Source organism: Triticum urartu, chromosome 2A (genome assembly GCF_056163025.1).
Source record: "Triticum urartu cultivar PI428250 chromosome 2A, HENAU_Tu73, whole genome shotgun sequence".
Lineage (NCBI taxonomy): Eukaryota > Viridiplantae > Streptophyta > Magnoliopsida > Poales > Poaceae > Triticum > Triticum urartu.
In genome coordinates this window covers 517,725,051-517,797,139 of record NC_141874.1, presented here as the reverse complement: position 1 = coordinate 517,797,139, position 72,089 = coordinate 517,725,051, and the positions used below count along the sequence as shown (strand labels likewise).

Sequence of the window (72,089 nt, the reverse complement as noted above, 5' to 3'; positions counted from 1 at the left end):
CTATGATGTCTCTTACCGACTTACCACTATCGTTTTGGGGTTATGCATTAGAGACAGTTGCATTCACGTTAAATAGGACACCATCTAAATCTGTTGAGACCACACCGTATGAACTATGGTTTGGCAAGAAATCTAAGCTGCCGTTTCTTAAAGTTTGAGGTTGCGATGCTTATGTGAAAAAGCTTCAGCCTAATAAGCTCGAACCCAAATCGAAGAAGTGCGTATTCATAGGATACCCAAAAGAAACTGTTGGGTACACCTTCTATCACAAATCTGAAGGCAAGATCTTTATTGCTAAGAATGGATCATTTCTAGAGAAGGAGTTTCTCTCGAAAGAAGTGAGTGGGAGGAAAGTAAACTTGATGAGGTAGTTGTACCTTCTCCCGAATTGGAAAGTAGTTCATCACAGAAATCAGTTCTAGTGATTCCTACACCAATTAGTGAGGAAGCTAATGATGATGATCATGAAACTTCAGATCAAGTTACTATCGAACCTCGTAGGTCAACGTGAGTACGGTCTGCACCAGAGTGGTACGGTAATCCTTTCTGGAAGTCATGTTACTAGACCATGACAAACCTATGAACTATAAGGAAGCGATGATGAGCTCAGATTCCGCAAAATGGCTTGACGCCATGAAATTTCAGATGGGATCCATGTATGAGAACAAATTATGGACTTTGATTGACTTGCCCGATGATCGGTGAGCCATTGAGATTAAACGGATCTTCAAGAGGAAGACGAACGCTAATAGTAGTGTTACTATCTACAAAGCTTGAATTGTCACAAAAGGTTGTCGACAAGTTCAAGGTGTTGACTACGATGAGAGTTTCTCACTCGTATCTATGCTTAAAGTCTGACTGAATCATGTTAGCAATTGCCGCATTTTATGAAATTTAGCAAATGGATGTCAAAACTACATTCCTTAATGGATTTCTTAAAGAAGAGTTGTATATGATGCAACTAGAAGGTTTTGACAATCTGAAAGGTGCTAACAAAGTGTGTAAGCTCCAGTGATCCATTTATGGACTGGTGCAAGCATCTCGGAGTTGGAATGTATGCTTTGATAGTGTGATCAAAGCATATGGTTTTATACAGACTTTTGGAGAAGCCTGTATTTACAAGAAAGTGAGTGGGAGCTATGTAGCATTTCTAATATTATATGTGGATGACATATTATTGATTGGAAATAATACAGAATTTTTGGATAGCATAAAAGGATACTTGAATAAGAATTTTTTTAATGAAAGACCTCAGTAAAGATACTTCATATTGAGCATCAAGATCTATAGAGATAGATCAAGATGCTTGATAAGATTTTTCAATGAGAACATACCTTGACAAGATTTTGAAGTAGTTCAAAATGAAACAGTCAAAGAAGGAGTTCTTGCCTGTGTTGCAAGGTGTGAAGTTGAATAAGACTCAAAACCCGACCACGACAGAAAATAGAAAGAGAATGAAAGTCATTCCATATGCCTCAGTCATAGGTTCTATAAAGTATGATATGCTGTGTACCAGACCTATTGTATACCTCACCATGAGTTTGGCAACAGGGTACAATAGTGATCCAGGAGTGGAACACTGGACAGCGGTCAAAATTATCCTTAGTTACCTAAGAGGACTAAGGAAATGCTTCTCCGTTATGGAGTTGATAAAGAGTTCATCGTAAAAGAGTTATGTTGATGCAAACTTTAACACTAATCCAGATGACTCAGAATCTCAATCTGGATACATATTAAAAGTGGGAGCAATTAGCTAGAGTAGCTCAATGTAGAGCATTGTAGACAAAAAAATTGTGAAATACATACATATCTGAATGTGGCAGACCCGTTGACTAAACTTCTCTCACAAGCAAAACAAGATCACACCTTAGTACTCTTTGGGTGTTAATCACATAGTGATGTGAACTGGATTATTGACTCTAGTAAACCCTTTGGGTGTTGGTCACATGGCGATGTGAACTATTGGTGTTAAATCACATGACGATGTGAACTAGATTATTGACTCTAGTGCAAGTGGGAGACTGAAGGAAATATGCCCTAGAGGCAATAATAAAGTTGTTATTTATATTTCCTTATATCATGATAAATTGTTTATTATTCATGCTAGAATTGTATTAACCGGAAACTTGATACATGTGTGGATACATAGACAAGACAAAGTGTCCCTAGTATGCCTCTACTTGACTAGCTCGTTAATCAAAGATGGTTAAGTTTCCTGACCATAGACATGTGTTGTCATTTGATGAACGGGATCACATCATTAGGAGAATGATGTGATGGACAAGACCCATCCGTTAGCTTAGCATAATGATCGTTAAGTTTTATTGCTATTTCTTTCTTCATGACTTATATATATTCCTCTGACTATGAGATTATGCAATTCCCGAATACCGGAGGAACACTTTGTGGGCAATCAAACGTCACAACGTAACTGGGTGATTATAAAGATGCTCTACAGGTGTCTCCGAAGGTGTTTGTTGGGTTGGCATAGATCGAGATTAGGATTTTTCACTCCGTGTATCGGAGAGGTATCTCTGGGCCCTGTCGGTAATGCACATCACTATAAGCCTTGCAAGCAATGTGACTAATGAGTTAGTTGTGGGATGATGCATTATGGAACGAGTAAAGAGACTTGCTGGTAACAAGATTGAACTAGGGATGATGATACCAACGATCGAATCTCGGGCAAGTAACATACCGATGACAAAGGGAATAATGTATGTTGTTATGCGGTTTGAACGATAAAGATCTTCGTAGAATATGTAGGAGCCAATATGAGCATCCAGGTTCCGCTGTTGGTTATTGACCGGAGATGTGTCTCGGTCATGTCTACATAGTTCTCGAACCCGTAGGGTCCGCACGCTTAATGTTCGATGACGATTTGTATTATGAGTATCGTGTTTTGATGAACCGAAGTTTGTTTGGAGTCCCGGATGAGATCACGGACATGATGAGGAGTCTCGAAATGGTCGAGACATAAAGATTGATATATTGGAAGGTTTCATTTGGACATCGGAATGGTTCCGAGTGATTCGGGCATTTTTCCGAAGTACCGGGAGGTTACCGGAGCCCCCGAGAGAAGTATTGGGCCTAGGGGGCCTTATCGGAGGAGAGGAGAAAGGGCCACAAGAGAGGGGCGCGCCCTCCCCTTTCCCAAACCGAATTGGACTAGGGGGAGGGGCCGGCCCCCCTCTTTCCTTCCCCCTCTCTCTCCCTTCCCTTTCCCTCCGGTGGAAGAAAGGAAGGGGGTGAATCCTACTTGGACTAGGAGTCCAAGTACGACTCCCCCCTTGGCGCGCCCAACCTGGCCGGCCTCCTCTCTCCCTCCCTCCTTTATATACGTGGCCAGGGGGCACCCCAATAGCACAACAGACAATCTCTTAGCCGTATGCGGTGCCCCCCTCCACAGTTACACACCTCGGTCATATTGTCGTAGTGCTTAGGTGAAGCCCTGCGCCGGTAACTTCATCATCACCGTCACCACGCCGTCGTGCTGGCGTAACTCTCCCTCGGCCTCAACTGGATCAAGAGTTCGAGGGGCGTCACCGAGCTGAACGTGCGCTGATCGCGGAGGTGTCGTACGTTCGGTACTTGGATAGGTTGGATCGCGAAGATGTTCGACTACATCAACCGCATTACTAAACGCTTCCGCTTTCGGTCTATGAGGGTATGTAGACACACTCTCCCCTCTCGTTGCTATGCATCTCCTAGATAGATCTTACGTGATCATAGGTTTTTTTTTGAAATACTGCGTTCCCCAACACCTTGTGTGCTATCAAACGTCACAACATAACTGGATGATTATAAAGATGCTCTACAGGTGTCTCCGAAGGTGTTTGTTGGGTTGGCATAGATCAAGATTTGGATTTGTCACTCCGAATATCGGAGAGGTATCTCTGGGCCCTCTCAGTAGTGCACATCACTATAAGTCTTGCAAGCAATGTGACTAATGAGTTAGTCGCGGGATGATGCATTATGGAACGAGTAAACAAACTTGCCAGTAACGAGATTGAACTAGGTATGATGATACCGATGATCGAATCTCGGGCAAGTAACATACCGATGACAAAGGGAATAACGTATGTTGTTATTGCGATTTGGCCGAGAAATATATTCGTAGAATATGTAGGAACCAATATGAGCATCCAGGTTCCGCTATTGGTTATTGACCGGAGATGTTTCTCGGTCATGTCTACATAGTTCTCGAACCCGTAGGGTCCGCACGCTTAACGTTCGATGATGATTTGTATTATGAGTTATGTGTTTTGGTGGCCGAAGTTTGTTCGGAGTCCCGGATGAGATCACGGACATGACGAGGAGTCTCGAAATGATCGAGAGGTAAAGATTGATATATTGGAAGGTAGTATTTGGACACTGAAAGGGGTTCCGGAGTGTATCGAGTACATATCGGAGTACCGGAGGGGTTAGCGGAACCCCCCGGGGAAAGATATGGGCCATATGGGCCATAGGAGGGAGGCTAACCAGCCCACAAGGGCTGGTGCGCCCCCCACAAGGGAGGAGGCTGAATTGGATTAGGGAAGGGGCGCCACCCCCCTTTCCTTCTCCTACTCCCTCTCCTTTCCCCCTTTCCCCCTCCATGAGAAGGAAAAGAAGGGGGATCGAATCCTACTAGGACTAGGAGTCCTAGTAGGTCTCCCCCTTATGGCGCGCCCCCTAGGGCCAGCCTCCTCCCTCTCCCTTCTTTATATACGTGGGCAGGGCACCCCTTGGAGACACACCAATTGTTCCAAGCCCTGCGCTGATCACATCACCATCACCGTCACCACACCGTCGTGCTGACGGAACTCTCCCTCGACACTTTGTTGGATCAAGAGTTCGAGGGACGTCATCGAGCTGAACGTGTGCAGAACTCGGAGGTGTCGTACATTCGGTACTTGATCGATTGGATCGCGAAGACGTTCGACTACATCAACCGTGTTAACCTAACGCTTTCGCTTTTGGTCTACGAGGGTACGTGGACACACTCTCCCCTCTCATTTTGCTATGCATCTCCTAGATAGATCTTGTGTGAGCGTAGGATTTTTTTTGAAATTGCATGCTACATTTCACAACAAGTTTAAACATAAAGTTAATATGACATCACCAAATTAATAGTTTTCGGTGTAAATGCACATATGCTTTTCAAGATCAAATAGTAGTTGCACATGCAATTATAATCTTGAAGTTGTCAACACTGGCCCAAGGATTTGTCAACATGTGATGCATCTTGTTTCGAGAGCCGGACGTGTACTCCGGGCCTCTCAAAATCAGAAGTAGTGGACGCCCTATCGTCATCATCCTTCACAATCATATTGTGCAAGATCACACAAACAAGTCATCACATCACACAATGTCTTTGGATCCCGCATATTTGCAACTCCACGAACAATACCGCAATGAGTTTAGAGCACTCCAAATGCCCTCTCCACGTCATCCACCATACGCAAGAACAACATCTGCTCATCTGTAATCAACGCCCAAAAAAGCCTCATGGATTATTGGGTTGGCTTGAAAGTAGTTGGCATGGAGACCCTTTGGCCCTTTTATCCTATCCCGGGCAACAACTGTCCTACCCTGAATCAAACCCTTAAAGTTGAGAACATGTTCCTGTTTCTTCACCGTTTCTCCAAGGACGTTGACGATGTCGTCACCCTAGGTATACCAACAGGCCGGGATTCGGCCCACTAGGTCACACGGCGGACTAGGCCCGTAAATCGGCCAACGACGTACACCAGGGGAGCATCAACAACTTGACATACAAGGCTACCGTAAGTGCATCCAGTGTCTCCTGAAAGGTTTCGATGATTCAATGACAAAGCAGTTGAGTGACTATTGTGTTTGTGAGTATACACATGTGAAAGTCCATCAAGAATTGCTTTAACCGAATAGTATGACCCCTTAAAATTGTGTGGAAAATAAAAACTTTGGTGTACCTTTGCAAGGAATATGAAGATGGAGTGTACACTTTTTTTAGTAGTTTCATTTACTTATACAGAGTCAATGGAGCAACCGTCCTATTAAGGGGGTTCACAGTGAAAGTTAGATCGAAGCATAGTTGTGCATGCTCAATCATAAACCTATTTGTTCAGAGAGTGGAGACTTTGGAATCTCCTTTGAGACATGATTGTGGTTGTTTTTGGCGATTTAGGGCCAGTTTGGTTCATGTCCTAGGCGTTTGGCATCTGCCTTGGGTTGTCCTTGGGAGCTACCCGACTCATGTTTGGTTGAAGTCTAGGCCAGGAGGAAGTTAGCCTAGCCGGAGAACTAGAAAACATAATTAGCTTGGACCAAAGAACAAGATAACTTGGTTTGCCTGGCCCAGACAACCATTTTTGGATGCCTGGAGCAGCAGCAGGATGAAGCATTAATCACACATATAGTTCAGAAAATGAGGCGATTGGACTGGAGCATCAACAACTGTAAAGCACGCACCAGCCAAGTCGAGAATCAAACAGATATTACATGTGCTATCCTGACCAGGCAAAAAACTTGGAGTTCCTAGGCCCATATCAGACATTGAAATTTTCAGGCATGTTGTCCAGGACATGAACCAAACTGGCCCTTAATCTCTCATTTTACCTAGTGTTTTTATTATTTTACTTGTTTTTCGTTGACTTGTTGATCATGACTATTGGCTTGGACTTGCTTGTATTTCGCTTGATTTTCGGTTATGTGGATGCATTCATGCATATGATAGAATGAGATTCTCCCGTGAATTTTAGTCATCTCATGTCCCCGTAAAAAAAAGTTCTTCACAACAGGTAAGTTCTTCTGTGTGCCAGATCATTGCCGACTCATGAGGACTGGCGGGTGATAAAATCATTATGTAAATTTTTTTCGAATCGCGTGAGATAGGCATACACTAATGGTATCTTACGCTTGCTTAAACATCCGACTGGCCCTGCCAGTAGTTTTCCTGTCGATGCTTACAAACTAGAGTACATTGACTAGAACTAGAATATCAGCGCTGGCGCGGACAGTTCACGCAGAGTGCACGACATGCACACTAAGAGCCATTATCCATATAGGAGTATATAATATCCTCTGAGTTGTTACCTTTTTCCCTTTCTTGATTTGCATAGATATCACCGAGCATCCAGCCAATTATTCGACCCCTTAATTCAACAAGGGTCCAGGAAACAATAGTAAAACATTGAAGCAGAAGATATGATGCGCAGTTCGATCTCCTTGTCATGTTCCACAAGGAGAGGGAGAGGGAGAGGGAGGAGAAAACAATGAAGTCCAGTACCTAATTAGTCTTATATGCACTGCCTTCTCATGACTAGCTCTGGGGTATAATTTTTGGATTCATTGTACATATAGCAAGTCTGGATTTTTATACTGGCAGTGGCAGCCTTATGTTAAGTGCAAAATGTTGTGGTTTACGCCTGGCTCTGTCGGCGTTGTGGATATTACGATCTGATTTAATGATCTATAACTTGCAATAAGTTGACCAGAAAAGGCACACCATATTTGCACACAAGGATTTTGAATCCATTTTTAATATATGTTTATCGTCCTTCCAGTCTACATCCGGTCCCTTAAAATATTTCCGGTTATATTTGGTCCCTCAAGTTCCAAAACCTGTTTTTCTTAACACATTACAGACGCGCATACGCTTACCCCTATGAACGCACACACGCTTTCCCTACCTCCTATGAGCACATTCAAGAGACTCAGCCGACATATTATCTCAAGGTTTACGAAGTCATCGTAGACGCCACGTCGTTGATGAGAACGTCTCCTCCCATCAAAAGCGCATCGGCAGAAATATTAAAATAAATTCAGAAATACTGCGGTCATCAGGACTTGAACCCTAGTGAGGTGGGGATATCATTGGCCTTCTAACCATCCAAACACAGATTGGTTCGCTGCCCAAAACCTGGGTTTGGACTAATTTTGTCTGGCCATATTTGGCCCCTCAAGAAAACAACTTCCACATGGCCAGTTTTCTACCCAAATCTGGTTTTAGACTAATTTTGTCTCATTTTGAAATTTGAGGGACCAAATGTCGCCGGAAAAATTCTGAAGGGACCAGATGTAGACTTCTGAGAAACTTGATGAACGAAAAACATACTTTCTCTCTTCTTTTTTTACAAAGAGTGTAGCTTCCGCTCAACTTCTGAAACTTCCATGGAAAGAGATCAGATCCTAGAGCCTAAACAGACCCTCACAAACCTAACGGAAGTCCGAAACCCGCTACCGCTAATACGCAAGTTGTGATTATGCTAATCCGCAAGTTGTGATTATACTAATCCGCAAGCTTTTGATTACACTATAAACACAGAATCAAGGAGGAATAAAACGGAATCTTGGCCCTTGGCCACTGCCAGGAGATAGCCGGCAGTAGAATAATCTATGTTCTCGGCAGGGATTAAGTAACATACATTTGTTGATTAGTGGAGCATGGTATTGGTACGATACGACGCTTGCGGCACAATCTGCCAATGGTCGAGCCGGCAGGCACAGGGGTTGCTTGCTCGGTCTCTCTCTGCAATACTAATACTAAATTTCCGTCCGTTTTGTGCCCCCTTTTCCTCTGCCGTGCTCCCCTAGCTTCCCCACCAGCAACCACGCAGATGGGGTAGGGTGTCCACTGGAGGAATAGATTAGTCGGGCAATAATGCGGCACAGATGATTGATTAATCCTCGGTGCTGCCTTTGATCATCGAGTCATGAGAAGGCAGGGTTAGAATACTATAGCTAGTCGTACATTGGCCTGGTTTAGTTTAGCTCTCGCCTAACTTGACTTCTGACCAGGATTCACGTTCTCCGACTGAAACATCCATGTAAAGTGTGAACCTCCTTCACATCACAATTTGGCAAGGAAAATAATTGCTCGATTAAGGAAGGTAGGCTTGGTTTGTGACCGAGGCTCCATTAGCGATCTAGCGCTAAGGCAGTAAGGCCATCTCCAAGGACGTCCTCCACTTCTTCCCTATTTATGCGGGCTGTGACGAAATCCCTACTCCAGTGTCAAATACTAGAAGTGTGGGTGTCCGGATTATTCTTTACTTAGGCGCGGACACTCCGTCCCAACCCGTCAAATAGACAGGAAAAAAATTGTATTGTGCCGTGAATAGAAATGTAGAGCACTATTTACAACATCGTTTTCTTTTCATTCTTCTTTGTGAGCTGAAGTTGTACGGACAAGATATCACTACCGTTGGTCCTAAGGTGATACAAGAAATTATAATCTACTCTTGTTTTTGCGCCAAGAAATTAGATCGACTCTCATATACATGTTATACTTTTTTAGCTAGCAAATTATGGTAGTTAACTTCACAAGGCATGCCTACAGAGTAACAAAGATGGGGATCCATGCATAATTTTTAAAAATTTGAAAAGGGAGAACACCTCTCACCTATGCATCGATTGATATATGCAATCCTTTCATTATAAAGTACAATTCAAACAAAAAAATATAAAATACACCTCAAATGTCAGAGTAATCATAAACAGAGATTGCATGTTGCACTCGTGCACCGCCCAATCCTATTGCTAGTTTTTCATGCAAAATGGTCCGATATAAACAGGGTTGTCATGTCCAAGTAGTTACACCCATACCCTATGCCGTCCCACGCTAAGTAGCCAAGTGTATAACCAGCGGAGCATTAAAAAATATTCTATGTTGGCAACATAAAGCATACACCCCTTTCCCCACATATTGAACCTTAAGTTGTGTAGTAACCTCTGGCAGCCAATTCACAAACATATTTATGATGTGAAAGGTTGAAGAGCAAAAACACATTCTTCCCTTGTAATAGCAACATGAGAGAAAAATACATTTGATGGCTTCGTCCTCATTGTAATAGCAACATTTATTACCATCATTTCACTTTCGACAACTAATTTATCTTTTGTTAGTACCACTATTTACAAAAGATACTGTCATTTAAATTTTTTTTATAGTGGACACTGATTTTCTAAATAATGTTCCTCGGAAGATGATGATTACTGTTTTTTTAGAGGAAAGCCATACGTCCAACTTTATAAATAAAGCCATGAGGCAGGTAGCAACCACACAACAGTTCGCAACACATCACCAGCCAGACCCCAACCACGGGTCAAACGAAAGAGTTAAACAACAAGTACATGGCTCCCTAGCCAGTACACGGCGCACAGGCCGGATAAGAGGAACCCAAATAAAACTAGTCTGTCGTACCCAAAACAACTAAGCTTCCTGCTCTTGTCTGCATAGATGAGAAGCCGAAGCCCGAACTTTGGAGATCAAGATAGAAAGCGCTTCCTGGTCGTCCACCTTAGTCAATGATTTCCACTGCTGCAAGAGAGCACACGATTTAAATAAACAATCAGCAGGTTTAGCCGGAAACACATGCTCAATAGTAAATTTGTTCCTAGTGGTCCAAAGGGACCAGCACAGAGCGCTCAGGCCCACCCAAAAGATACGCCTGGTAATGCCAGCCAAGTTACTTGCCAGGCACCGCAACTCTGCAAAGGAGGCAGGGCCCAGGGAATGAGAAGCCATTCTCTCACGCAGCTCCAAATGAGCCTAGCCAAGACATAGTTGAAAAAAATATGTTCTGTATTCTCCAGGACACCACACAAAGCACATAATTGGGAACCCGGCCCGTTTCTCTTATGAATCTGATCAGCCGAAGGCAGCCGGCCCCTAAAGGCTTGCCACAGGAAAATCTTAATTTTACGAGGGATCCAGGCCTTCCAAATCTGAGAGAAGCGGTTAGTAGGAGTGCCACCAACAAGCTTAGAGTAAAGCGACTTAACAGAAAAGCGACCAGAGGGAGAAAGCGGCCAAGACACCGAATCCGTGTTCGCCGAGAGCGTGGGGAAGAAGGCAGTAAGATGTTGCCAGTCTTCAAACTCTTCAGGCGACAAGGACCGACGAACGGCCAAATTCCATCCATGGGAAGCCAACTCCGCTAAAGAAATATTCGGGTCCGGACAATAGGAAAATAAGTGGGGAAGGTCACAGAGAGGGGTGAATCTCCGCACCACCAGTCAAGCCAAAATATAATAGAGGAGCCATCCCCAACTACAAACTTAACAAAAGCTTGGAACACAGGTCTAACTTTAACCAAGGCCTTTCAAAACTGGGAACCACCACGAGAATTAGCAAACATCGGGCTAGAGGAAGGGAAATATTTAGCCTTAAGAATAGACAACCAAAGGGGCTGGTCCTCAGCACTCATAATATTCCACCACCATTTGATCATCAAACATTGGTTCATGATGGAAGTATTAATAATCCCCAACCCTCCAAGGTTTTTGGGCCTACACATCAGCTTCCATTTAACAAAACGATATTTACAACGATTATCAGTAGCATTCCAATAGAAAGCCCCACGGTGTTTGTCAAAACCAGCATGGGTCCCGCCCCGATAGTAAGTAGAAGCCCATCAAGAACATGGGAAGGGAAGACATACAAGCATTGATCAATGCCACTTTACCCGCGTTGGAATTGTACCTCTAACGCCAAGGGAGGACCCTGTTGCCCACCTTGGTTACCACCAGGGCAAAATCTCTCGCGTGAAGCACCTCCGGGGATATGGGTGATAGACCTTGCGGATCGAGTAGGTCAGATAATCGGTGGTCCTACCCTCTGCTTGTGGCTCGAGGAGCTCCCGGTGCCGGCCATGGTGCCGGTGATGGCAAAGAGTAGTGGTGGCGGTGCTTCCCGTCAGCACTGCACTAACCCTAGATCGGTAGGGGATTAGGTGGGGTGTACGGCGTTGAGACGAACCTCGTGTTGCGAGCCGCCGGCCCCCACCTCTTTATATAGTGCAGGTGACAGGGGGCCGTCACCTATAGTGGGTTGAGAGCCCCCGATCAGGGCGCGGATCTAGGGGCCCGATGGGCCCACACGGTGGAGATCATCCTAACATTCTCCCCCTTGATCTCAACTTTTACATTTGACCTTATACTTTTACTTTACTCGTTTCATAACAGATCAATACATAGAACATGTTTCATCGTCACAGCTCAATTGCCAATAGAATCAGACAGCCACTACGTACCTCTCTGTTTTGAAACAAATTCTTTAACCGTGGGCGCTTTTATTGTCCGGAAATTTTAGACTATACCATAAAACCCATGTCGACTGTGTGTTCTCCGAACACACTGGGCGGTAAGCCTTTAATAAGCAGATCTGCAAACACTTGTCTATTGCTTTTATGCTTCAAGCATTCCTACATAATTCCGGACTTTCTCCTTTACAATGCATACCTCTGTGTCAGTGTGTTTGGCATCAACACTTGACTCGTTGTCATAGGAGCGAAAGACTTAAAATAGTTATCGCTGTTGTCAACCATTATCAACTCCGGGTACAGGTCTCCTTAACCATTTTGCCTGTCCCTCAGCCTCATATCAAGCTATAAAGTATCTTTGCATCACATTGATGATAATTGTTTCATTCTTTGGAGCTTTTCCACACAAAAACCTCCAAGTGTGAAAGTTAGCAACAATTGTGGATTTCGCTATACATTTCACAAGTCTTGTCTTTGTACTCACAATATTTTTAGACCACTTATTTCTTTCAGCATGAGGCCGATATCTTTGACTCCATTCCAGTGATCTATATATGGACTAGACATTGCCAAAACAACCCGGATATGTGAACTGTGTCAGGGCAATATATTGAGCTTCCAACAGCTGAAGCATATGGTACCATATCCGTTTTCAATCTTTTCTCATCAACTTTTGGAACACCATAGTTTCCAGTTCTATTACCCTTGACTATAAGAACAGGCGTAGGTTTTCTTGCATGCATACTTTAGAGACATTTCTTAGCATGTCCATGTGACATTCCTAATACCCCTTTTATTCTTTTCTTGGTGAATCTCGATAATTATAACAAGAGACACTCTACCGAGAACATTCTTTTGAACTTTGAGGACAAGAACTTCTTTTCTCCTCCTGTAGTAGGTTGACATCACCACTAGCAAGTAGAATGTCATCCACATGCACGGGATTAGGAAATGAATTTCCCATTCTATAACTTTGCACGAATACAATTGTCCTCTCATTTTCTTTAACCCAAAACAACATTTGATTGCTTTAGTCCATAAAAGACTTCTTCAGGCAGTATCCCCTATGTTCTTTACTTTCATCTGATGTAACTCAGATCATAATATCTTTCATCTGATGTAACTCAGATCATGATGTGCTACCAACACTCATTGTAATCTATTCAGTGCAAAACGCGCAAAAACCTTTCGATTTAAGTCGTGTTTTACACCTTTACATATTTCCTTTGGAGTCACATTGTCCTTGTAGACTCTTTACAGCCTACTGTTTTGGCTCCATTGGAAATTACTCATCAGTCCCAAACATCGTCGGGATTCACCAATTTCATTTCATCTCACATAGTCTCTTATCATTTAGATAAGCAGACATTTCTCAAAGCTCGAATGAGTGCTTTAAATGAGGTGGGATCAACCTCCATTTGAATTTCACTAACATAGACTTTATAGTAATCAGAAGTATCTGATTTTCTCATTCCTTGAGACCATTAGTGTCTCAGGTACTGGCACTTCTTTCATATGGGGATGTTGTTGCTCTGTAATTGCAAGAGGCAAACTAATTCTATAGTCTTTCATTTCCAAGAGGCAATAGGTTTTACAGGGATCTGTATCACAAGATCCATGTTTACTCATTCATCCTTTATAGAGCTAAGAACATGTGTTGTATAGGTCATACAACATGCTCCCCCAGATTACTCCATCTTCACTAAAATTGGCGTATCTTTAAACTTTATAATTTGGGTTTATTCTGTTAAAACTTTCTTCTTTATGGCACTTTAAGCACCGTATTAGTATTCCTTACTCTGCTTTCGGAACTGTAAAAGATCCAGAAATACAACTATTTCTTTTCTTTAGGGGTATTAATATGACCGTCGTACTCCCCCAGACGATCACATTCTTCATCACATTATCTAAAGTATAGGGGAGTTTCATCATTCTTAATTTATCTCATATATCTTTCTCCCCCTCGAAATGTGGCAAGAACTTTTCTGCCACAATTTCGAAAACCATTGATAACTCTTATGAATTGAGGAAACTTCGATTATCTACTTCATTCATCAGATTACTTCATACGAAATGAAGTTGTCTCTTCATACAAAATGAAGTTATCTTTTAACTACTATGGGAGTACTTTTTCCTCATTTCATTTCAGAAACTCAACAGAGTTCTTTATCATTAGTACTTTTGCAAGTCACACTTGCATATCATTCTTATCTTTAGGTTCATCTGTAACTTTTAATCTCTTTGGATTTATTGAGTGCTTAATGACCATTACACATAAGGTGTACGGTCGATACTAGGAAAGCATAATAGCTACTCCATACTTTTCTCGCAGAGTGGGACACATTAAAAGCACATGAGTCATCATATCTTTCTCCTGTCATACAGGATAAGTCCTTTGCCAGAATTTTTCCCGCCATACGAGATTTTTGACATAATAATATGTCAACTTTACCCCGTTAATTACGTAGGTATTTTCCCAGACTTTTCCCGCCATGCGGGTTTTATCATAATCATCTTCTCCCGCTATGCGGGTAATTCCCTGTAAGGGACATAAATGCAAGAATTGACTCTTTTGACTGCATTATTCAATCATTAAATTTAGGAATAAATCCTAATGCTCTTTGACACACATGCTTGATCCGACGTTGGTCAAATTAAACACGCATGTTGCTTGTTTCATCTCAAATCATGTTGACTGATAAATCTTCTTCATATAGAATACATGAAAGACATTCGTCAACCAAGACTCTCAATGATCTATCTGTTTTCTTCTCTTGGATTAATATCCAATAATTCTTTTATTTTGAAGCCATTGTTTAGAGAGAACATACTCCCTCATGTTATGACCTTTCCTAGTCATCTTTTGGATCACAAGTACCCAACCATTCGCTTTCATGAATGAAAACATGGAAAACTTTTAGTCTGAGAAAACTTAGCCAATAATCAACAATAATGAGCATAAAAATAACCCTACGTTGGTCTGGTTAAAAAATATGCACATTAAACTTTTGTAAAACTTCCTTTTTATACTCTAAAACACCGTTGTGGTAGAATTAGAATAAAACTGTTTCTTCTACATTAATTCCATATCACCGTTGGGCTGAAACGGAAATAATGCATATAACTCATAAACAATGTGATGATAATATTTCTATTAAACAACTTTGCTAAGAAAATAATCATCATTATCAACTTTATTGCAGCGGAAAACTAGCAATATACAGTTCTCAATCTTTATCAAATGCTCTGAAAATTGGTCACTTTGATACAAAAATTATCAGATATTTGAACTTTTAACTATAAGACTCATTGAATTATAATATTGTCATCATCAACGTTGGTCAGAAAATAATAATAGCATAATTAAACTTTAATCAAATATCTTTCTACTGTCATAACAGAAGCTATCTGAATCTGATTTCACCCACAAGTGAAAAAACTTCTCTAAAAAACTGTTCATCCAATTAAATTTTCCCGTAGGTTCCAATTTAATTGGAGGATAATACTTTTTCTTTCTTTGTAAAAGAGTACTATTAATTATTTACGCAGTGGAAAAACATGAATAAAAAATCATGAACTTTTTACTTTTTACAGAAACTTTTCTTTCACCGAATAAAAAATCATGAACTTTTTAATTTTCTTTATAAAATTCATGAACTTTTCTTTTTCTGAAAAGTTTCTATTTTTATTTTCAGAAACTTTTTCTGTTTACTTGTCAGAGCATTTCCTTTTAATTTTCTGTACTCTAAATAAAATTTCGTTGGATGAAATTTGAGTAGAAAAAACTATATGAAATTTGCCTAAAATCTGGACAAAACTATTAAAATGCGGAAAAACAGGCAACTCTAGCCGGCCTCGGCCTGGCACGGGAGGCCCGCAGCGGCACAAGGCCTGCGCCTCCGCGCGCTCGCGCGAGCTGGCCCTGGTCCGCTGGCTCTGCCGACCCAGCAGCCCGGCTGGCTTGCTCTCTTTCTGGCCCAGCGGCTTGGGGTGGGGCTAGGGTTTCACGGTGGCCGTCCGATCAGATCGACGGCCACGCACGCTTTGCACTCGAACAAAAACGTGCGAGTCCCTCCCCCGATCATGTTCCTTCCCTCTCGCGTCGCTCTCCTCTGCTCTCTTGCTCGGTCTCTCTCCCGACGGCGAGGCAGGTGGCTGCGCCCGGGCCGACCGCCCCGGCCACCGCGGCGTGCGCGCCTACTCTCCCTTCCCTTTCCCCTTCTTTCTTCGTTCCCCTGCTCGCGCGAGAGTGAGAGATGCGGCGGGTAAAGGCTGAGCCGGCCGCCGGCGACGGCATCGCCACAGCGCCGCGCGAGCATCCATTTTATTTTCCTTTCTTATTTCCACCTTCCACCCCCAACCTCCTGTACGCGAGAGTGAGAGCTGAGAGGTGCGGGGAAGACTCCGTGGCGGCAGAGCACCAGGCAGTGGCATCCGTTGCCATCCCCTTCGCCGGTGGTGCGTTCCCCTTGTGGTGAGCGCGCCGCCGTCGAGCGGTTTGGCAAGCGGCGCCCTTTGCCCCTCTCGGGGTGGAGTTCTTCTTCCCGAATCCTCGGCATGCCGATGCGATTCAGGATCGAGAGGAACGGCGCGGCCGTGAAGGCGGCGCTACTTTCATCATTGAGAGGAATTTTTCTTTGCCCTTTCAGTGGGGTTCTTTGGGGAAGGGAAGAACTTTTCCTTGATTCCTTTCTACCGAAAATCTGAGCCAAAATCTGGGTTGATACCATTGATAGACCTTGCGGATCGAGTAGGTCAGATAATCGATGGTCCTACCCTTTGCTTGTGGCTCGAGGAGCTCCCGGTGCCAGCCATGGTGCCGGTGATGGCAGAGAGTAGTGGCGGCGGTGCTTCCCGTCAGCACTGCACTAACCCTAGATCGGTAGGGGATTAGGTGGGGTGTACGGCGTTGAGACGAACCTCGTGTTGCGAGCCGCCGGCCCCCACCTCTTTATATAGTGTAGGCGACAGGGGCCCGTCACCTATAGTGGGTTGAGCGCCCCCGATCAGGGCGCGGATCTAGGGGCCCGGTGGGCCGTCGGGACCACACGGTGGAGATCATCCTAACAATGGGAAGGCCCAGGCATTTGAACGGAAAACACCCTAACTTACAATTGAGAAGATGTGCCACTCGCACAGCTTCAATCTCCTCCACACCGGTAACAATAACTTCGCTCTTGGCAAAGTTAATCTTAAGACCCGACATAGCTTCGAAGCAGAGGAGAATGAATTTGAGATTGGCGAGGCAGGAGTCATTCAGCTCAACCATAATGATAGTGTCATCCGCATATTGAAGGTGAATAACTGAAGGAAATATGCCCTACAGGCAATAATAAAGTTATTATTTGTTTCCTTATTTCATGATAAATGTTTATTATTCATGCTAGAATTGTATTAACTGGAAACATAATACATGTGTGAATACATAAACAAACATAGTGTCACTAGTATGCCTCTACTTGACTAGCTCATTGATCAAAGATGGTTAAGTTTCCTAGCCATAGACATGAGTTGTTATTTGATCAACAGGGTCACATCATTAGGAGAATGATGTGATTGACTTGACCCATTTTGTTTGCTTAGCACTTGATCGTTTAAGTTTACTGCTATTGCTTTCTTGATGACTTATATATGTTCCTATGACTATGAGATTATGCAACTCCCGAATACCGGAGGAACACTTTGTGTGCTACCAAATGTCACAACGTAACTGGGTGATTATAAAGGTGTTCTACAGGTGTCTCCAATGGTGTTCGTGGAGTTGGCATAGATCAAGAATAGGATTTGTCACTCCGATTGTCAGAGAGGTATCTTTGGGCCCTCTCGGTAATGCACATCACTATAAGCCTTGCAAGCAATGTGACTAATAAGTTATTTGCGGGATGTTGCATTACAGAACGAGTAAAGAGACTTTCCGGTAACGAGATTGAGCTAGGTATTGTGATACCAACGATCGAATCTCAGGCAAGTAACATACCGATGACAAAGGGAACAACATATATTGTTATGCGGTTTGACCGATAAAGATCTTCGTAGAATATGTAGGAACCAATATGAGCATCTAGGTTCCGCTATTGGTTATTGACCGGAGACATGTCTCGGTCATGTCTACATAGTTCTCGAACCCGTAGGGTCCGCACGCTTAAAGTTTTGTGACGATCGGTATTATGAGTTTATAAGTTTTGATGTACTGAAAGTAGTTCGGAGTCCCGGATATGATCACGGACATGACAAGGAGTCTCGAAATGGTCAAGACATAAAGATTGATGTATTGGAAGCCTACATTTGGACATCGGAAGAGTTCCGGGTGAAATCGGGATTTTACCGGAGTGCCGGAGGGGTTACCGGAACCCCCCGGGGGTTAATGGGCCTTATTGGGCCCTAGTGGAGAGAGAGGGGCCGGCCAGGGCAGGCCGCGCCCCCCTCCCCCTCTGCTCCGAATTGGACTAGGAGAGGGGGGCGGTGCCCCCCTTTCCTTCTCCTTCTCCCCCTTCCTTTCCCCCCTCCTAGTAGGAGTAGGAAAGAGGGGAATCCTACTCCTACTAGGAGGAGGATTCCTCCTCCTCGCGCGCCCTCTAGGGCCGGCCGGCCTCCCCCCTTGCTGCTTTATATACGGGGGCAGGGGCACCTTTAGACACACAAGTTGATCATTGATCTCTCCCAGCCATGTGCGGTGCCCCCCTCCACCATAATCCACCTCGGTCATACTGTAGCGGTGCTTAGGCGAAGCCCTACGACGGTAGCTTCATCAACGTCATCACCACCCCGTCGTGTTGATGAAACTCTTCCCCAAGCTCTACTGGATCATGAGTTCGCGGGACGTCACCGAGCTGAACGTGTGCTGAACGCAGAGGTGTCGTACGTTCGGTACTGAGGATCGGTCGATCATGAAGACGTATGACTACATCAACCGTGTTGTCATAACGCTTCCGCTTAATGGTCTACGAGGGTACGTGGACGACACTCTCCCCTCAAGTTTCTATGCATCACCATGATCTTGCGTGTGCGTAGGAATTTTTTTGAAATTACTACGTTCCTCAACAGTGGCATCCGAGCCAGGTTATTGCGTAGATGTTATATGTACGAATAGAACACAAGTGAGTTGTGGGCGATACAAGTCATAGTTCTTACCATCATGTCATACTTTGGTTCGGCGATATTGTTGGATGAAGCGGCCCGGACCGACATTACGCGTACGCTTACGCGAGACTAGTTCTACCGACGTGCTTTGCACACAGGTGGCTGGCGGGTGTCAGTTTCTCCAACTTTAGTTGAACCGAGTGTGGCTACGCCCGATCCTTGAGAAGGTTAAAACATCACTAACTTGACGAACTATCGTTGTGGTTTTGATGCGTAGGTAAGAACGGTTCTTGCTCAGCCCGTAGCAGCCACGTAAAACTTGCAACAACAAAGTAAAGGACGTCTAAATTGTTTTTGAAGGGCATGCTGTGATGTGATATGGTCAAGACATTATGCTATATTTATTGTATGAGATGATCATGTTTTGTGACAAAGTTATCGGCAACTGACAGGAGCCATATGGTTGTCGCTTTATTGTATGCAATGCAATCGCCCTGTAATTGCTTTACTTTATCACTAAGCGGTAGCTATAGTCGTAGAAGCAATAGTTGGCGAGACGACAACGATGCTATGGTGGAGATCAAGGTGTCGCGCCAGTGACAATGGTGATCATGACAGTGCTTTGGAGATGGAGATCAAAGGCACAAGATGATGATGGCCATATCATATCACTTAATATTGATTGCATGTGATGTTTATCCTTTATGCATCTTATTCTGCTTTGTTTGACGGTAGCATTATAAGATGATTTCTCACTAAATTTCAAGGTAAAAGTGTTCTCCCTGAGTATGCACCATTGCCAAAGTTCGTCATGCCGAGACACCACATGATGATCGGGTGTGATAAGCTCAACGTTCATCTACAACGGGTGTAAGACAGTTTTACACACGCAGAATACTCGGGTTAAACTTGACGAGCCTAGCATATGCAGATATGGCCTCGGAACACTGAGACCGAAAGGTCGAGCGTAAATCATATAGTAGATATGATCAACATAGTGATGTTCACCATTGAAAACTACTCCATTTCACGTGATGATCGGTTATGGTTTAGTTGATATGGATCACGTGGTCACTTAGATGATTAGAGGGATGTCTATCTAAGTGGGAGGTCTGTAACTTGAGGATTATCCTCATTGCTGCACAGAAGAATTACGTCCTGGAAGCACCGCTGGGTGCCAAACCCGCTGCAGGAGCAACGCCAAATGTTATGAACGTCTGGCAGAGCAAAGCTGATGACTACTCAATAGTTCAGTGTGCCATGCTTTACGGCTTAGAACCGGGACTTCAACGTCGTTTTGAACGTCATGGAGCATATGAGATGTTCGAGGAGTTGAAGTTAATATTTCAAGCAAATGCCCGGATTGAGAAATATGAAGTCTCCAATAAGTTCTACAGATGCAAGATGGAGGAGAATAGTTCTGTCAGTGAACATATACTCAGAATGTCTGGGTACCATAATCACTTGACTCAGTTGGGAGTTAATCTTCCAGTTGACAGTGTCAATGACAGAGTTCTTCAATCATTGCCACCAAGCTACAAGAGCTTCATGATGAACTATAATATGCAAGGGATGGATAAGACGATTCCCGAGCTCTTCGCAATGATAAAGGCTGCGGAGGTAGAAATCAAGAAGGAGCATCAAGTGTTGATGGTAAACAAGACCACCAGTTTCAAGAAAAAGGGTAAAGGGAAGAAGAAAGGGAACTTCAAGAAGAACGGCAAACAAGCTGATCAAGAGAAGAAACCCAAGTCTGGACCTAAGCCTGAGACTGATTGCTTCTACTGCAAAGGGACTGGTCACTGGAAGCGGAACTGTCCCAAGTATTTGGCGGATAAGAAAGATGGCAAGGTGAACAAAGGTATATGTGATATACATGTTATTGATGTGTACCTTACTAGAGCTCGCAGTAGCACCTGGGTATTTGATACTAGTTATGTTGCTAATATTTGCAACTCGAAATAGGGACTACGGATTAAGCGAAGACTGGCTAAGGACGAGGTGACGATGCGCGTGGGAAATGGTTCCAAAGTCGATGTGATCGCCGTCGGCACACTACCTCTACATCTACCTTCGGGATTAGTTTTAGACCTGAATAATTGTTATTTGGTGCCAGCGTTAAGCATGAACATTATATTTGGATCTTGTTTGATGCGAGACGGTTATTCATTTAAATTTGAGAATAATGGTATATCTTTTATGGTCATGCACCCTTGAAGAGTGGTCTATTTGTGTTGAATCTCGATAGTAGTGATACACATATTCATAATGTTGAAGCCAAAAGATGCAGAGTTGATAATGATAGTGCAACTTCTTTGTGGCACTGCCGTTTGGGTCATATTGGTGTAAAGCGCATGAAGAAACTCCATACTGATGGACTTCTGGAATCACTTGATTATGAATCACTTGGTACTTACGAACCATGCCTGATGGGCAAGATGACTAAAACACCGTTCTCCGGAACAATGGAGCGAGCAATAGATTTGTTGTAAATCATACATACTGATGTATGTGGTCCTATGAATGTTGAGGCTCGTGGCGGGTATCGTTATTTTCTCATCTTCGCAGATGATTTGAGCAGATATGGGTATATCTACTTAATGAAACATAAGTTTGAAACATTTAAAAACTTCAAAGAATTTCATAGTGAAGTGGAAAATCATTGTAACAAGAAAATAAAGTTTCTACGATCTGATCGTGGAGGAGAATATTTGAGTTACGAGTTTGGTTTACATTCGAAACAATGTGGAATAGTTTCGCAACTCACGCCACCCGGAACACCACAGCGTAATGGTGTGTCCGAACGTCGTAATCGTACTTTACTAGATATTGTGCGATCTATGATGTCTCTTACTGATTCACCGCTATCGTTTTGGGGTTATGCTTTAGAGACAGCTGCATTCACGTTAAATAGGGCACCATCGAAATCCATTGAGATGACGCCTTATGAACTTTGGTTTGGCAAGAAATCAAAGTTGTCATTTCTTAAAGTTTGGGGTTGCGATGCTTATGTGAAAAAGCTTCAACCTGATAAGCTCGAACCCAAATCGGAGAAATGTGTCTTCATAGGATACCCAAAGGAAACTGTTGGGTACACCTTCTATCACAAATCCGAAGGCAAGACATTCGTTGCTAAGAATGGATCCTTTCTAGAGAAGGAGTTTCTCTCAAAACAAGTGAGTGGGAGGAAAGTATAACTTGATGAGGTAATTGTACTTTCTCCCTTATTAGAAAGTAGTTCATCATAGAAACCGGTTCCTGTGACACCTACACCAATTAGTGAGGAAGCTAATGGTGATGATCATGAAACTTCAGATCAAGTTACTACTGAACCTCATAGGTCAACCAGAGCAAGATCCGCACCAGAGTGGTACGGTAATCCTGTTCTGGAGGTCATGTTACTTGACCATGAAGAACCTACGAACTATAAGGAAGCGATGATGAGCCCAGATTCCGCAGAATGGCTTGAGGCCATGAAATCTGAGATGGGATCCATGTATGAGAACAAAGTGTGGACTTTGGTTGACTTGCCCAATGATCGGCAAGCCATCGAGAATAAATGGATCTTCAAGAAGAAGACTGACGGTAACGGTAACGTTACTGTCTACAAAGCTCGACTTGTTGCGAAATGTTTTTGACAAGTTCAAGGAGTTGACTACGATGAGACCTTTTCACCCGTAGCGATGCTTAAGTCCGTCCGAATCATGTTAGCAATTGCCGCATTTTATGATTATGAAATTTGGCAAATAGATGTAAAGACTACATTCCTGAATGGTTTTCTGGAAGAAGAGTTGTATATGATGCAACCTGAAGGTTTTATCGATCCAAAGGGTACTAACAAAGTGTGCAATCTCCAGCGATCCATTTATGGACTGGTGCAAGCCTCTCGGAGTTGGAATAAACATTTTGATAGTGTGATCAAAGCATATGGTTTTATACAGACTTTTGGAGAAGCCTGTATTTACAAGAAAGTGAGTGGGAGCTCTGTAGCATTTCTAATATTATATGTAGATGACATAGTGTTGATTGGAAATGATATAGAATTTCTGGATAGCATAAAAGGATACTTGAATAAGAGTTTTTCAATGAAAGACCTCCGTGAAGCTGATAATATATTGGGCATCAAGATCTATAGAGATAGATCAAGACGCTTAATTGGACTTTCACAAATCACACACCTTGGTAAAGTTTTGAAGAAGTTTAAAATGGATCAAGCTAAGAAATGGTTCTTGCATGTGTTACAAGGTGTGAAATTGAGTAAGACTCAATGCCCGACCACTGCAGAAGATGGAGAGAAAATGAAAAGTGTTCCCTATGCTTCAGCCATAGACTCTATCATGTATGCAATGCTGTGTACCAGACCTGATGAGTGCCTTGCTATTAGTTTAGCAGGGAGGTACCAAAGTAATCCAGGAGTGGATCACTAGATAGCGGTCAAGAACATCCTAAAATACCTGAGAAGAACTAAGGATATGTTTCTCATTTATGGAGGTGACAAAGAGCTTGTTGTAAATGGTTACGTCGATGCAAGCTTTGACACTGATCCGGACGATTCTAAATCGCAAACCGGATACGTGTTTATATTGAACGGTGGAGCTGTCAGTTGGAGCAGTTCTAAACAAAGCATCGTGACGGGATCTACGTGTGAAGCGGAGTACATAGCTGCTTCGGAAGCAGCAAATGAAGGAGTCTGGATGAAGGAGTTCATATCCGATCTAGGTGTCTGATACGTCTCCGCCGTATCTATAATTTTTTATTGTTCCATGCCAATATTCTACAACTTTCATATACTTTTGGCAACTTTTTATATTATTTTTGGGACTAACATATTGATCCAGTGCCCAGTGCCAGTTCCTGTTTGTTGCATGTTTTATGTTTCGCAGAATATCCATATCAAACGGAATCCAAACGGGATAAAAACAGACGGAGAATATTTTTGGAATATTTGGAGAGTTCCGGAAGAAAAATCCACGCGAGACGGTGCCCAAGGTGGCCACGAGGCAGGGGGGGCGCGTGCCCCCTGGGCGCGCCCCTGACCCTCGTGGGCCACCCGTAAGGCGGTTGATGCCCTTCTTCGGCCGCAAGAAAGCTAATTTTTGGTAAAAAATCACGGCGAAGGTTTCGGTCCAATCGGAGTTATGGATCTCCATATATATACGAAACAGTGAAAGGGCAGCAGACGAGAACGCAGAAACAGAGAGAGACAGAGAGGTAGATCCAATCTCGGAGGGGCTCTCGCCCCTCCCACGCCATGGAGGCCACGGACCAGAGGGGAAACCCTTCTCCCATATAGGGTGGAGGTCAAGGAAGAAGAAGAAGGAAGGGGCCCCTCTCCCCTTCTCTTCCGGTGGTGCCGGAACGCTGTCGTGGCCATCATCATCACCGCAATCTTCACCAACAACTTCACCACCATCATCACCGACTCTTCCGCGCTCTATGCAGCGGTGTAACCTCTTTCTTACCCGCTGTAATCTCTACTTAAACATGGTGCTCAACGCTATATATTATTTCCCAATGATGTATGGCTATCCTATGATGTTTGAGTAGATCTGTTTTGTCCTATGGGCTATTTGATGATCGTGATTGGTTTGAGTTGCATGTTTTATTATTGATGTTGTCCTATGGTGCTCTACGTGTCGCGCAAGCGTGAGGGATTCCCGCTGTAGGGTGTTGCAATACGTTTATGATTCGCTTATAGTGGGTTGCGTGAGTGACTGAAACACAAACCCGAGTAAGGGGGTTGTTGCGTACGGGATAAAGAGGACTTGATGCTTTAATGCTATGGTTGGGTTTTACCTTAATGATCTTTAGTAGTTGCGGATGCTTGCTAGAGTTCCAATCATAAGTGCATATGATCCAAGTAGAGAAAGTATGTTAGCTTATGCCTCTCCCTCATACAAAATTTGCAATAATGATTACCGGTCTAGTTATCGATTGCCTAGGGACGAATAACTTTCTCGTAACAAAAAGCTCTTTACTAAAACTAACTTAGTTGTGTCTTTACCTAAACAGCCCCTACTTTTTATTTACATAATCTTTATTATCTTGCAAACCTATCCAACAACACCTACAAAGTACTTCTAGTTTCATACTTGTTCTAGGTAAAGCGAACATCAAGCGTGTGTAGAGTTGTATCGGTGGTCAATAGAACTTGAGGGAATATTTATTCTGCCTTTAGCTCCTCATTGGGTTCGACACTCTTACTTGTCGAAAACTGTTGTGATCCCCTATACTTGTGGGTTATCAGTGTCATACCTAGTTCATCGGGTCCAATGAAAATCTTTTGTGACAATACTGGTGCAATTGCCTTGGCAAAGGAATCCAGATTTCACAAGAGAACCAAGCACATCAAGAGGCGCTTCAATTCCATCTGGGATCAAGTCCAGGTGGGAGACATAGAGATATGCAAGATGCATACGGATCTGAATGTTGCAGACCCGCTGACTAAGCCTCTTCCACGCGCAAAACATGATCAGCACCAAGACTCCATGGGTGTTAGAATCATTACTGTGTAATCTAGATTATTGACTCTGGTGCAAGTGGGAGACTGAAGGAAATATGCCCTAGAGGCAATAATAAAGTTATTATTTATTTCCTTATTTCATGATAAATGTTTATTATTAATGCTATAATTGTATTAACCGGAAACATAATACATGTGTGAATACATAGACAAACATAATGTCACTAGTATGCCTCTACTTGACTAGCTCATTGATCAAAGATGGTTAAGTTTCCTAGACATAGACATCAGTTGTTATTTGATCAATGGGATCACATCATTAGGAGAATGATGTGATTGACTTGATCCATTTCGTTTGCTTAGCACTTGATCGTTTAAGTTTACTGCTATTGCTTTCTTCATGACTTATATATGTTCCTATGACTATGAGATTATGCAACTCCCGAATACCGGAGGAACACTTTGTGTGCTACCAAACGTCACAACGTAACTGGGTGATTATAAAGGTTCTCTACAGGTGTCTCCAATGGTGTTCGTGGAGTTGGCATAGATCAAGAATAGGATTTGTCACTCCGATTGTCATAGAGGTATCTTTGGGCCCTCTCGGTAATGCACATCACTATAAGCCTTGCAAGCAATGTGACTAATAAGTTATTTGCGGGATGTTGCATTAGAGAACGAGTAAAGAGACTTTCCGGTAACGAGATTGATCTAGGTATTGTGATACCGATGATTGAATCTCAGGCAAGTAACATACCGATGACAAAGGGAACAACCTATATTGTTATGCGGTTTAACCGATAAAGATCTTCGTAGAATGTGTAGGAACCAATATGAGCATCCAAGTTCCGCTATTGGTTATTGACCGGAGACATGTCTCGGTCATGTCTACATAGTTCTCGAACCCGTAGGGTCCGCACGCTTAAAGTTCTGTGATGATCGGTATTATGAGTTTATATGTTTTGATGTACCGAAAGTAGATCGGAGCCCCGGATATGATCATAGACATGACGAGGAGTCTCGAAATGGTTGAGACATAAAGATTGATATATTGGAAGCCTACATTTGGAGATCGGAAGAGTTCCGGGTGAAATCGGGATTTTACCGGAGTGACGGAGGGGTTACCGGACCCCCCGGGGGTTAATGGGCCTTATTGGGCCCTAGTGGAGAGAGAGAGGGGCCGGCCAGGGCAGGCCGCGCGCCCCCTCCCCCTCTGGTCCGAATTGTACTAGGGGAGGGGGCGGCGCCCCCCTTTCCTTCTCCTTCTCCCCCTCCTACTAGGAGTTGGAAAGAGGGGAATCCTACTCCTACTAGGAGGAGGATTCCTCCTCCTGGTGCGCCCTCTAGGGCCGGCCAGCCTCCCCCCTTGCTCCTTTATATACGGGGGCAGGGGGCACCTCTAGACACACAAGTTGATCGTTGATATCTCCCAGCCGTGTGTGGTGCCCCCCTCCACCATAATCCACCTCGGTCATACTGTAGCGGTGCTTAGGCGAAGCCCTGCAATGGTAGCTTCATCAACATCGTCACCACGCTGTCGTGCTGACGAAACTCTTCCCCGAGCTTTACTGGATCGTGAGTTCGCGGGACGTCACCGAGCTGAACGTGTGCTGAACGCGGAGGTGTCGTACGTTCGGTATTGAGGATCGGTCGATCGTGAAGACGTACGACTACATCAACCGCGTTTTCATAACGCTTCCGCTTAACGGTCTACGAGGGTATGTGGACGACACTCTCCCCTCTCGTTGCTATGCATCACCATGATCTTGCGTGTGCGTAGGATTTTTTTTGAAATTACTACGTTCCCCGACAGTAACCCCTTCGGGGAGAAGATTAGAGCTGACCGGAAAGATGTGCCCATGCGTGCCTGCCCTAGAAAGCAGACGGGACAAGGCATCCGCTACGAAGTTGAACAAGATGGGAGAAGCAGGATCACCTTGTCGTAGGCCCCTACCATTGGCAAAAAAACTTACTAACCTGACCATTAACTGAGATGGCAGTATGGCCTCCCGAGACCAGCTACATGATTCTATGAACAAAGTGCCCCTCAAACCCTTTAGCCAACAGAACCCTTCGCAAAAAAGGCCAGCTCACCGAGTCGTAAGCCTTCTCAAAATCAAGCTTAAGAATCAGGGCTTTAGACTTACGAATCTTGAGGTCATGCACAATTTCATGTAAGCAAAGAATCCCATCCAAAATGAAATGACCTTTAATAAAGGCCGATTGAAAAGGGCTGATGGTACGGTGAACAATGGGGGAAAGGCGCATAGCGAACCCTTTGGCAGGAAATTTGGTGAAATTATTGATGAGAGCAATAGGCCGGAACTGCGAGATCAAGACAGCTCCTTTGACTTTAGGAATGAGAGAAATGACAGCATAATTAAGACGAGAAATATCCACCATTCCCAACCAGAAACCTTGGATGATCTTACAGACGAGCGCCCGCAACTGCGGCCAGAATTTCTTAAAAAAGGGAAGCGAAAAACCATTTGGCCCAGAGGCAGCGTTCAGATTAGCCGAGCTAATCACCTTCCAGATTTCCTCGTCAGATAAAGGTACCATTAAGTCCATGTTTTCATCAGGAGATATCTTACTACCCGCGTCCCAAAAATTTGAGGAGAAGGAAAGACCAGAATCCGGCTTGGAACCAAGAAGATTGGAGTAGAACCCAACAATGTGATACATAATGAGAGATTGGTCCAAAGTCCTGACACCATCGATAATAAGACTATCAATGAAGCATCTCCGGCGTCTACCATTGGCGATCGCAAAGAAGTAAGCCGTCATAGCATCACCCTTCAAGGTCCAGTTAAGGGAGCCTCGCTGTCGCCAATATATTTCCGACTGCTGATGCAACAACATCAATGCATCTTCCAGGGAGTAACGGGTGGCCCATTAAGAAGCAGAGAGCCCAGAAAGGTCCGCAGAGTGGTCCAAATCCCTGAGTTGGGATTCAAGGGCCTCTTTTTCCCTACGCTGGTCGGCCGCCCTGTTACGAGACCAGCCCCTTAAGAATTTGTGTAACTCATATGAAACCTTACGCCAGTCATCCATGGGACCAAAGGAACAGCGAGGGGAGTTGAGAAGGTTAGCAATCTTGGAAGCCAGCATTTCACAAAATCCATCCACTATAAGCCAAGAGGCATCAAATTGGAAGCGGGAAGGAGACAGAGAAGAGATAAGGCCCGCATCCACGACGAGGGGAACATGATCGGAGCCAACAGCAGGCCTGGCTTTCAACGTCGCGCGAGGGAAGAGCGACTCCCACCTATCGCAGACAAAGACCCGATCCAACACTGAACGGACAGGAATTGACTGATGATTAGACCAAGTGAACCGCGCCCCCACCCTAGGGAGCTCACGGATCGCGCAATTACTAATGAACCCATTAAATGCATTGGCAAGGGGCCAAGAGAAGTTAGGGCTATTTTTATCCACCGGGGAACGCAACATATTGAAATCACCACCAATTAATAAAGGAATATTACAGGATTCAATCTTATTAGAAAGCTCATCAAGAAACAAAGGAGCGAGGGAGTGGTCAGCGGGGCCATAGACCACCAAACACTCCCATAACGTGTTTAGCTGACGATGATGAACCACAATGCTAGCCCAAAAGATGCCATGATCAAAAGTAATGAAATCAAACACATCCTGCTTAGACCCTATCAAGATGCCCCTAGAGTGACCCGAGGCAGGAAGGTAGTGCCAGTCAAACCTATCCATGCCTGTAACCGCAGACAGTTCAAAGGAGGAAAAGGATTCCTTAAACGTTTCAACAAGCCCTAAAATGTCAATGTGCTCACCGCAAACCAAGTCATGAATCTGGTCTCGACGCCCCCTAGCGGCGAAACCTCTAACATTCCAAAAAAGAGATTTCATTTATAGGAAAGGTTTTTAATATGGAGACTAGATCTGCACGGGGCCAGACATGATTTAGACCGCTTGGACTGACCTCTCTTCGCTTGGGAGGGAGGTGGAGGCGACTGGCCACAACCAATTGTCGCTCCAGCCTCCCTAGGCTGACCCTTGGCCGCAACAGGCCCCATAGCATCCGCGACCTCCATGGCCTTAGTAATAGCTGCCTGGGCAACCTCATTTGCCCTAATGACAGATAGAAGACGAGAAGGAGAACCCATCCCCGGGTCAACAGACACACCAACATCCGACATAATATGTAGCAAATGACCATCCGAAAGAGCAGGTAAAACGAGATGAATAGGGGAGGCAGGGAGAGGGGTATGGACAGGCATACCTGAAGAAGGAAGATCCCTGGCCGCAGCGCGCCTCTCAGCCCTCACGGCCACAGACTCGCCAGAGTCACGCACGCGCCGGCCCTTGCGCTCCGTGGGCGCAGGCGAGCGCAGCAACGGAGAACACACATGCGACGCCGGACCCAGACCAGATCCCGAAGCAGAACCCATGTCCTTATCTAGACGACGAGCCAGACCCGCCATAGATTGCTCGGAGCCAGATGAAACCCTACTCTTAGCAAAAAACTTCTGGACCGAGGACTTCTTCTTCTTCTTAGACGGAGGCCCAGTGGATAGAGGGGGGGGGGGAAGCAGGAAGATCTTCGATCCCAAAGAAGGAAGGGGATTGCGGACGAGCAGACAAATTGGAGCAGACACCAGAGAAGGGCGTGCCTTTGCTAGTAGCATTCACACGAGAGGCCAAATCATCCTTCTGAGCATTAGCAACCGGGGCATTGGCCTTAAACAGCTCTTGTTCCTCAGGCTCCATTCCATCCCATTCGGATTGAGTAAAACGGGGGTCAGTGCCGCCACTCGGATTTTTCCCACCAGCCGAACCACCCCCCTGCTTGTCATGATGATTACTGTTTACCGTATCGCCAGGCATAGATTTGACTTAAAATACCTTACAACGTAGAGGAAAGTTGGAAAACACAATTTTTAAATACAAGTGACAAACATTACCCAGTTAACCGAGTGAGCCATGTCGTCCATTTTGTCACAAATAAGCACTGTTCGAAAACTAACATCAGCATCATGTTTTCTATAGGCATTATAGATAGTGTTCACTAAGTGGGCTATCTCCAACAAATACGTCTTTTGAGATCTGCTTGTTGTTGACATTTTCATCCCTAAAGCCGCCTCCGCGTAAGAATTCATGTTTGTCTGACATTGTTCCTCTCAAAAAGAGAATCAGTGGGCTATGTATCCACTTCCGATCGTCGTCGAAAGTTCAAAGATTCACGCCTAGGAGGAAAAAACAATTAGAGTGGCATGTGCTCTTGAACATCCATATAATTAAAAACTACTCTATATGAATTCCGAATATGTAGTGTTTGACAACACAGAAAAAACAAAGAAATTTTACCGATAGTTTTGTAGTGGATGAATAATTTTCCCTTTGAGGCTTCGAATGAAGTGCAAATGAATGGTAAGGAAAATTCCATGAGGATTTCAATCCTATGAATCAAACGGACACCAAATAATAAATTCCAAGGATTCAAAAACCCTATGAAACTCCAAAAAGTTACACTCAACCAAGATCATCATTGTTCATATCGACGTTTGTCCAAAGAAACATGTGTTACACTCAACCAAGATCATCATTGTTCATATCGATGTTTGTCCAAAGAAACATGCGTTGTGTTTATTCGTGGCATCGTCGGTCTGTCCGCTCACGCGATCAACGTGGCCGATCGGCTCATAAGTCACATCATGCCGTCTTAAATAGCCCGGCGAGCGGTCAAATGGACTCACTAAGCTACTCCTAGAAAAGAATGTATTCGGAGTTTTCCGGAACTAGGCCCCTATGCCATTGCCACTGCCATTGCCATTGCCATGTATGGTCCGGCAGGGGGGCAGCTACCAAACCAAAGGTCGCTCTCGCTTTTGGTTTTTCATTCAAAACCCCGATCGATGAATGAGAATCGACGGGACGAGACGTACACAAAAACACCGAGAGACAGACCGTGCGTGGGATTCGACGGACAGCGACGCGCCCACTACCCTTGCCTCCGTCGTCCTCTTTTCTTCCCTTGCTGGCGTCTCTTTGGCCCTGTTTGGTTCAGCTTTTATCGACAGATTCCGCTGCCGCGTAGCAGAATCTGAACCAAAGGGCGAACCCAGCAGAATCCGATTCCAGAAATCCGCTGCCAAAATCTGAACCAAAAGCGGAAGCAGCCCAGGACGTGCTTTCCAAAATCTGATTCCGCTGCGGGCCAAAATCTGAAAAAGTTATATCAGCTGGTTTGCCAAATGGCCTACATCTTTTTCACATCAGATTTTTCACAACTGTTTTTCCACAGCAGATTTTTCACAGCTGCTTTTAGAAATCCACAGCTGAATCATACAGGGCCTTTGTCGCTTGTTTTTCCACATGCATCTTCTCCTCCATTTCACTGCCGGGAAACATCACGCACGCATGGCAAGATTACTCCCCCCCCCCCCCCCCCCCCCTGATATTTCCACCTAGAGCCAGGTCAACACAACGCGCCTCATTTTCCAACATAGGGAAGGGAAGCTGCTGGTTGCAGCAGTCCACTTGGCACTGTGCTGCACTGAATTTGGCAGCACACCAGACCACACTAGTACCAGTACCTGTACCAGTAGCAGTGTGAAATGGAATTAAATCACATGAAAACATCCATTCATTTCTCTTGAATTATCCACTGATGGTGTCCACGTGTCAACGGATGTGGTACTCCCGTGGATGGATGGATGGATGGAGTCAAGCGAGCAGTGCACCGCACTGGTCCAGCCGCGTTGCTGGACTTCGCAACTGCAGCCGCTCGCTGGCGTCACATGCGCCATCCATCACATGGCTGGCTAGCTGGCCGTGGCTGTACAGCAAGCACGCACGCGCGCGCGCCCGTTGCTGTGACAGCTTGCTTGGGGCTACGTCGTACAGGTACAGAAAAGAAGGAAGCGTACGTAAGGTGGTCGCCTCGGCCTCTCTCTGCTTTAGTTGCCGCGACATGACTGGCTCCGTGGTGGGTGCGGTTGCATGCCGGGTCGGTGAGGGACATGCTATTGGGCTATAGGCAGCAGCTACTCTACTACGCCGGAGAGAGATCTCACGTCGGTGGTTGCACCGCCGGCCGGCTATGCTAGCCGGCCAGGCGAGCCAACAAAAAAAAAAGGTGCTGCTGGAGAGGAAAGTGTCGGCGTGGAGCAGGGATGGGCCCGCGTCCGTAGAGCAGAGGATCCCCGGGCCGGGCCGGGCCGTGCGGGCGGCAGCGAGCGAGCGAGCGTGACGACTCGGCGCGGCGGAGTACGCTGCACCCATCACGAAAGATTCGCGCGGCCGGGGCGGAGCAGCGTACGCGCGCGCCAGAGATCTCGACTGTTTTACTATGAATGGCGGGTGGGCCCTATGGATCCGCTGCCACTGTGGGTCGGATCCGCGCCATGCCTCCTCCAACAGGGCGGGCGTGTTCCTCGTGTGGTGTGGGTACCGTACCGTAACGGGAAAGCCGTGCGAGCCGGCTACTCCAACAAACAGCCCTGTTCCGAAGCAGCAGCGGCAGCCACCGACCCGTCGCCGTCAAGATGGATCCAAGACCATGCATACATACACAGGAAAACACGGGCAAAACAGGGTGAAACTAAAGCACGGGCACCCAAATGCGATGCAAATCCTATCCGCCCCGACCCACCCACTGCCGACCCACCCGCACCCGTACCGCGCGCCCATCCACCGCCCGTGATCCATCCGATCCGGCTGTCTCCCCGCCCACTCTGCCTCCTCGGCCTCGTGCAGCTCCCCCCTCCCCTCCCTCCCCTCCCTCCCTCCTCCTTCGACCGCGACCGCGACCGCCGCTCGCTGTCAAAACCCAGCCCAGCAGACCAGTCGACTCAGTCACGAGCATCCAAATCCCAAGCCAACACACACCTCACCCGCCTCCTCCTCACCGCACACGCTACACGCCACCTCCTCCTCCCCGGCTCCCCTCCCCCGCCGCCCCGATCCCCTTCCCCGAGAGCAGCCTCCCACGTGACCCGGATCCGACCGCTCCGTCCCCCGTCCACGGCCGCCCGCCCAATTCGCGGGAATTCCTCGAGGCCCGGCCGCAAGCAACCAGGGCCTGTGAGGCAGATCCATGGAGCGGGGCCGGCCGCGGCGTCGACGCTAGCACATCGCGAGGAGCTCCTGGTTTCGTCGCTCACAGAGAATTCTCTTGCCGTTTGGCTCGGCAAGCGTGGCTGCGGCGATGGCGATGGCGAATCCCTCCGCGGCCGGTGCCCCAGGTTCGATTTGCAGCCCTCTCTTGTCGCAGTTTCCGTCTACGCGATTTTTGCCTTTCGGGGAACTGCTTTGGTTAAAAGTTGGTCCGGTTTCTCTCTCATGGTAAGCTAGGCTTCGCCTAAACTGAGTCGGTAGTTGATTAAGTAAGTGGACTCGGCTAGTTGACTGCTTGTGCAGAAAAATTAGCGAAACTTCATCTAACTTGAGTCGATGCCAGCCTGTCCATTTTGTTTCCAGTATTTGGGTTGCGATCGCTCTTATTGATCCGAGTAAATCGCCCTCTATTCAAAGTAATCACCATGTTTGCCCAATTTTCTCTAGTAATAGTATTTAGTACCGCACCTTATGGAGTGATGGGTTGCTCTCTCGTACCGATGCCTGTGATGTGAATTGCGATTCACTTTATGGAGTGATGTGAATTGTGATTCACTTCCTTTTTTTTCTTCCGATTCCGAAGCGTGATCCAGTCAATTGAAAAAGTATGGATATTCGTGTGACTTAGTATTTTCTATTTTTGTTAATATGCTTGATCTGTGTTGAATCCGTATGGTGGCAAATTTAGCACATGGCAGTATTTTATTGATGCGCTAATGATAAATAGGAGTAACGGGCACTTCAGTTGGGTAGAGTTTTGTGCTTGAACTTTTCTAATCATGATTAGGAAAATTCATGATAAATGATTAAATTTCGACAATCGGAAATTTAGAAAGCAAATAGTGTCGTACTCCCATGTATCCTTGGCCTCTGCTGTTCCTGTTCTAAAGCGTCTGATCACCTAATTAATATTGTAAATCAATTGCTTCCATGTAGGAATCTGTAGCGACGCACTGTTCCGGGAGCTATGGCATGCTTGTGCCGGTCCGTTGATCACAGTACCCAGACAAGGCGAACGAGTCTATTACTTTCCCCAGGGTCATATGGAACAGGTACTCACCGGTTTATATATCTTCTCTGCCTGCCTGTCTCATTTGATCAATTCTTCTTGCTAGATATAATATTTTTCTCAAACTGATCATGATTTACTGTATAGCTTGAGGCATCTACAAACCAGCAGCTTGACCAGTACCTGCCGATGTTCAACCTACCATCCAAAATCCTATGCAGCGTGGTCAACGTAGAGCTCCGGGTCAGTGTCTTTTTACCTGCCTGCTGCAACCTCTTTGCTTGGAGTGTCTGGGAAATGGTTGGTCTAGCTATGCAGCTAGAAATGTTATCCTTTGCTAACCGGCTGAACTCTGTAATGCAGACGGAAGCTGATTCAGATGAAGTTTACGCTCAAATTATGCTGCAACCAGAGGCTAATGTGAGTCTTCCTGTTTTAACCATTGCTAACATGCAAATGGCTCATTTTACTTTCCAATGTACTCCCTCCGTTCTGAATTACTTGTCTTGGATTTGTCTAGATACGGAGGTATCTAGCATTAAAATGAGTCTAGATACATCCGTATCTAGACAAATCCAAGACAAGTAATTCGGAACGGAGGGAGTACAATCTTATGCCCTTTTCATGTTGCAGTCTACAGTACTTTGTTAGTTCAGTTTCATGTCCCTGTTTACATGTACATTCATTAATTTCCCTGTTTGAACCCCCTTTATTAGCAAGGTGAGCTCACAAGCTTGGGTCCTGAGCCAAAAGAACTCGAAAAAGGCACCATACATTCCTTTTGCAAGACACTGACAGCTTCGGATACGAGTACCCATGGTGGTTTCTCTGTTCTTAGGAGGCATGCTGAAGAGTGTCTTCCTCCGCTGGTTAGCATTGAAAGCATTTTTTACTCCAGTTGATGTCTACACTATTTCTGGCTTATTGAATGGTAGGGTTGCTTCACAGGACATGTCTCAGAATCCACCATGTCAAGAACTGGTAGCCAAAGATCTCCATGGAACTGACTGGCATTTTCGTCACATATTTCGGGGTGAGTTTACAATTTGAGCATTCAGCTTGAAGCCCCTTTAAGCTTCTCGTCGCTGTGTTCTTATTGTTTAATTGTTTCGGTGTAGCACTTCATGTCACAATTGAATGCTGAACTCTTACTACTGCAGAAACATGCAGCATATACTGATTCATTACTTCATGACTATGTGTGAACTCTCTCTCCCTCTGTCTGGTTCTATCTCATACCTTACGGCGTTTTGTGTTTCAGGACAGCCTAGGCGACATCTACTTACAACTGGCTGGAGTGTCTTTGTTAGCTCAAAAAGATTGGTTGCTGGTGATGCATTTATCTTTCTGAGGTACACAACACAATACTGTAATCCTGTCACGTGGAGGCAGTTTTTATGCATTTTCACCTCTCTCCTGTCTCGGCTTAATTCTGGTGAATAGTAATAAGTAATATTTGTATCATTTGCAGAGGTGAAAATGGTGAGTTGCGGGTTGGAGTAAGGAGGCATATGAGGCAAGTAAATAACATGCCATCATCTGTGATATCAAGCCACAGCATGCATCTTGGAGTCCTTGCAACAGCCTCCCATGCAATCTCCACTGGGACCCTCTTTTCTGTTTTCTATAAACCCAGGTAAGGTTCAACCAGTTTTCGTCTTTGTTATGCCCGTTGCTGCATGGTAATGGTTATTTCTGGCAACCAAGCAGTAATGCAAGATAATAAAGATTTTTTCGCAGTTTTTACTTGATTGCTATGGCAATTCCTTATGTATGTTGTACATTCTGCTTAGGTGTGAGATACAACTCTTGCTCATTTGGTCTATTATACCTGTTATGCATTTATGTCCGAGAATTCACCCAACTAATGTTTCTTTTTGCTTAACTGGGATGGCATCATGGTTGTCGTAATGAGTATTAACAATTGGTGATTTTTTTTATCCATACAATCTGGTGTATAAGGCTTACCGGGCCTCTCTGATTTTGTTTCCAGAACAAGTCAATCTGAGTTTGTGGTGAGTGTTAACAAGTACCTTGAAGCGAAGAAGCAGAACATTTCTGTTGGAATGAGATTTAAGATGAAATTTGAAGGCGATGAAGCTCTTGAAAGAAGGTAACCTGGGGTTGCTTTTGACAAGAGATGTTGGCTTTATTCCAACCATCTAGGTGGATATGACAAACATTTCCCTGGTTACAGGTTCAGTGGAACAATAATTGGTATTGGGAGCACGCCGACGGTGTCAACATCTCTATGGGCAGATTCTGATTGGAAATCTCTGAAGGTACTAAGATTCTGTATTTTTGAGGGTTCAACTAGAACTACAGTTTCTCTGGAGTGCTTTTAGTGGTGCATTATCATGTTTCCATGTTTGCTTTCTCATATCTGATACTTTCCTGTAATTATTGCCAGGTCCAATGGGATGAGCCTTCATCCATTCTTCGTCCAGATAGAGTTTCACCATGGGAATTGGAGCCACTGGATGCAGCTAATCCACAACCCCCTCAACCTCCACTGAGAAATAAGCGTCCCCGACTTCCAGCTTCACCTTCTGTGGTTCCAGAACTTGCTCCAAAATTTGGTAAGATATATGAACTCCTTAGCACCTGTTACGATTAATATATGTGGTATATGGATGCAATGCTCAGCTCTCAGTCATGAATATCATATTTTTATGTAGTCTAGTCCATTATCCTTGAGTTTTACATATCTAAGCTGGTGCTATTTGTATCAGGACTATGGAAGTCCCCGGCTGAACCAAGCCAAACCCTCTCATTTTCGGAGCCACAACAGGCTCGAGGGTTATTTACTAATTCACGCTTCTCATCATCATCAAACGTTGCATTCAATCAGTTCTACTGGCCAGCAAGAGAATCAAGAGAAGACTCTTATGCTGGAAGTACTAACAAAGTCACTGTTGAAAGAAAGCTTGAACCAGCTGCTGGTGGTTGCAGATTATTTGGAATTGAGATAAGATCTGCTGTGGAAGAAACACAACCCGTGCTAACTGTCTCAGGTGATGGTTATGACCAAACGGCTGCATCTGTAGACGTGGACTCTGGCGAGCTCTCGCAGCCATCCAATATGAACAACTCTGGTGCCCAAGCAGCAAGCAGTGAGCGTGCTCTTCTTGAGACCCAAAGTCGCCAAGTTAGAAGCTGCACAAAGGTGATAGTTGTCACATTTTGAAGATGCTCAATTTTCAATTCTTGTAGGGTTCAGGGTAATTTAGTACTGATCCTCATTATGATTCCTCCTCTAGGTAATTATGACAGGAATGGCAGTTGGAAGAGCAGTGGACTTGACAAAGCTATATGGGTATGTTGATCTTCACCGCAAGTTGGAGGAGATGTTTGATATACAGGGGGAGCTATGTTCCACACTCAAGAAATGGCAGGTTGTTTATGCGGATGAAGAGGATGATATGATGCTCGTTGGGGACGATCCTTGGGAGTAAGTACCCTTATCACTGTCTGTGAATGGATGCAGCTTTCCTATATCCAAGTCCTAATTCCACTCTACTTCATGTTGTTGCAGCGAGTTTTGCAACATGGCGAAAAGAATTTACATTTATACATATGAGGAGGCCAAGCAGTTGGCACCAAAGGCCGCCAAGCTCAGCCGTGTGAACTCATCACATGAATCGGCCACTCCGCAGAGTGGCTCAGACTACCCAGCCTCGTTTGCCAATGCAGATTGCTGAATGCTAAGTTGCTAACTTTGCTCTAATTACGCTCTTTCTTCCTTTGATCATTCGGGGAAATTGCCCATGATCATCCACTCTACTCGGGAGAGCCACGTATGATTCGTTCACGGACAAAAGACATTGTGTGCGTTGCTGTGGTGGGTTTGGTTCTGTGTCAGCAAGGAATGCCTGGAAGAGGCATTCTGGCATTTCATGACGTTTTGTCGCCAGTTGGTTTTATGCGAGAACTGGCGGTGAGCCGCAGTATGCATATTGCCGTAGACCTTGCCCTCGTTGCTTGCTACAGTAGTAAATAGGCGTATGTATATATTGATGATGTTTGGGTACCTGTACGAATTGATGCAGTTCAGCAATTGTTACTTTTAGCAGCAGCAACCTTTTCGCTAGTGGTGGCGGTGGTTAGTATGTTTCCTTGTATCATGTATACCTTTCTCCCTCGTGGAAGCCATCTGTATATATCTAAGAAGTAAAGTTGTGTTTTATGGTCTTTGGCATCTGTGCCTTTTTGTTCTTTAGAGATTGGGCATCTGTGCCTTTCGTTTCCTGAGGTCCAGCGTGAGGTATGTCGGCATGATCGCCCCCCACTTAGCCTGCCTTTAAACCATACTTAGGCCACCTAGGGAGGCAAAATTTTGTGTTTTGACCCTTTTTTGAAAGTTACTCGAGACCTAACCCTGGTTTGTAAAAATTTCGGGATCTGTCTCTAAGTGGCCTAACTTTCAAATCTCGACCAACTTTCAGAAAAGGGTCAAAGCATGAAATTTAGCCACCTAGGCAAGGCAGGAAATGTCTCTTTCATGAAGGGCCTCTTTTGGGTTGTAGGAATTTTGGCGGATCTGAAATTTAAGGATTTTTCTCCTACGAAAGCCATTTGGATCATAGGATTGCGATACCAAATTACTATGGAATCCTTTCCTGTGCCTCCCATTTCATGTGAATCTTCTTAACATAAGCTGAAACCGTATTTTACCTTTTTTTTAGAAGTCCAATGCTCTTTAACCCTCTCTTTACCTTCTCTCGTCGATACTTGAAATTTTCTATGTTTGCAATCTGTGCATTGTTCAAAGGCACTTGTTGCATAATTCCTGTATTTTCAGTTCTAGTAGGATTTCACGAATCTTATGCCTATGTTTCAAGATTTTTTTAACGGTCATTTGGAACTGTTCCATCTTAGCTTTAGCATGATTGCGTTGTTGCCAAAGAAAGAAGAGGTAGTTCGGATCAAGTAGTTCAGGCTAATATGTCTTCTTAACGTGAGTTTCAAAATATTCACGAAAGTGGGCACCAATAGATTGACACAGATTGCCTATTTGTGGTGCAACCGAGCCAGACAGCTTTCATGCCTGGGAGACACATTCTTGAAGGGGTCGTCGTCCTGCATGAGACGCCGCATGAAATTCACTCGAAGAAGCTAGATGGGGTTATCTTCAAAGTGGATTTCGAGAAGGCATATGATAAAGTTAAATGGCCTTTTCTTCAACACGCAATGCGCATGAAAGGCTTTAATGAGGATTGGCGGAACCAAGTGGGTTCTCTAGTCCAAAAAGGTAGTGTCGGAATCAAGGTTAACGACGATATTGATCGCTACTTTCAGACACACAAGGGATTGAGACAAGGGAATTCAATGTCTCCTCTCCTATTTAATATAGTGACCAATATGTTGACCATTCTTATAGGCCGGGCCAAGGAAAACTGTCAAGTGGATGGACTTGCCCCTCATCTGGTCAATGAGGGGGTCTCCATTTTATAGTACGCCGACGACACTATCCTGTTCATGGAACATGACATTGCAAAAGCGCGGAATATGAAACTCATATTATGTCTTCGAACAATTGTCTGGATTAAAAATAAACTTTCACAAGAGCGAGTTGTTCTGCTTTGGTAAGGCCAAAGAAGAGCAAGACACATATAGACAATTGTTTGTGTGTGAATTAGGTTCTTTGTCCTTCAGTTATTTGGGCATACTGATTCATCACCGTAAGCTATATAATAAAGAATGGAAGTGCATCGAAGATCGAATTGAAAAAAAAAGCTTAGTTGCTGGAAGGGCAAGCTAATGTCTTATGGAGGTCGGCTAGTGCTGATAACTCAGTACTTACTAGTATGCCGATGGTCCTACTATCTTTTTTCGAGGTACCAAAAGGGGTGCGGAAGAGACTTGATTTCTTTTGATCTCGATTCTTCTGGCAGTCAGATGAGGTCAAGAAGAAATACCGTCTTGCACGATGGGATATTTTATGCCGACCCAAAGACCACGGGGGTCTCGGTATTGAAAACCTGGAAATTAAGAATTAATATTTCAAGCAAATGCCCGGATTGAGAGATATGAAGTCTCCAATAAGTTCTACAGCTGCAAAATGGAGGAGAATAGTTCTGCCAGTGAACATATACTCAGAATGTCTGAGTACTACAACCACTTGACTCAGCTGGGAGTTAATCTTCCTGATGATAGTGTCATTGACAGAGTTCTTTTAATCAGTGCCACCAAGCTACAAGAGCTTCGTGATGAACTATAATATGCAAGGGATGGATAAGACAATTCTCGAGCTCTTCGCAATGCTAAAGGCTGTCGAGGTAGAAATCAAGAAGGAGCATCAAGTGTTGATGGTCAACAAGACCACCATTTTCAAGAAAAAGGGTAAAGGAAAGAAGGGGAACTTCAAGAAGAACGGCAAGCAAGTTGTTGCTCAAGTGAAGAAGCCCAAGTCTAGACCTAAGCCTGAGACTGAGTGCTTCTACTGCAAAGGGACTGGTCACTAGAAGGAGAACTGCCCCAAGTATTTGGCGGAGAAAAAGAATGGTAAAGTGAAAGGTATATTTGATATACATGTTATTGATGTGTACCTTACTAATGCTCGCGGTAGCGTCTGGATATTCGATACTGGTTTTGTTGCTAATGTTTTTAACTCGAAACCGGGGCTACGGATTAAGCGAAGATTGGCTAAGGATGAGGTGACAATGCGGGTGGGAAATGGTTCCAAAGTCGATGTGATCGCCGTCGGCACGCTATCTCTACATCTACCTTCGGGATTAGTTTTAAACCTAAATAATTGTTATTTGGTGCCAGCGTTGAGCATGAACATTATATCTGGATCTTATTTGATGTGAGACGGTTATTCATTTAAATCAGAGAATAATGGTTGTTCTATTTATATGAGTAATATCTTTTATGGTCATGCACCCTTGATGAATGGTCTATTTTTACTAAATCTTGATAGTAGTGATACACCTGTTCATAGTATTGAAGCCAAAAGATATAAGTTTAATAATGATAGTGCAACTTATTTGTGGCACTGCCGTTTAGGTCATATTGGTGTAAAGCGCATGAAGAAACTCCATGCTGATGGACTTTTGGAATCACTTGATTATGAATCATTTGATGCTTGCGAACCATGTCTCATGGGCAAGATGACTAAGACTCCATTCTCTAAAACAATGGAGCGAGCAACAGACTTGTTGGAAATAATACATACTGACATATGCGGTCCGATGAGTGTTGATGCTCATGGCGGGTATCGTTATTTTCTTACCTTCACAGATGATTTGAGCAGATATTGGTATATCTACTTGATGAAACATAAGTCTGAAACATTTGAAAAGTTCAAAGAATTTCAGAGTTAAGTAGAAAATCATCGTAACAAGAAAATTAAGTTTCTACGATCTGATCGTGGAGGAGAATATTTGAGTTACAAGTTTGGTCTTCATTTGAAACAATGCAGAATAGTTTCGCAACTCATGCCACCTGGAACACTATATCGTAATGGTGTGTCTGAATGTCGTAACCGCACTTTATAAGATATGGTGCGATCTATGATGTCTCTCACTGACTTACCGCTATCGTTTTGGGGTTATGCTTTAGAGACAACTGCATTCACATTAAATAGGGCACCATCAAAATCCGTTGAGACGACACCTTATGAATTATGGTTTGGCAAGAAACCCAAATTGTCGTTTCTTAAAGTTTGGGGCTACGATGCTATGTGAAAAAGCTTCAAAATGATAAGCTCGAACCCAAATCGGAGAAATGTGTCTTCATAGGATACCCAAAAGAGACTGTTGGGTACACCTTCTATCACAGACCCGAAGGCAAGATATTTGTTGCTAAGAATGGATCCTTCATAGAGAAGGAGTTTCTCTCGAAAGGAGTGAGTGGGAGGAAAATAGAACTTGACGTGGTAATTGTACCTACTCCCTTATTGGAAAGTAGTTCATCACAGAAATCAGTTCCAGTGATTCCTACACCAGTAAGTGAGGAAGCTAATGATGATGATCATGAAACTTCTGATCAAGTTACTACCGAACCTCGTAGGTCAACCAGAATAAGATCCGCACCAGAGTGGTACGGTAATCCTGTTCCGGAGGTCATGTTACTTAACCATGACGAACCTACGAACTATGAGGAAGCGATGATGAGCTCGGATTCCGCAAAATGGCTTGAGGCCATGAAATTTGAGATGAGATCCATATATGAGAACAAAGTGTGGACTTTGGTTGACTTGCCCGATGATCAGCATGCCATAGAGAATCAATGGATCTTCAAGAAGAAGACTGACGCTAACGGTAATGTTACTGTCTACAAATCTCGACTTGTTGCAAAAGGTTTTTGACAAGTTCAAGGAGTTGACTACGATGAGACCTTCTCACCCGTAGCGATGCTTAAGTCCGTCCGAATCATGTTAGCAATTGCCGCATTTTATGATTATGAAATTTGGCAAATGGATGTCAAAACGGCTTTCCTTAATCGATATCTTAAAGAAGAGTTGTATATGATGCAACCAGAAGGTTTTGTCGATCCAAAAGGTGCTAACAAAGTGTGCAAGCTCCAACGATCCATTGATGGACTGGTGCAAGCCTCTCGGAGTTGGAATATACGGTTTGATAGTGTGATCAAAGCATATGGTTTTATACAGACGTTTGGAGAAGTCTGTATTTACAAGAAAGTGAGTGGGAGCTCTGCAGCATTTCTGATATTATATGTAGATGACATATTGTTGATCGGAAATGATACTGAATTTCTAAATAGCATAAAAGGATACTTGAATAAGAATTTTTCAATGGAAGACCTCGGTGAAGCTGCTTATGTATTGAGCATCAAGATCTATGGAGATAGATCAAGCCGCTTAATTGGACTTTCACAAAGCACATACCTTGATAAAGTTTTGAAAAAGTTCAAAATGGATCAAGCAAAGAAAGGGTTCTTGCATGTGTTACAAGGTGTGAAGTTGAGTCAGACTCAATACACGACCACTGCAGAAGATAGAGAGAAAATGAAAGTTATTCCCTACGCTTCAGCCATAGGTTCTATCATGTATGCAATGTTGTGTACCAGACCTGATGTGTGCCTTGCTATCAGTTTAGCAGGGAGGTACCAAAGTAATCCAGGAGTGGATCACTGGACAGTAGTCAAGAACATCCTAAAATACCTGAAAAGGACTAAGGATATGTTTATCGTTTATGGAGGTGACAAAGAGCTCGTCGTAAACGGTTACGTCGATGCTAGCTTTGACACTAATCCGGATGACTCTAAGTCACAAACCGGATAAGTATTTTTATTGAATGGTGGAGCTGTCAGTTGATGCAGTTCCAAGTAGAGCGTCGTGCTGGGATCTACGTGTGAAGCGGAGTACATAGTTGCTTCGGAAGCAGCAAATGAAGGAGCCTGGATGAAGGAGTTCATATCCGATCTAGGTGTCATACCTAGTGCATCGGGTTCAATGAAAATCTTTTGTGACAATACTGGTGCAATTGTCTTGGTAAAAGAATCCAGATTTCACAAGAGAACCAAGCACATCAAGAGACGCTTCAATTCCATCTGCGATCAAGTCAAGGAGGGAGACATAGAGATTTGTAAGATACATATGGATCTGAATGTTGCAGACCCATTGACTAAGCCTATCTCACGAGCAAAACATGATCAGCACCAAGACTCCATGGGTGTTAGAATCATTACAATGTAATCTAGATTATTGACTCTAGTGCAAGTGGGAGACTGAAGGAAATATGCCCTAGAGGCAATAATAAAGTTGTTATTTATATTTCCTTATATCATGATAAATGTTTATTATTCATGCTAGAATTGTATTAACTGGAAACTTAGTACATGTGTGAATACATAGACAAACAGAGTGTCACTAGTATGCCTCTACCTGACTAGCTTGTTGATCAAAGATGGTTAAGTTTCCTAGCCATGGATTTGATAAACGGGATCACATCATTAGAGAATGATGTGATTGACTTGGCCCATCCGTTAGCTTAGCACTTTGATTGTTTAGTTTACTGCTATTGCTTTCTCTATAACTTATACATGTTCCTATGACTATGAGATTATGGAACTCCCGAATACCAGAGGAACACTTAGTGTGCTATCAAACGTCACAACGTAACTAGGTGACTATAAAGATGCTCTACAGGTGTCTCCAATGGTGTTTGTTGAGTTGGCATAGATCGAGATTAGGATTTGTCACTCCGTGTATCGGAGAGGTATCTCTGGGCCCTCTCGGTAATGCACATCACTATAAGCCTTGCAAGCAATGTGACTAACGAGTTATTTATGGGATGTTGAATTACAGAACGAGTAAAGAGACTTGCCGGTAACGAGATTGAACTGGGTATTGAGATACCGATGATCGAATCTCGGGCAAGTAACATACCGATGACAAATGGAACAACGTATGTTGTTATGCGGTTTGACTGGTAAAGATCTTCTTAGAATATGTAGGAACCAATATGAGCAACCAGGTTCCGCTATTGGTTATTGACCAGAGATGAGTCTCGGTCATGTCTACATAGTTCTCTAACCCGTAGGGTCTGCACGCTTAACGTTCGGTGACGATCGGTATTATGAGTTTATGTGTTTTGATGTACTGAAGGTAGTTCGGAGTCCCAGATATAATCACGGACATGACGAGGAGTCTCGGAATGGTCGAGACATAAAGATCGATATATTAGAAGCCTATGTTTGGACATCGGAATGGTTTCGGGTGAGTTCGGGCATATACCGGAGTACCGGGAGGTTACCGGAACCCCCCGGGAAGTATATGGGCCTTATTGAGCCATTGTGGGAGAGAGGAGAAGGGAGCCTAGGAGCCCCCCCCACCAAGCACAATCCAAATTGGGTGCCCCCCTTTCCTTCCCCCTCTCTCCCCCTTCCTTCCTCTCCTAATCCAACTAGGGAAGGGGGGGGTGAATCCTACTCCCGGTAGGAGTAGGACTCCCCTTGGGCGCTCCATAGAGGGGCCGGCCCTCCCCCTCCTCCACTCCTTTATACACGCAGGAGGGGGCACCCCATAGACACACAAGTTGATTGTTTAGCCGTGTGCGGTGCCCCCCTCCACAGATTTCCACCTCGGTCATATCGTTGCAGTGCTTAGGCGAAGCCCTGCGCCGGTAGCTTCATCATCACCGTAATCACGCCGTCGTGCTGATGAAACACTCCCTCGACACTCAGCTGGATCTAGAGTTCGCGGGACGTCACCGAGCTGAACGTGCGCAGATCGCGGAGGTGCCGTACCTTTGGTGCTAGGATCGGTCGAATCGTGAAGACATACGACTACATCAACCGCTTTGTCATAACGCTTCCGCTTATGGTCTACGAGGGTACGTGGACAACAATCTTCCCTTCTCGTTGCTATGCATCACCTGGATGGATCTTGAGTGTGCGTGGGAAATATTTTGAAATTACTGTGTTCCCCAACACAACTGACTCGCCATTCTGGAAGGGACTCATGCGAACGAAAGATTTGTTCTTTCGTACGGTCAAATTCTTGGTTGGCAATGGGATGTCAACAAGATTTTGAGAGGATACGTGGTTAGGGGAGACGCCACGTATAACATTGTGCAACGTAAGGAGGATTACGTAGGCACAATATTTCAATCGACTCCCTTGAATATTCAGTTCAGACATGGGTTAGTTGGTGAGCGATGGAATGCCTGGATGCACTTGGTTTAGAGATTGATAGATGTTCAATTATTCGACCAACTCGATTCGATGCACTGGAAGTTAGCTAGAAATGGGATGTTTACGATGAATCCTTTTACATGGATATAATTAATTCTGGTCCAATCTCGAGATCATTACATATTTGAAAGGTTAAGGTTCCCTTGCGTATTAAAATCTTTATGTGGTTCGCACACAAGCAAGTGATCCTCACCAAAGATAACTTAGTAAAGAGACGGTGGGTAGGTAATTCACGTTGTTGTTTTTGTGATCATGACGAAACAATACAACACTTGTTCATAGAGTGCCCACTCGTGAAATTGCTTTGGAGAACAATCCATATAGCCTTTAACATCACTCCTCCAGTTAACATTGAATCGTTATTTGAGACGTGGTTAGATGGGGTTGATCATATTACTGCGGCTCATATTCGGGTTGGAATATGTGCGCTTATACGGACTATATGGAATTGCAGGAATGATATAATTTTTAACAGACAACATACTTTAACTTTCTTGCAGGTCATCTTCAGAGCTACCGCATGGATCCGTACTGGTCCTTACTCAGTCCTACGGACTCCATGGAGCCTTTGGTTACTGGGTGCAACCAGTGAGAGATGGTAGCACGAGCTATATTCAACCGGTTCGGATGGCGGTCGCATAACAGGATAGGAGTCTAGGGAGTTTGTCCTTTACATTGTCATACCGGTTGTGGTATTGAGCATTCACTTTTCTTTTATTTTTTGCTCCACTTGCGAACTATAATACTTTTATGACTTTGTACTACTTCGAGACTCTTTAATAAGATGGCTACATGCATCGTTCCGATACAGAGGCCGGGGGAAGCCTCCTTTTCCAAAAAAACATGACATCTCACTCCTTCTTTTCCCTATTTCTATGTTTTCAAATTTCTTCAATCCAAATAGGCCTTTAGTACTCTGTTGGATCCTCTACTAAATTAGTGACAATTAATATAGATTGGAGGGAGTAGCTTGTTGCGGGCGATCCTCTTTGTGATTGTTTGGGTGGGCATGGTTTATATGCTGCTTGGCTTTTCTCTTAATAAGAAACACAGCGTATGAGACTTGGGTGGTTCTCTAGTAAGCTCACGAAGAGACTAGGGGTTACGCCGAGCCTGATTAGATTTTTCGCCTACTGTACAAACTCTCTGATGTTCAAAGGCTGGCTATGTGGCGAATTTGGTATGCTGGAGATGAGTTTACTCGCCACAAACCACTGGTCCTCGTCGAGGCTTCGTGCAGATTTCTAACGAGCTATATCACGTCCTTGCTCGCCATTCAACAACATCCGAAAGGCAAACCTGAAAATGGAGGGGAAGAAGCATAGTTTTAAAAAGACCGGGCCGGAAAAACCGTGAACCAAGACTTTACCGGGTTTTTAAAGGTGTAATGGTATTTTAGTAAAATCTAGAAAATATTTTAAAAGGTGCATCAACAAGGAATCAAATAGCTAACCTTCATGCAACACATGCTAAAAGCCCAATAACCAACTAGGCTAATAAAAAGATTGTGATTTATTAATAGTTTGGATTCAATATACCTCTATGTGCATTCATTTGGTGTGAGGTCAAAAATTTGAAAAAATATCTTTAATATTTTGGTTTTTTGTCCCAAATAAACCGATGAACTAGCGGGTAGACCAATAAAAAATTGAACCGACAACCTCACTGGTTCGATTGCCGGATCGGTTTTTAAACTATGGGAAGGAGGTGATCAACTTCTTAAGAAGTATGCCGGTGAATGTACAAGAAATAACGCCTACCCCATGCTGGGAGGTGCTACTCTTGTAGGAGTCGTTGGGTTTCGCCAAAGAGGAAGGATGATGTAGATAGCAACAAAGCTTTCTCTTAGTTAAGAAGCAAGGTTTACGAAAACAATAGAAGCTCCTAGGATACCAAGATAAGCAGCATCTACACACAAATAAAATAAAATGCTCGGCAAAGGGATTGTTAAGCCCCTTGTCTCGCTAGTTACAAAACTAAAAGTAAACAGATAGATAGGTAGTTGTATATTAAACCGGCAAATAGTAAAGACAAATAAAACGGCAATTTTTGTAGAAGAAAATATTGACGAAGAATGGACCCGGGATCTATTAGTTCACTAGAGGTATCTCTCTCGAACGCACGCAATTAACATGGTAACAAATTACAGTTGGGCAATAGGCAAGAATAGCAACTTTGAATGTAAATCATCACGGTTGATTAATAAAAGTTCCTTTCTTGCAAAGAAAAACCTCTACCAATAAGTATTGATTTTTTTAAAACAAATTTGATTTATTTTTCTATAAGCACATCTCCAAGTTAGGCTATTAAAAGAAAAAAACTGACGTGACATACCCCAAAGGCCCAACTCTATTCGTTCAATTTTTTTTATCTGTATAGCGAAGGGACTATGGTTGGATGGTTAGGACGGTAGTGGTATTTCCAGCTCACAGGGTTTAAGTCATGATACTTGCATTTATTTCTGTATTTATTTCAAGATTTCCGGCGGTACGTTTTCAATGAAAAAAGACGTTTCCGTCGACTACGAGGTGTCTTTGATGACTTTGTCAATTCTAAGATAATATGTTGGCTCAGCCTCTTGAGGTGTTTACAATGACAGGGTATGCGTGTGTATTCGTAGGGATGAGTATATGCGCGTATATACGAGTGCCCGCGTCTGTACTGTTTTATAAAAATATTTTTTCCATATGTGAAAATGTTGAAATCTTGGCGGACGATGACACGAGATAAATAAAGTCTCAGAAAACAATGACGAGATAAACTTCGGGACGAAGACAAATTGATGGGTCCCTTTCGGTCACCACGTCATAGAGTAGGTTCGGGTCCATGGCCTGAGAGCCCCGCAAAATATCTCTGTGTCCACGGATTCGCCTTTTGAGTTGAAATTGCTAGCAGAACCCCACACTCCAAGCTTGCATCTAATCTGAGTATCTGACTAATCACTACTCCTACCATGCATATGAGCCACAGCAGAGTACACGTGAAATTCTAGGTGACAAGAGATCTTAAAGCAATTATGTGATTAAATGGCAAAAGAAAAACATTTATAGACTAAAAAAGATGATCGGCCCCTCCATCGTGCTACACATCCCGAGTGAAGTGTTTTTTTTAAACAAAGACACTAAAACGTTCGACTTTAAATTAATAAAGCGACAACATCCACACAGAGTTTTAAACATACAAATCACACAGCCAAAATACATCGGGCCACACGTCCCAGAATAGTCTAGGGGTAAATCCTCTCACTTTCTAGTAAAAGAGCAGGAGCCAAACATAGCTTAGACTACCTATAATGGGAAGTGGATCCTCTAACATGAAGAAGGAAAGTCACCTAAGCTACAGTACAAAGTAGTGTAAAACAAAGAAGGAAAGTCACGGGCATTGTAGCGAACACTTAATTATCTACTTAAGTCGGTACTGTACATAGTTACTGTTGATATAAAGAAATTTTAAATCAATTTTATTGCATCATAATTTTATCTGTATGTAATTTTTGTAAATGTATAAAGTAGATTTGTAATTTGTAAATGAATTTAAGTCATTTTGCCTTAATCATATAGAAGTGAAGGAGGGAAGTTAGGGAATTGTAGCTTAGGTGACTTCCCTCCTTCATGTTAGAGGATCCACTTCCCCCATAATGGGAGTAATATAAGTGGTAACATCACACTTATCTAGATAAAATAGATGTGGCATGCAATTAATGAAGAAAGAAAGGCATGTGGTAACATAACATCACACATATCAAGAAAAGATGAGTCTACAACCTAATAAATGAAGTTATGCATGACACAACACATATGTTACTACCCACTGTGGAGGTAGTAACATAGATTAGTAACATGTGCATGTTACTACTCTAAGTTACTCCCCACTCTGACTAGTCTTAAAAACTTCCAGCGACTAGCACTACGCAAAAGGCTCAAGCTGACATATCCGTCCGTCGCGCCTTCACCATTGTCAGCTTGATCTACTTCATGATTCCGTCCATGCGGTCAGCGTCACGCGTCTTCCCCAACGGCGCCCAAGTCTGCAAGAAGATGTGGCATTTGAAGATAATGTCGGCGGGGTGCGATGGAAACTTCTTTTCTATAGTAATTTTGTTCCGAACCGACTAAAGAGACTAAAGCAGCGCCCCTAGGCATCGCCAAACTATCCTAGCATTAGCACCCCTCTGGGCGATAGCAAGGCTAGCAGGTCAGCGCTAGAATGCGGGTTCCGATTCTGCTTGAACGTTTTCCTAACAGCACTTCCACGCAAATCTAGCAAGATAACATCCAAAGAACATGTGGTTTGCGTTTTCCCCTAAACCGCAAAGAGCACATGTTCCGTCCGCAGGCCCGTTTCGCTTGGCCACATTGTGCGATGCCGGCAAACGTTTGCGGAACATTTTGAAGGAAATATGCCCTAGAGGCAATAATAAAGTTGTTATTTATATTTCCTTATATCATGATAAATGTTAATTATTCATGCTAGAATTGTATTAACCGGAAACTTAGTACATGTGTGAATACATAGACAAAACAGAGTGTCCCTAGTATGCCTCTACTTGCCTAGCTCGTTAATCAAAGATGGTTAAGTTTCCTGACCATAGACATGTGTTGTCATTTTGATGAATGGGATCACATCATTAGAGAATGATGTGATGGACAAGACCCATCCGTTAGCTTAGCACAAATAATTGTTTAGTTTTATGCTATTGCTTTCATCATGACTTATACATGTTCCTCTGACTATGAGATTATGCAACTCCCGAATACCGGAGGAACACTTAGTGTGCTATCAAACGTCACAACATAACTGAGTGACTATAAAGATGCTCTACAGGTGTCTCCGATGGTGTTTGTTGAGTTGGCATAGATCGAGATTAGGATTTGTCACTCCATGTATTGGAGAGGTATCTCTGGGCCCTCCCGGTAATGCACATCACTATAAGCCTTGCAAGCAATGTGACTAATGAGTTAGTTACGGGATATTGCATTACAGAACGAGTAAAGAGACTTGCCGGTAACGAGATTGAACTAGGTATTAAGATACCGACAATCGAATCTCACACAAGTAACATGCCGATGACAAAGGGAACAACATATGTTGTTATGCGGTTTGACCGATAAAGATCTTCGTAGAATATGTAGGAATCAATATGAGCATCCAGGTTCCGCTATTGGTTATTGACCGGAGATGAGTCTCGGTCATGTCTACATAGTTCTCGAACCCGTAGGGTCCGCACGCTTAACTTTCGGTGACGATCGGTATTATGAGTTTTTGTGTTTTGATGTACCGAAGGTTGTTCGGAGTCACGAATGTGATCACGGGCATGACGAGGAGTCTCAAAATGGTCGAGACATAAAGATCGATATATTGGAAGCCTATGTTTGGACATCGGAATGGTTCCGGGTGAGTTCGGGCATTTACCGGAGTACCGGAGGGTTACCGGAACCCCCGAGGAGTATATGGGCCTTATTGGGCCTTAGTGGAAAAGGGGAGAGGAAGGCCAAGGTGGAGGGCGCGCCCCCCTAGCCCAATCCGAATTGGGTGGGGCCCCCCTTCCTTCCCTCTTTCTCCTCCTTCCTTCTCTCCTACTCCAACTAGGGAAAGGGGGGATCCTACTCCCGGTGGGAGTAGGACTCCCCCTAGGGCGCGCCATAGAGAGGGCCGGCCCTCCCCTCCTCCACTCCTTTATATACGGGGGAGGGGGGCACCCCATAGACACACAAGTTGATCTCTTAGCCGTGTGCGGTGCCCCCTTCACAGATTTCCACCTCGGTCATATCATTGTAGTGCTTAGGCGAAGCCCTGCGTCAGTAACTTCATCATCACCGTCATCACGCCGTCGTGCTGACGAAGCTCTCCCTCTTCACTCAGCTGGATCTAGAGTTCGTGGGACGTCACCGAGTTGAACGTGTGCAAATCGCGGAGGTGCCGTACCTTCGGTGCTAGGATCGGTCGGATCGTGAAGACGTACGACTACATCAACCGCGTTGTCATAATGCTTCCGCTTATGGTCTATGAGGGTACGTGGACAACACTCTCCCCTCTCGTTGCTATGCATCACCTAGATAGATCTTGCGCGTGTGTAGGAATGTTTTTGAAATTACTGCGTTACCCAACAGCGGTATCAAAGCCAGGTCTATGCGTGGATGTTATATGCACGAGTAGAACACAAAGGAATTGTGTGTGTGGGTATATACATATTGCTTGCCGTCACTAGTTGATTCTTGATTCAGCGGTATTGTTGGATGAAGCGGCTCAGACCGACATTACGCGTACGCTTAGGCGAGACTAGTTCTACCGACGTGCTTCGCACATAGGTGGCTAGTGGGTGTCAGTTTCTCCAACTTTAGTTGAATCAGATTCAATGAACAGGGTACTTTCTGAAGATCAAAAAGCAATCACTATACCGCATTGTGGTTTTTGATGCGTAGGTAAGAACGGTTCTTGCTAAGCCCGTAGCAACCACGTAAAACTTGCAACAACAAAGTAGAGGACGTCTAACTTGTTTTTGCAGGGCATGTTGTGATGTGATATGGTCAAGACGTGATTAGATATAAATTATTGTATGAGATGATCATGTTTTGTTAAAGTTACCGGCAACTGGCAGGAGCCTTATGGTTCTCTCTTTATTGCATAAGATGCATGCGTTATATAATTGCTTTACTTTATCGCTATGCGATAGCAATAGTTGCAAAAGCAATAATTGGTGAGACGACTATGTGATGACACGTTGATAGAGATCAAGATGATGGAGATCATGGTGTCATGCCGGTGACGATGGAGATCATGACGGTACTTTGGAGATGGAAATCAAAGGCACAAGATGATGATGGTCATATCATGTCACATATTTTGATTGCATGTGATGTTTATCCTTTATGCATCTTATTTTGCTTAATACGATGGCAGCATTATAAGATGACCCCTCACTAAATTTCAAGGTATAAGTGTTCTCCCTGAGTATGCACCATTGCAACAGTTCGTCGTGCTGAGACACCACGTGATGATTGGGTGTGATAAGCTCTACGTTCACATACAATGGGTGCAAGCCAGTTTTGCACACGTGGAATACTCGGGTTAAACTTGACGAGCCTAGCATATGCAGATATGGCCTCGGAACACTGAGACCGAAAGGTCGAGCGTGAATCATATAGTAGATATGATCAACATAGTGATGTTCACCATTGAAAACTTCTCCATCTCACGTGATGATCAGACATGGTTTAGTTGATATGGATCACGTGATCATTTAGATGACTAGAGGGATGTCTATCTAAGTGTGAGTTCTTAAGTAATATGATTAATTGAACTTAAATTTATCATGAACTTAGTCCTGATAGTATTTGCATATCTATGTTTTAGATCAATTGCTCGCGTATAGCTTCCCCATTTTATTTATGATATGTTCCTAGAGAAAACTAAGTTGAAAGATGATAGTAGCAATGATGCAGATTGGATCTGTGATCTAAGGATTATCCTCGTTGCTGCACAGAAGAATTATGTCCTTGATGCACCGCTAGGTGACAGAACTATTGCAGGAGCAAATGCAGACATTATGAACGTTTGACAAAGCTCGGTATGATGACTACTTAATAGTTTAGTGCACCATGCTTTACGGCTTAGAACCGGGACTTCAAAAACATTTTGAACGCCATGTAGCATATAAGATGTTCTAAGAGTTGAAATTGGTATTTCATACTCATGCCCGTGTCGAGAGGTATGTGACCTCTGACAGTACTTTGCCTACAAGATGGAGGAGAATAGCTCAACCAGTGAGCATGTGCTCAGATTGTCTGGATACTACAATTGCTTGAATCAACTGGGAGTTAATCTTCCAGATAAGGTGATTGACAGAGTTCCCTAGTCACTATCACAAAGTTACTGGAACTTCGTGATGAACTATAAAATGTAAGGGATGACAAAAATGATTCCCGAGCTCATCACGATGCTGAAATCAGCGAAGGTAGAAATCAAGAAAAGCATCAAGTGTTGATGGTTGACAAGACCACTAGTTTCAAGTAAAAGGGCAAGGGAAAGAAAGGAAACTTCAAGAAGAATGGCAAACAAGTTGCCACTCCCATGAAGAAGCCCAAAGCTAGACCAAAGCCTGAAGCTGAGTGCTTCTACTACAAAGGAAATTGTCACTGAAAGTGAAACTGCCCTAGATACTTGGCGGATAAGCAGGATGGAAAAGTGAACAAAGGTATATTTCATATACATGTTATTGATGTGTACTTTACTAGTGTTTATTGCAACCCCTCAGTATTTGATACTAGTTCAGTTACTAAGAGTAGTAACTCGAAACGAAAGTTGCAAAATAAACAGAGACTAGTTAAGGGCGAGGTGATGATGTGTTGGAAATGATTCCAAGGTTGATAAGATCACCATCGCGGATTAGTGTTGAACCTAAAATAAATGTTATTTGGTGTTTGCGTTGAGCATAATATGATTGGATCATGTTTATTGCAATACAATTATTCATTTAAGTCAAAGAATAATTGTTATTCTGTTTACATGAATAAAACCTTCTGAGGTCATACACCCAAGGTGAATGGTTTATTGAATCTCGATCTTAGTGTACACATATTCATAATATTGATGCCAAAAGATGCAAAGTTGATAATGATAGTGCAACATATTTGTGGCACTGACATTTAGGTCATATTGGTGTAAAGCCCATGAAGAAACTCCATGCTTATGGGCTTTTGGAATCACTTGATTATGAATCAGCTGATGCTTGCGAACCATGCCTCATGGGCAAGATGACTAAGACTCTGTTCTCCGGAACAATGGAGCGAGCAACTGACTTATTGGAAATAATACATACTGATGTATGCGATCTGATGAGTGTTGAGGCTCACGATGGGTATCATTATTTTCTGAAATTCACAGATGATTTGAGCAGATATGGGTATATCTACTTGATGAAACATAAGTCTGAAACATTTGAAAAGTTCAAAGAATTTAAGAGTGAAGTGGAAAATCATCGTAACAAGAAAATAAAGTTTCTAAGATCTGATCATGGAGACAAATATTTGAGTTACGAGTTTGGTCTTCATTTGAAACAATGTGGAATAGTTTCGCAACTCACGCCACCTGGAACACCACAACGTAATGGTGTGTCCGAACATCATAACCGTACTTTATTAGATATGGTATGGTCAATGATGTCTCTTACCGATTTACCACTATCGTTTTGGGGTTATACATTAGAGACAGCTCCATTCACGTTAAATAGGGCACCATCTAAATCCGTTGAGACGACACCGTATGAACTATGGTTTGGCAAGAAACCTAAGTTGTCGTTTATTAAAGTTTGGGGTTGCGATACTTATGTGAAAAAGTTTCAACCTGATAAGCTCAAACCCAAATCGGAGAAGTGCGTCTTCATAGGATACCCAAAAGAAACAGTTGGTACACCTTCTATCACAGATCCGAAGGCGAGTTATTTGTTGCTAAGAGTGGATCCTTTCTAGAGAAGGAGTTTCTCTCGAAAGAAGTGAGTGGTAGGAAAATAGAACTTGATGAGGTAATTGTACCTGCTCCCTTATTGGAAAGTAGTTCATCACAAAAATTAGTTCCAGTGATTCCTAAACCAATTAGTGAGGAAGCTAATGATGATGATCATGAAAACTTCTAATCAAGTTACTACCGAACCTCGTAGGTCAACCAGAGTATGGTCCGCACCAGAGTGGTACGGTAATCCTTTCTGGAAGTCATGTTACTAGACCATGACGAACCTACGAACTGTGAGGAAGTGATGATGAGCCCAGATTCCGCAAAATGGCTTGAGGCCATGAAATCTGAGATATTATCCATGTATGAGAACAAAGTGTGGACTTTGGTGGACTTGCCCGTTGATCGCCAAGCCATTGAGAATAAATGGATCTTCAAGAGGAAGACAGACGTTGATAGTAGTGTTACTATCTACAAAGCTTGACTTGTCGAAAAGGGTTTTTGACAAATTCAAGATGTTGACTACGATGAGATTTTCTCACTCGTATCGATACTTAAAGTCTGTTTGAATCATGTTAGCAATTGCCACATTTTATGAAATCTAGCAAATGGATGTCAAAACTACATTCCTTAATGGATTTCTTATAAAAAAGAGTTGTATATGATGCAACTAGAAGGCTTTGTCAATCTTAAGGTGCTAAAAATGTGTGCAAGCTCCAGCGATCCATCTATGAACTGGTGCAAGCATCTCGGAGTTGGAATATATGCCTTGATAAAGTGATCAAAGCATATGGTTTTATACAGACTTGCGGTGAAGCCTGTATTTACAAGAAAGTAAGTGGGACCACTACAACCTTTCTAATAAGTATATGTGAATGACATATTGATCGAAAATATTGTAGAGTTTTCTAGAAAGCATACAAGAGAATTTGAAAGGAGTTTTTCAAAAAAAGAAAGACCTCGGTGAAGCTGCTTACAAATTGAGCATCAAGATCTATAGAGATAGATCAAGATGCTTGATAAGATTTTTCAATGAGTACATACCTTAACAAGATTTTGAAGTAATTCAAAATAACAGCAAAGAAGGAGTTCTTGCCTGAGTTGTAAGGTGTGAAATTGAGTAAACACTCAAAACCCGGCCACGGCAGAAAATAGAAAGAGAATGAAAAGTCATTCCCTATGCCTCAGTCATAGGTTCTATAAAGTATGCTATGCTGTGTACCAGACCTATTGTATTGTTGGGTAACGCAGTAATTTCAAAAAAAATCCTGCGCACATGCAAGATCTATCTAGCTAGGTGATGCATAGCAATGAGAGGGGAAGAGTGTTGTCTATGTACCCTCGTAGACCGTAAGCAGAAGCGTTATGACAACGCGGTTGATGTAGTCTAACGTCTTCACGATCCGACCGATCCTAGCACCGAAGGTACGGCACCTCCGCGACATGCACACGTTCAGCTCGGTGACATCCCACGAACTCTAGATACAGCTGAGTGTCGAGGGAGAGTTTCTTCAGCACGACGGCGTGATGACGATGATGATGAAGCTACCGGAACAGGGCTTCGCTGTAACGCCCTCGATGCGGCTATATCTCCCACGTGTCGAAGCACGACTTAGAGGCATAACCGCATTGAAAGCAATGTCGCAAGTGAGGTAATCTTCACACAACCCATGTAATACATAAGGGAAAGAGATACATAGTTGGCTTACAATCGCCACTTCACACAATTACATGAATAAAGCATTACATCATCCAAATACAATCAGGGCCCGACTACGGAGCCAAAATAAAAGAAGAACCCCAAAAGCGACAAGGTCTCCGATCGACCCCAACTGGGCTCCACTACTGATCAACTAGAACGGAACAACACAAAGGACAAGATCTTCAACAAGCTCCTCCTTGAGCTTGGTTGCGTCACCTGCTCTGTAACATCGGCACCTGCAAACTGGTTTTGGAAGTATCTGTGAGTCACAGGGACTCAGCAATCTCGCACCCTCGCGATCAAAACTATTTAAGCTTATGGGTAAGGAAAAAAGGTATGAGGTGGAGCTGCAGCAAGCGACTAGCATATATGGTGGCTAACATACGCAAATGAGAGCGAGAAGAGAAGGCAAAGCACGATCGATAAAAGTATGATGAAGAAGTGATCCTAAAACAACCTACGTCAAGCATAACTCCAACACCGTGTTCACTTCCCGGACTCCGCCGGAAAGAGACCATCACGGTAACACACGCGGTTGATGTATTTTAATTAAGGTCAACTTCAGGTTTTCTACAACCGTACATTAACAAATTCCCATTTGCCCATAACCGCGGTCACGGCTTTCGAAAGTTCAAATCCCTGCAGGGGTGTCCCAACTTAGCCCATGACAAGCTCTCACGGTCAACAAAGGATATACCTTCTCCCGAGACATTCCGATCAGACTCGGTATCTCGGTTCTACAAGACACTTCGACAAGTTAAAACAGATCCAACAACACCGCCCGAATGTGCCGACAAATCCCGATAGGAGCTGCACATATCTCGTTCTCAGGGCACACTCAGATGAGACATCCTACGAGTAAAACCAACTCTCAAGTTGCCCCGAGGTGGCCCCGCAGTCTACTCGGTCGGACCAACACTCAGAGGAGCACTGGCCCCGGGGGGTTAAAATAATGATGACCCTCGAGAGAGCGACTCCCAAGGGAAAAGTAGGAGGTGGTGAGGCAAATGGTAAAACCAAGATTGGGCATTGCTGGAGGAGTTTTATTCAAGGCGAACTGTCAAGGGGTTCCCATAATAGCCCAACCGCGTAAGGAACGCAAAATCCGGGAACATAACACCGATATGACGGAAACTAGGGCGGCAAGAGTGGAACAAAACACTAGGCATAAGGCCGAGCCTTCCACCCTTTACCAAGTATATAGATGCATTAATTAAATAAGATATATTGTGATATCCCAACAAGTAAACAATGTTCCAACAAGGAACGATCTCCATGTTCCAACAAGGAACAAACTTCAATCTTCACCTGCAACTAACAACGCTATAAGAGGGGCTGAGCAAAGCAGTAACATAGCCAAACAATGGTTTGCTAGGACAAGGTGGGTTAGAGGCTTGGTTCAACAATATGGGAGGCATGATAAGAAAGTGGTAGGTATCGCAACATAGGCATAGCAAAAGAGCGAGCGACTAGCAAGCAAAGATAGAAGTAATTTCGAGGGTATGGTCATCTTGCCTGAAATCCCGCAAGGAAGAAAAACGAGTCCATGAAGAAGACAAACGGACGTAGTCGAACGGATCCTCACAACACGATGTTATCGGAACCAACCCGAAGAAGCAACACCGGAAAGAAGCAAACAATCATGGTAAACAACCAACACATAATCATGTCATGATGCACAATCACGTATGATGCATGTCCGGTTTAATGAAGCATGGCATGGCAAAGTGCACAAGCAACCCTACAAATTAAGTGGAGCTCAATATGCAACGAGTTGCATACTGACGAAACACCACAACAAGTTATTTAGTTCGATCTCGTTTATGTACCCAACAAGATTAAATGTTGATTAACATGGCAAGAGGTGAAGCTAAGTAAAACTACCTATCTAGTCAAGTTTAAATGAGGCCGGAAGCAACGAACAACAATTCTGGTAAATCCCAATATGCATATATTAGGTTTGGTACTGTTCTGCCCTAAACACAATTTTAGAGTTGTTTAACATGCAAAGTAATGCCACCATGTTAAACTAGGCATTTTTCCACCCCATTTACATATAAAGATTATTAAATTCGGAGTTATGGTTATTTAGTTATGAATTAAAGCATTTTAGCATGGCATATGAGCAAATTTAAACAAACAACACTTTAAACATTTTAAACATGGGTGAAAGTTGAATAATATTAAACTAGACAAAATTCTAAGCAAGTTTCATATATAATTTGTTTTAAGATGATGCACCGTTTGTGAGTTATGATATGCATGGAGCTTAGCGGTTTTTCTGCAAATCTGTAAAACCTGGGATAAATAGCAAAAACATAGAACTAAAAAAACCCACCAATGGGCCGCATCTGTCTGGCCCAATAGGAGCAGGGGCACTGGAGCCTCACGTTGGGCCAACAGGCCGACTGAGGGTGGCGGCTGCGCTGGGCCTTGGCGCAAGGAGTGGCCCAGGGCGCGGTCAACAGGCACTGGATCGATGTGGCTGCGCTGGATCGGATGAAGGGAGGAGGCGCGGTCAACGCGAAGCAAGCAGCAGCAGTTCGAGCAGGAAAACGAGGGAGCGACCGCAGGAGAACTTGGCGCGACGGCTTCAGGGACTTGGCGAGGCTCCAGGACGGTGCGGCGGCGGATCCGGGCATGGGGAGAGGCGCGATGTAGGCGGGGCGTGGTCAACATGAGCGGGACGAGGCGCTGCTATCCTCTTCTCTGAAGAAACAGAAACAGCAGCGGGGTTTGAAGCAGGAGGCTCTCCGGCGAGGGCACCGGGGACCGGGGACGGGGCCTAGCTGCCGGGATCCGGCCGGAACGGGCAAGTGCGGTGGAGTGCCAGTCGGATCTGGTCAGAGATTGCGTGGATCCGTGGTGGACGGTGACGAACAGCGGGCGATGGGGTTCCTGCACTCCACGGAAGAGAGAGCCATGAGAGGAGGAGGAGAAGCAAGATGGGGAGAAGGAAGGAGAGGGAAGTCGGGCACTGGCCTGGGTCGGGGCGATGCTTGCGAGGGCCAACAACGAGGACAGCGGGGCGGAGCAGTGGCTTGCGGGGGCTCCTCTCCTCTTGATGGAGCCCGAGAACGAGGGCACGGGGAGGCAGCAGCCTCGGGCAGTGAGGAGGTCTGGCGGGAGTCGCGTCTCCATGTCCGACGCTGCGGCGGCTGGATTGATTGGGTGGATCGGACAGGAGCGGGCTGCACTGCTGATTGGGTGGCGCTGAAAACAAGGGGAAGATGGCGGCGGTGCTAGGGGATTGGGTCGAGGAGGAGCAGAAGAGCGATGGTTGGTTCGCTAGTGATCCCGAGGGGAACCAGAGAGAGTGGCGGCGCAAGGAGGATCCCTAGAAAATAGGGTTTGTCCAAAATGGACTAGGGATAGACTATATATATATATGGAAAAGAAGGGAGTTGGATCATCCGATCAAAATCTGACGGTCGAGAATAGGTTGGCTAGGAAAATCTAAATAAGAAACGGAGACGTTTTGTAGATGTTTGGGGATGTTCCGGACCCAAGGGTGACGACTATCCGGGTCGGGTCCGGTACAGCTTTCGGACGCGCGCGAGGGGGGCTGCGGGCTGACGAGAGAGGTTAGGTTGAACCTGGCGGTAGGTAGTGAGCTGTGTAGAAGGTCTCGAGCTGAGAGAAGAGAAGAGAGGGAGGCCCGACGACTGTTTCCGGAGACCGAAAACGTCCGACGCTAGACCGGCTATAATGCCGCTATAGTTAATCATTGGGGCGTCAAACGAACTCCGAATGCGATGGAACTTGACAGGCGGTCTATCTACACTATAATAAGACCACACGCCAACTCTCATCCCAGTCCGAGAACATTTTCCGGCCACTTATAAAATAATGTTTCGGACATGTCGCAGGCGTGTGCAAGTGTGTCTGGGCTCAGGACGGACAACGGAGAGAGACTGAGGGAATCCAGACGAATGCAAGTTTTAAAACATGATAATGAAATGCACACGATGACATGATAAGATGAAACACGCAAGCAAATGACAAGGCAACAACAGCGAATAACTGGAGGACACCTGGCACATCGGTCTCGAGGCGTTACATTCGCCAAAGCACCGCTACGATATGACCGAGGTGGATTATGGTGGAGGGGGGCACCGCACACGGTTGAGACAATGATCAACTTGTGTGTCTATGGGGTGCCCCCCTCTCCCGTATATAAAGGAGTGGAGGAGCGGGGAGGGTCGGCCCTCTATGGCGCGCCCTAGGGGAGTCCTACTCCCACCGGGAGTAGGATTCCCCCTTCCAAGTAGTAGGAGTAGGAGAGAAGGAAGGGGAGGAGAGAAAGAAGGAAAGGGGGGCCGGCCCCCACCCAATTCGGATTGGGCTAGGGGGAGTGCCTCCCACATTTCCCCTTCCTCTCCTCTATTCCACTAAGGCCCAATAAGGCCCATATACTCCCCGGGGGTTCCGGTGACCTCCCGGTACTCCGGAAAAGGCCCGAACTCATCCGGAACCATTCTGATGTCCAAACATAGGCTTCCAATATATCGATCTTTATGTCTCGACCATTTCGAGACTCTTCGTCATGTCCGTGATCAAATCCGGGACTCCGAACTACCTTCGGTACATCAAAACACATAAACTCATAATACCGATCATCACCGAACGTTAAGCGTGCGGACCCTACGGGTTCGAGAACTATGTAGACATGACAAAGACTCATCTCCGGTCAATAACCAATAGTGGAACCTAGATGCTCATATTGGTTCCTACATATTCTACGAAGATCTTTATCGGTCAAACCGCACAACAACATACGTTTGTTCCCTTTGTCATCGGTATGTTACTTGCCCGAGATTCGATTGTTGGTATCTCAATACCTAGTTCAATCTCGTTACTGGCAAGTCTCTTTACTCGTTCTGTAATGCACCATCCTGCAACTAACTCATTAGTTACATTGCTTGCAAGGCTTATAGTGATGTGCATTACCGAGAGGGCCCGGAGATACCTCTCCGATACTCGGAGTGACAAATCCTAATCTCGATCTATGCCAACTCAACAAACACCATCGGAGACACCTATAGAGCATCTTTATATTCATCCAGTTACGTTGTGACGTTTGATAGCACACTAAGTGTTCCTCCGGTATTCGGGAGTTGCATGATCTCATAGTCATAGGAACATGTATAAGTTATGTGTAACGCCCTCGATGCGGCTATATCTCCCATGTGTCGAAGCACGACTTAGAGGCATAACCGCATTGAAAGCAATGTCGCAAGTGAGGTAATCTTCACACATCCCATGTAATACATAAGGGAAAGAGATACATAGTTGGCTTACAATCGCCACTTCACACAATTACATGAATAAAGCATTACATCATCCAGATACAATCAAAGGTCCAACTATGGAACCAAAATAAAAAGAAGACTACCCCAAATGCTACATAGATCCTCGATCGTCCCAACTGGGCTCCACTACTGATCAACTGGAAAACGGAACAACATAACGAACACGATCTTCAACTAGCTCCTCCTTGATCTCGGGTTGCGTCACCTACACAGTTCGTCGGCACCTGCAAACTGGTTTTTGGAAGTATCTGTGAGTCACGGGGACTCAGCAATCTCACACCCTCGTGATCAAGACTATATAAGCTTATAGGTAAGGTAAAGGTAGGAGGTGGAGCTGCAACAAGCGACTAGCATATGTGCTGGCTAACCTATTCGCAAAAGAGAGCGAGAAGAGAAGGCAAAGCACGGTCGAGAAATCTATGATCAAGGAGTGATCCTAGAACAACCTACGTCAAGCATTACTCCAACACCGTGTTCACTTCCCGGACTCCCCGAGAAAAGACCATCACGGTTACACACGCGGTTGATGTATTTTAATTAAGATCAACTTCAGGTTTTCTACAACCGGACATTAACAAATTCCCATCTGCCCATAACCGCGGCACGACTTTCAAAAGTTCAAACCCCTGCAGGGGTGTCCCAACTTAGCCCATCACAAGCTCTCACGGTCAACGAAGGATATTCCTTCTAGCGGGAAGACCCGATCAGACTCGGAATCCCGGTTACAAGACATTTCGACAATGGTAAAACAAGACCAGCGACACCGCCCGAATGTGCCGACAAATCCCGATAGGAGCTGCACATATCTCGTTCTCAGGGCACACTCAGATGAGCACTACGTACAACTAAAACCAACCCTCAAGTTTCCCCGAGGTGGCGCTGCAAGTGGCTCTGTTTGGACCAACACTCAGAGGAGCACTGGCCCCGGGGGGTTAAAATAATGATGACCCTTGAGTCTGCAGAACCCAAGGGAAAGAAAAGGCTAGGTGGCGAATGGTAAAACCAATGTTGGGCATTGCTGGAGGAGTTTTATTCAAGGTGGACTGTCAAGGGGTTCCCATTATAACCCAACCACGTAAGGAACGCAAAATCCAAGAACATAACACTGATATGACGGAAACTAGGGCGACAAGAGTGGAACAAAACACCAGGCATAAGGCCGAGCCTTCCACCCTTTACCAAGTATATATATATGCATTAGTTAAATAAGAGATATTGTGATATCCCAACAAGTAAACATGTTCCAACAAGGAACAACATCTCCATGTTCCAACAAGAAACAAACTTCATCTTCACCTGCAACTAACAACGCTATAAGAGGGGCTGAGCAAAGCGGTAACATAGCCAAACAACGGTTTGCTAGGACAAGGTGGGTTAAGGCTTGGTTCAACAATATGAGAGGCATGATAAGCAAGTGGTAGGTATTGCAGCATAGGCACAGCAAAAGAGCGAGCAACTAGCAAGCAAAGATAGAAGTGATTTCGAGGGTATGGTCATCTTGCCTGAGATCCCGCAAGGAAGAAGAACGAGTCCATGAAGAAGACAAACGGACATAGTCAAATGGATCCTCACAAACGCGACGTTATCGAAACCAACCCGAAGAAGCAACACCGGAAAGAAGAAAACAACATAGTAAACAAACATCACATAAGCATGGCACGATGCACAACCAAGTATGATGCATGTTCGGTTTAAAGAGGGCATGACATGGCAAAGTGCACAAGCAAAGCTACAAGTTAAGTGGAGCTCAATATGCAACGAGTTGCATATTGACGAAACACCACGAGATTTATTTAGTTCTCTCTCGTTTATGTACTCAACAATATTAAATGTTATTTGCATGGCAAGAGGTGGAGCATAATGAAACTATCTATCTAGGCAAGTTTAAATGAGGCCGGAACAACAAAACAACAAGTCTGGAAACTCCTCATGCGCATATTTTAGGTTTGGTACTGATCTGCCCTAAACACAATTATAGAGTTGTTAAACATGCTAGAAGAGTACATCATGTTAAACTAGGCATTTTTCCACCCCATTTACATATAAAGTTTGTTAAATTTGGAGCTACGGTTATTTAGTTATGGAATAAAGCATTTTAACAAGGCATAAGAGCAAAGTAATGCAAACATCATTTTAAACATTTTAAACATGATTGAAAGTTGGATATTATTAAACTAGATGAAATTCTAAGCAAGTTTCATATTTGGATGTTTTACATATGATGCATAGATCATGAGTTATAATATGCATGAAGACTAGGGACTAAACTGTAAACTGGCAGTTTTCTGGATAAATAGGAAAATCGCTGATAGAAAAAAAACAGACGCGGGCCGAAACTGTTAGCCCATCAGAAGGAAAAAAACACTGGGTGGCCTCACCATGGGCTTCGGCCCAGTCAGAGGAGGCGGCTGGCAGGCTGGATCGAACGAGGTGGAGGGCCGGCCTCGCTGCGTGCCTGGCGCGTAGCGCTTGAGCGGGGCGCGGTCAATGCTTGAGCAGAGCGGGCGTCCTCTTGCTCGACAAGAAGCAGAGCCGCCACGGCGTGTCCTTGACGCAGTGGATCCAGCGCCGAGACGGCCCAGGCGGTCAATGAAGGAGCACGGGATCGAGGGGATCGCAGTGGACTTGATGCTAGGGGTCGTGCTTGCTCGATCGACGGGGAAACAGCGGTAGCATCGGATCTGGCGGCGGCTTGAGGGACTCCGGTGAGGAGGGCGGCGACCTGGAGACCGACGACGTCGCAGACTTGGCGCTCGCTGGAGGTCAACGAAGGCTCGGCGCGTTCTGGTGGCTTCTGTTGGGTTTCGTAGTAATTTCAAAAAAATTCCTATGCACACGCAAGATCATGGTGATGCATAGCAATGATAGGGGGAGAGTGTGATCTATGTACCCTTGTAGATCGACAACGGAAGCATTAACTTGGTTGATGTAGTCGTACGTCTCCACGGCCCGACCGATCAAGCACCGAAACTACGGCACCTCCGAGTTCTAGCACACGTTCAGCTCGATGACGATCCCCGGACTCCGATCCAGCAAAGTGTCGGGGAAGAGTTCCGTCAGCAGGACGGCGTGGTGACGATCTTGATGTACTACCGTCGCAGGGCTTCGCCTAAGCACTGCTACAATATTATCGAGGACTATGGTGGAAGGGGGCACCGCACACGGCTAAGAATATGATCACGTGGATCAACTTGTGTGTCTAGGGGTGCCCCGTGCCTCCGTATATAAAGGATCCAAGGGGGGGGGGTGCGGCCGGCCCTAGTAGGAGGCGCGCAGGAGGAGACCTACTCCTACCGGGAGTAGGACTCCCCTCCCTTTCCTTGTCCAAGTAGGAGAGGGGGAAGGAGAGAAGGAAAAGGGGGGGCGCCGCCCCTCCCTCCTTGTCCAATTCGGACTAGGGGGAGAGGGGGCGCGTGGCCTGCCTCTTCTCCACTTTAGACCCATGAGGCCCATTAACCCCCCCCGGGGGGGGGGGTCCGGTAACCCCCCGGTGCTCCCGTTTTATCCGAAACTTCCCCGGAACACTTCCGGTGTCCGAATATAGCCGTCCAATATATCAATCTTTATGTCTCGACCATTTCGAGACTCCTTGTTATGTCCGTGATCACATCCGGGACTCTGAACTAACTTCGGTACATCAAAACTCATAAACTCATAATATAACTGTCATCGAAACCTTAAGCGTGCGGACCCTACGGGTTCGAGAACAATGTAGACATGACCGAGACACGTCTCCGGTCAATAACCAATAGCGGAACCTGGATTTTCATATTGGCTCCTACATATTCTACGAAGATCTTTTATCGGTCAGACCGCATAACAACATACGTTGTTCCCTTTGTCATCGGTATGTTACTTGCCCGAGATTCGATCGTCGGTATCCCATACCTAGTTCAATCTCGTTACCGGCAAGTCTCTTTACTTGTTCCGTAATACATCATCTCACAACTAACTCATTAGTTGCAATGCTTGCAAGGCTTATGTGATGTGTATTACCGAGAGGGCCCAGAGATACCTCTCCGACAATCGGAGTGACAAATCCTAATCTCGAAATATGCCAACCCAACATGTACCTTTGGAGACACCTGTAGAGCACCTTTATAATCACCCATTTACGTTGTGACGTTTGGTAGCACACAAAGTGTTCCTCCGGCAAACGGGAGTTGCATAATCTCATAGTCATAGGAACATGTATAAGTCATGAAGAAAGCAATAGCAACATACTAAACGATCGGGTGCTAAGCTAATGGAATCGGTCATGTCAATCAGATCATTCACCTAATGATGTGATCCCATTAATCAAATAACAACTCCTTGTTCATGGTTAGGAAACATAACCATCTTTGATTAACGAGCTAGTCAAGTAGAGGCATACTAGTGACACTCTGTTTGTCTATGTATTCACGCATGTATTATGTTTCCGGTTAATACAATTCTAGCATGAATAATAAACATTTATCATGATATAAGGAAATAAATAATAACTTTATTATTGCCTCTAGGGCATAGTTCCTTCAGTCTCCCACTTGCACTAGAGTCAATAATCTAGATTACACAGTAATGATTCTAACACCCATGGAGCTTTGGTGCTGATCATGTTTTGCTCGTGGAAGAGGCTTAGTCAACGGGTCTGCAACATTCAGATCTGTATGTATCTCGCAAATCTCTATGTCTCCCACCTGGACTAGATCCCGGATGGAATTGAAGCATCTCTTGATGTGCTTGGTTCTCTTGTGAAATCTGGATTCCTTTGCCAAGGCACTTGCACCAGTATTGTCACAAAAGATTTTCATTGGACCCGATGCACTAGGTATGACACCTAGATTGGATATGAACTCCTTCATCCAGACTCCTTCATTTGCTGCTTCTGAAGCAGCTATGTACTCCGCTTCACATGTAGATCCCGCTATGACGCTTTGTTTAGAACTGCACCAACTGACAGCTCCACCGTTTAATGTAAACACGTATCCGGTTTGTGATTTAGAATCGTCCGGATCAGTGTCAAAGCTTGCATCAACGTAACCTTTTACGATGAGCTCTTTGTCACCTCCATATATGAGAAACATATCCTTAGTCCTTTCAGGTATTTCAAGATGTTCTTGACCGCTGTCCAGTGATCCACTCCTGGATCACTTTGGTACCTTCCTGCTAGACTTATAGCAAGGCACACATCAGGTCTGGTACACAGCATTGCATACATGATAGAGCCTATGGCTGAAGCATAGGGAACATCTTCCATTTTCTCTCTATCTTCTGCAGTGGTCGGGCATTGAGTCTTACTCAACTTCACACCTTGTAACACAGGCAAGAACCCTTTCTTTGCTTGATCCATTTTGAACTTCTTCAAAACTTTGTCAAGGTATGTGCTTTGTGAAAGTCCAATTAAGCGTTTTGATCTATCTCTATAGATCTTAATGCCTAATATGTAAGCAGCTTCACCGAGGTCTTTCATTGAAAAACTTTTATTCAAGTATCCCTTTATGCTATCCAGAAATTCTATATCATTTCCAATTAGTAATATGTCATCCACATATAATATCAGAAATGCTACAGAGCTCCCACTCACTTTCTTGTAAATAAAGACTTCTCCAAAAGTCTGTATAAAACCAAATGCTTTGATCACACTATCAAAGCGTTTATTCCAACTCCGAGAGGCTTGCACCAGTCCATAAATGGATCGCTGGAGCTTGCACACTTTGTTAGCTCCCTTTGGATCGACAAAACCTTCTGGTTGCATCATATACAACTCTTCTTCCAAAAATCCATTCAGGAATGCAGTTTTGACATCCATCTGCCAAATTTCATAATCATAAAATGCGGCAATTGCTAACATGATTCGGACAGACTTAAGCATCGCTACGGGTGAGAAGGTCTCATCGTAGTCAATCCCTTGAACTTGCCGAAAACCTTTTGCGACAAATCGAGCTTTGTAGACAGTAATATTACCGTCAGCGTCAATCTTCTTCTTGAAGATCCATTTATTCTCAATTGCTTGTTGATCATCGGGCAAGTCAACCAAAGTCCATACTTTGTTCTGATACATGGATCCCATCTCAGATTTCATGGCTTCAAGCCATTTTGCGGAATCTGGGCTCACCATCGCTTCTTCATAGTTCGTAGGTTCATCATGATCTAGTAGCATGACTTCCAGAACAGGATTACCGTACCACTCTGGCGCGGATCTCACTCTGGTTGATCTACGAGGTTCAGTAGTATCTTGTTCTGAAGTTTCATGATCATCATCATTAGCTTCCTCACTAACTGGTGTAGGTGTCACTAAAACAGTTTTCTGTGATGCACTACTTTCCAATAAGGGAGCAGGTACAGTTACCTCGTCAAGTTCTACTTTCCTCCCACTCACTTCTTTCGAGAGAAACTCCTTCTCCAGAAAGTTTCCGAACTTAGCAACAAAAGTCTTGCCTTCGGATCTGTGATAGAAGGTGTATCCAGTAGTCTCCTTTGGATATCCTATGAAGATACATTTCTCCGATTTGGGTTCGAGCTTATCAGGTTGAAGCTTTTTCACATAAGCATCGCAGCCCCAAACTTTCAGAAATGACAACTTTGGTTTCTTGCCAAACCACAGTTCATAAGGCGTCGTCTCAACGGATTTTGATGGTGCCCTATTTAACGTGAATGCGGCTGTCTCTAGAGCGTATCCCCAAAACGATAGCGGTAAATCAGTAAGAGACATCATAGATCGCACCATATCTAGTAAAGTACGATTACGACGTTTGGACACACCATTACGCTGTGGTGTTTCGGGTGGCGTGAGTTGCGAAACTATTCCGCATTGTTTCAAATGTACACCAAACTCGTAACTCAAATATTCTCCTCCACGATCAGATTGTAGAAACTTTATTTTCTTGTTACGATGATTTTCAACTTCACTCTGAAGTTCTTTGAACTTTTCAAACGTTTCAGACTTATGTTTCATTAAGTAGATATACCCATATCTACTTAAGTCATCTGTGAAGGTGAGAAAATAACGATATCCGCCACGAGCCTCAATATTCATCGGACCACATACATCTGTATGTATGATTTCCAACAAATCTGTTGCTCTCTCCATAGTACCGGAGAACGGTGTTTTAGTCATCTTGCCCATGAGGCACGGCTCGCAAGTACCAAGTGATTCATAATCAAGTGGTTCCAAAAGTCCATCAGTATGGAGTTTCTTCATGCGCTTTACACCGATATGACCTAAACGGCAGTGCCACAAATAAGTTGCACTATCATTATCAACTCTGCATTTTTTGGCTTCAACACTATGAATATGTGTGTCACTACTATCGAGATTCAATAAAAATAGACCACTCTTTAAGGGTGTATGACCATAAAAGATATTACTCATATAAATAGAACAACCATTATTCTCATATTTAAATGAATAACCGTCTCGCATCAAACAAGATCCAGATATAATGTTCATGCTTAACGCTGGCACCAAATAACAATTATTTAGGTCTAATATTAATCCCGAAGGTAGATGTAGAGGTAGCGTGCCGACTACGATCACATCGACTTTGGAACCGTTTCTCACGCGCATCGTCACCTCGTCCTTAGCCAATCTTCGCTTAATCCGTAGTCCCTGTTTCGAGTTGCAAATATTAGCAACAGAACCAGTATCAAATACCCAGGTGCTACTGCGAGCATTAGTAAGGTACACATCAATAACGTGTATATCACATATACCTTTGTTCACCTTGCCATCCTTCTTATCCGCCAAATACTTGGGGCAGTTCCGCTTCCAGTGACCAGTCTGCTTGCAGTAGAAGCACTTAGTTTCAGGCTTAGGTCCAGGTTTGGGTTTCTTCTCTTGAGTAGCAACTTGCTTGCTGTTCTTTTTGAAGTTCCTCTTCTTCTTCCCTTTGCCCTTTTTCTTGAAACTAGTGGTCTTGTTGACCATCAACACTTGATGCTCCTTCTTGATTTCTACCTCCGCAGCTTTCAGCATTGCGAAGAGCTTGGGAATAGTCTTATTCATCCCTTGCATATTATAGTTCATCAGGAAGCTCTTGTAGCTTGCTGGCAGTGATTGGAGAATTCTGTCAATGACGCAATCATCTGGAAGATTAACTCCCAATTGAATCAAGTGATTATTATACCCAGACATTTTGAGTATATGCTCACTGACAGAACTGTTCTCCTCCATCTTGCAGCTATAGAACTTATTGGAGACTTCATATCTCTCAATCCGGGCATTTGCTTGAAATATTAACTTCAACTCCTGGAACATCTCATATGCTCCATGACATTCAAAACGTCGTTGAAGTCCCGATTCTAAGCCGTAAAGCATGGCACACTGAACTATCGAGTAGTCATCAGCTTTGCTCTGCCAGACGTTCATAACATCTGGTGTTGCTCCAGCAGCAGGCCTGGCACCCAGCGGTGCTTCCAGGACGTAATTCTTCTGTGCAGCAATGAGGATAATCCTCAAGTTACGGACCCAGTCCGTGTAATTGCTACCATCATCTTTCAACTTTGCTTTCTCAAGGAACGCATTAAAATTCAACGGAACAACAGCATGAGCCATCTATCTACAATTAAGCATAAACAAGCAAGATACTATCAGGTACTAAGTTTCATGATAAATTTAGGTTCAATTAACTTACTTAAAGAACTCCCACTTAGATAGACATCCCTCTAATCCTCTAAGTGATTACGTGATCCAAATCAACTAAACCATGTCCGATCATCACGTGAGATGGAGTAGTTTCATTGGTGAACATCACTATGTTGATCATATCTACTATATGATTCATGCTCGACCTTTCGGTCTCCGTATTCCGAGGCCATATCTGTATATGCTTGGCTCGTCAAGTATAACCTGAGTATTCCGCGTGTGCAACTGTTTTGCACCCGTTGTATTTGAACGTAGAGCCTATCACACCCGATCATCACGTGGTGTCTCAGCACGAAGAACTTTTGCAATGGTGCATACTCAGGGAGAACACTTCTTGATAATTAGTGAGAGATCATCTTATAATGCTACCATCAATCAAAGCAAGATAAGATGCATAAAAGATAAACATCACATGCAATCAATATAAGTGATATGATATGGCCATCATCATCTTGTGCTTGTGATCTCCATCTTCGAAGCACCGTCGTGATCACCATCGTCACCGGCGTGACACCTTGATCTCCATCGTAGCATCGTTGTCGTCTCGCCAATCTTATGCTTCCACGACTATCGCTACCGCTTAGTGATAAAGTAAAGCATTAGAGCGCGATTGCATTGCATACAATAAAGCGACAACCATATGGCTCCTGCCAGTTGCCGATAACTCGGTTACAAAACATGATCATCTCATAC

The 72,089-nt window shown here is 44.3% G+C and overlaps 1 protein-coding gene across 1 annotated transcript; it reads left to right on the top strand.

The window, feature by feature from the left end:
* Positions 1 to 33,327: 33,327 nt before the first annotated feature.
* On the top strand, positions 33,328 to 38,834 carry ARF1 (auxin response factor 1). Its single transcript, XM_048701636.2, has 14 exons — positions 33,328 to 33,767; positions 34,576 to 34,691; positions 34,796 to 34,891; positions 35,012 to 35,068; positions 35,365 to 35,517; positions 35,597 to 35,681; positions 35,910 to 36,000; positions 36,120 to 36,284; positions 36,642 to 36,761; positions 36,846 to 36,930; positions 37,059 to 37,227; positions 37,381 to 37,814; positions 37,909 to 38,099; positions 38,184 to 38,834. The coding sequence occupies exons 1-14, from the start codon at positions 33,731 to 33,733 to the stop codon at positions 38,347 to 38,349; spliced, it is 1,965 nt and encodes a 654-aa protein (XP_048557593.1). The 5' UTR covers positions 33,328 to 33,730; the 3' UTR covers positions 38,350 to 38,834.
* The last annotated feature ends 33,255 nt before the right edge of the window (positions 38,835 to 72,089 follow it).

Bases quoted from the DNA above. Each gene is read 5' to 3' on its own strand.
- ARF1 (XM_048701636.2), top strand. From the start codon at position 33,731: ATGGCGATGGCGAATCCCTCCGCGGCCGGTGCCCCAG. The intron at 33,768-34,575 runs GTTCGATTTGCA...GCTTCCATGTAG, and splicing joins CTCCGCGGCCGGTGCCCCAG to GAATCTGTAGCGACGCACTG. The intron at 34,692-34,795 runs GTACTCACCGGT...TTTACTGTATAG, and splicing joins CCCAGGGTCATATGGAACAG to CTTGAGGCATCTACAAACCA.